This window comes from Fopius arisanus, unplaced genomic scaffold (assembly GCF_000806365.1).
Source record: "Fopius arisanus strain USDA-PBARC FA_bdor unplaced genomic scaffold, ASM80636v1 scaffold00002, whole genome shotgun sequence".
NCBI classification, from domain to species: domain Eukaryota; kingdom Metazoa; phylum Arthropoda; class Insecta; order Hymenoptera; family Braconidae; genus Fopius; species Fopius arisanus.
Genome location: NW_011887741.1, coordinates 1,772,691 through 1,834,055, shown reverse-complemented (window position 1 = coordinate 1,834,055; position 61,365 = coordinate 1,772,691). Strand labels below are relative to the sequence as shown.

Here is a 61,365-nt window from a genome sequence, read left to right as displayed (position 1 = left end):
AATTTTTCAATTTCAGTGAATACCTCCTCCATTTTCATGCTCCCCTGATACTTTTTTGAAAATTTCGAATTTTTCAATTTCAATGAATGCCAATTTCGTAACGCAGGAAATAACATTCACCCCGTCGACTGATTCTCTGACATACGGGGCTGCTATTGAGGCAGTTACCGAGTCAGCTGGCGGTAAGACACCCCAGCATTGCGTGTGGCGCCCTCTCTTCCTTAGGGTGAGGTACTACGACGGCTCTGGGGTCTCTCAAACCCCCAGAACTGAGCCTCTACTTCAGTCAATCCTCTCTGTTCGTAACTCTCGTGTCAAGTCATAAATAATCTATAAATCACACACAAAACGTCATGAAGACTCTGACAGTTGATCCATGGGGTCCAGCGGTGTCACAGAATGAAGTCCCGACTTCCTTCGAGGATTCCTTCGTCACAGCGCGGGCCGATCTGAGGTTAGACGACTCTGATCAATACCTCCAGAGACTCTGTAAGTCCTGATTAATCACCCATAAATTTATCAATATATCAATTCCAATGATGTGACCTTCCTAGACTCTAGACTGCGTCAGGTTCAGGGTGGCACCTCCAAGAAGGACCTGGTGAAGTCCTTGTCTCAGGTAAAAGAGGACACGATAGCTCGATTAATCACCAGTGGCAGGAGATTAGACCCTGAAGAGGAGGCGATCCTTGGGAGTAATCCCTTGTTAAGACATATAACACCACATCTTCAGGTTTACCCCAACATCAACGTACATTCCTCTCAAGCAATTCTTTCAATTGGAATTAATGGTCTTTGTATTGGAATTCCAGGCGATGACGGCCAGCGAATTAGTCCACCTCTTGAAGGCCGATGTTCTCCAATCGTCAACAGACGAACAGCAAGAGACAAATGTAATCATCACAGATTCCACCGACACCGCAATTCCCTCTCCCACTTCTTCCACCACTTCCTCTAATTAAATGTCCCAAATTTTTAATTCAAATTGTAATTAAGTGCAGCCCTTGGAGTGAAAGCTGTATTAACCAGAATCCTCTGTCTCGTGAATAACTTCATGAAATCCTGACGCAATATTCATACGGGAAAGCCGATTGAACAGATTTTCCCTTCCTGCGAGTTGCCAGAGACAATAGCGTCTCGTCAAATTTGCGGAGGAGTCGTTTCACGTATGAAACTGGGTTATCCCACCGAGTACATAGGTTTTACCCCATAACATCCACCCTGAGAATATTTCGAGGGGTTGATTCTTGACTGGGGCGTGGCTGGGACGTGCACTGAACACGTCTCAATTACGAATTCAGTTGAATGAGTTGAGTAAATGTTGTGAGAACCGAGTGGATAAAATAATGTAATCAAATAAAATGACATTAAGCCGAAGTAAATTTGTTTCGTATTCCCAGGAAATCATTCTCCAATTCTCCTCGTCTTCGATTTCAAAATTGCTGTACTATTTGCTACCGAAATCCGATCCTCAGATCCCGACAATAATTCGAATTTAACAGTTTAATCATTTAATTCAAGCACTCGGGAGTTGGTTGTCATAAACACCTGAAGGCACACAGAAGTGAGTCAATTAATCAAATGAACAATATTATTTTATAAAAATAACTTTCAATTATTTTTGGAAATTTTTTAATGCCGATGATGAATTTGTTTATTCTAAAAATTATTTCAAAAATCGACATCAATTTCTTCGGCTGAAAAGCAATTTTTTATTGACATCACGGTGATAATGAAATATACTAAAATAAAAAAACGAAATGTTCTTAAGGCAAGAATATTAATATTTTAATTTTACATCCGAACCAAGTATACTTTATACTTGAATTGGTTATACTTTGTACTTCATCCAAGTATTTTTACCCCACGCAGTTTTGGGCCATACAATTTTTACCAATAACCATCAATCAATCTCTACGCAAACAATCAACCCTCCTCCCTCCCACCCCCCGGGGGACAAAACCATTTCCCGATTTTTTTTTAAATCCCGCGTACCTTTTCATCCCTCCCCCTTGCCACCCCAAGTACATTTGAAATCGTTCCACGAAGAAATCGCCTCGACTCTTCATGTCCTCGCAGCAGCCGATACCAATCCCCTCGACATCGCAACCCGAAAAATTTCCTTCAATTCACCCTCAACCCCCCACAGCAACTCCCTCCCCCGAAGACAAACGTTTTCATCCCCCTCCAAAAAAAAAAAATACTTCGGCGAGACGAAAATCTAGGACGCACCCTCTGGCGCATGCGCTCGCAGAAGAGTTGCAGAGTTTTGTTGGTGGGGGAATGGGGGGTGGAAGAGGGGTTGAGGGGTAGTTGGCGGAGTCTCCGGTGAGTACAGGGAGGACACTGGGGTTGCGGCCTCAGGCAAGTGGAATCTAAAAGGGGGCGCGAGGGGTGGACATTTTTGGGCTCTCGTACGCCAGTCGCTGTCCGTATCTCGTCGAGGAAACATTACCCGCCTTTTTCTATTTACTGTGCGTGATTATCGTTTTTCAGTGAGTAATTCAAATAAATATGAAACAATCGGTGCAAGTGCAAGTGACAGACAGATAATCGTCAATTCATCACCTGTTAATCCCTCGATTGCCGAATTTGACAAGTCAATTTGTCAATTAATGAGAGAAAAAAAAATTGAGATGGAATTAAATTAATTTCAGTGTGAGTTATTGCGGTTGTTATGATTTAATTGTCAATTGATGATGGATTACCGTGGGCTTAAGTGTTTTACGTTGATAAATCGATGGATTAATTAATGAACAGTTGGTGGATGGAGTTGGTAACACCGAGAGTCAGTGAATTATCAAGTGATTAGAAAGATCGAGGATTAACTGTTCGACGGGTAATGTTAATTAGTTATGTATTAATTATCTGGTTATTGTTTTGTTTTTTTTTACGGTTTTTTGGCCGTTGGTTTTGTTCGGCTTTTTGGGCCAATGTTTCAACTTCTTGGCACTTCTTAGGGGGGATGTTGTGTATGAATGTGGAAGGGGGTTGGAGAACATTTCTCAACTACTTGAGGAACGCGGACGGAAGTCGAGTGAGAAAAGGGGTTGGGGGGTAGTAACCCCTTGGAGTTGTGCGGAGTTACTGGGGCTTTGGATGGGGAATCCGGGGTGTAACTTTCTCCGGGGCTCCTAAATTTGTACAGAATTAATTCCACCTGACGCCCAGTGCGATGAATGCTAGGGCATGACGGGGGTGGTTTTTTTTTATTACAACGTATATTTGGGTAGAAAGGGTTGAGATAAGGGATCGCGGGATTAAAAAAGTGGGACGATGTTTCGGGGGAGATGGGAGGGAGTGGTCCCATCCCCTTCATCCCCATCATTTCCATCATCCCCATCATTTCCATCATCCCCTCCGCCACTAAATGGAATAGGGAACGCAGTGTCACCTGAACGAGTCGATTGAAAGAATGTCAATTATTTCCCAACGTGAGCTGCACCTGTGGTGAAAGCTTTGGTCACGTGTTAGGGGATGAATTGATGAATTGAATTGCATCCCGAAGGGTTGAATTGATGAGAAAAAGTGGGGTAGAATTATTGGAAGCACCCGGGGGGGAAATAATTGCCCGAGAACTTGGCGATGTCGATAAATACTTGAGGGGGTTGTGAGGGGGTTGTGAGGGGGTGATGACAGGAGAGGCAAAAGGGGCGAGAGAGGCGGGAGAGATAGTAGGGGATGGAGTGAGGATTTCAATCCTTGCAAAACACTAGACGAATGTTGAAATCGAAGGGACTTGGGGATTGTGGGGATAATCCTGGTGTGGCTTCTTCAGCATCTCGTGTGCACTTTGAATAACGAGTCGAGAAAAAGATCTCAGTACTTATTTCACTTCAACCTCTTTGCAATAGTTTTAGAATTACAACCGAGCAATTTCTCCGCACCCGGTGAAAGAGAAAGAGAAAAAAAAAAACTGACAAGTGCGGGTAATACCGTAAGAACAACTACGGAGATGGATGAAAATATTCAGGAGTAATTTCTTCACAATATCCCTCCCTGTCATCACTCGGAATTACTCCCTTAAGACTCGGTCGAGACAGCACCTGCTCCGAGTGCTCTGCCAGTTAGTTATTAAAGTCTCTGTGTCTACTTGCAGAAACTCAGTTCTATATTCCACTCGCTTCTCTCTCCAGTTTATGGGATATTTTTTTTTTTCTTCACGGTTAGTGTGTTGAGAGCTCTATTACGGTTTTGATGGAGCAATCGTGTTATTTGTTCTTGAGAGTATCCCGGGGGACTGTCATTGCAATTAAATAGGGGGAATCATTCGGAAATCGTAACTTCCCCATTCATTTCGATTACTGAAAATGACAGATGACTAACAAAAATATTGGGGAGTTTTTCATTAAGACCCGGGTGGACTATCCATCGAATGTTATTTGTTTAAATTTTATCTTTTTAGCTTAAAATACATTAAAAATTGGGATTAAATCTGTGGTGCTGGAGCTACTCGAATGATTATTAAAAAATAATGAAAAAAAAAGAGGAAAAATTATTGAAGGGCGCTAAAGAGTGATATTGTTTAAAAGGGATCTACCAAGTTTACAAAAAATAATAAAAATTACGCAGCTTACCATTGCTCTCCAGAAGATTGAGTGACAGCTGGATGCAATAGTAAGCTACGTATTTTTTATTATTTTTTATCAAACTTGGTAAATCCCTTTTAAATAATATCGATCTTCAGCGCCTTCAATCATTTTTTTCATTATTTTTTCCTCTCCCGTTGTTTTTTAATCGTCACGCGATTTCTACTCCCGAGATAATTTCCCAATTACCCGCCCCCCTCTCGAAATCTCAGTTAATTACGAATAACAATTACGGGATTATGAGTTTTTGTTTGAGTGGTGGGGACAAGTCAAGTGTTTCATCAACCACTTTTATTCTCCGGAGATGGTGCATGAGTGGAAAAATGAAACGCAAAGTTTGAGAATTTAATTGTTTAATTGAATTACCGGCGAACTAGATACAGAAGAAATTCAAGTGGTTTGTAATTTACGCGACTCTGCGGTGTGAAACTTTGTACTTCGGACCTCCGGGGTGCATTGAAAACTTTTACCTCAAGCAAAAAGTCACATCGAGCTAAACACAAGAGATACCAGAAGCCCATGTATTTTACAGGTTTAATTTACTTTTTTTTTTATCATGCGGCCCGTGAGAATCCGTAATTTTTCAAAGAGCAATTCCAAGGCACTCGGAAGGATTCAGATAATTTGGGAGTAATCCTAGGAATTTCAAATGTTTTTACGAGAATGAATGAAGAATTTGTAATATCTCGGGAGTTATTGATCCAAGGGAACTGTCAGCTGGAGCGACTGTTCCAGTAGATTTTCAATTTTAAATGAGTACAATCACACTGAAGAGGTGAATCTCTCCAGTGACTAAAAAAAATGATGATTTCACTCTTTTTTTTTCCATTTGTTCTTTGTCAGACTCGGATTTATCAGTTTAGCGTGGAAATTTCTGGTTTGAATACTGATGTGAGTGAAACGTGTTCTAAATTTCTACATTTTTCGGTTACCCCGAGGATGAAAAAATTACACCTCATTTTTATCTGACAGTGATATGTAGAAGGTGAAGAGAAATATCAATTTTAGCTGTTGAATTTTCAAATAAAAACAATTGGCTTTTGTTACTCTTGCAATTAGTTATTGTGAGTGGTTGAGTGAGTATCTCTGGTGAAAAATAAAAAAAGCACTGGCAATCGACTATAGCCGGAAACTGAAAAAAAAAAACTGCGGTGTAAAGAAGAAATAAAAATGAATGAATGGCAGGGCTGAACAAAAGAGCAGTACAAAGTTGAAAGATTGTGAATTGAAAAAAAAAATATATTGTTTACAGAGTGGAGTGTAACACACTGTCGCAATTTTTTGTTCGTTTTTCCGAGGTATAGCTATTTGGATATTTGTTCGAGGATATACTGACAGGAGAATGAATATGCACTTGCATCAAGTGTCAAGTATACTTTACACAAGTACATCAATATGTCAATTTAAAGTACTTGATACTTGTTATGGTATTTTAATTACCTATCAAATATATTCGAAACTAAATAAAAGTATACTTTATGCAAGTATGCATGATGTGACTCGCTAAAGTATACTTCCAACTTCACGAAAGTATAATATACATAATTAGGGTGTATTCTTAATTAAGGATAAAATATACTTGGTTCAAGTCTATTCCACGGGGTCAATTTCAAGTATACTTTACATTCAATTGTGTATATATATCAATTATTTATAATGTACTTTCGTAAAGTTTAAAGTATACTTGGTTTAATTATGGTCGTGTGTTTGTATCAAGTATACTTGCCACTTGATTCAAGTACGACTTTCCGTCGTCGACTGATCAATGGCGAATATTATTTATTATTTTTACGTCAATTTTCATCAGATGTTATCTATATTTATTATCAGTTCTATGAAGTTGAAGTGCAGTAACAATCAGTAAATTTCAATATAAACCAACAGTGAGAATTCAATTATAAAGATGAACTCAAAAATCTATAAACTTCACCATCTAAAAATGATAACCACCCACTGAATACCTGAAATTGAATTATTTCCCCAGGAATTTCCTCCAGCGCGCCATTTCCCCTGCATATGAATACTTAAAACCCACATGAAACAGTTACAACTCGTAATTCTTACAGTCGATTGCGTGAAAAAAGTGATAAAAAAAAAGAAAAAAAAAGATAAAAGACACTAAACTGGTTGTTATATTTCGATGAAGTCGTACAAACTCCACGGAGAGAAATATTTAGTAAAAATTACAGAAATTTCAGTTCACTTACCGATTATGGAGTTGATTCGAAAAATTTAAGTGACGGTATCGTTATTTTTCACCGATAATTCAGATAAAAATTACGGAACACCGCGGAAAATTTACGTGACTTTAGATAAAAATTATGTGACAGTTCCGTAAAATTTCCGACAATCACATTTCGCTCCAGAATTACGGAAAATACACGTAATTTTTATTGAATATTTCTCTCAGTGTCGTGAAAAAAAAAAGCATTTGATATCACCGTAATGAATGGTCCAGCATGACTCAATGATGACAACACCATGGGATCCATTGTCTCTGATGATTTTTGTTATCAGGGAGAATATCAGACATAAAAATACAATTGTTGGTGGTAGTGGTAGGGGTAGGCGGAAGTGTGAGGGAGCAAACCCATCAAATGTCCGACGTGCATCCTGCTAATTTACCAACTTTCTCTTACCAGTGCTATTTCTATTCATCTGATTTCTGAGGTGGGTGAAGTAAGTGACATCTCAAACAGACGTGTCTTCGATTCTCGCGGCTTTTCACACACCACATACCCTACCTCTTCGACAATGGGATACGTTTGACGCCATGTCTGTCGCCTCTGTCACGGGATCCTTCTCCATTTCACGTTCAATTCACCTGAGAAGAGGAATTCACCGACAGCTAGTCCCTGTTATCATTCACACTTTTTTTTATTAATTATTATATCAAACTTTGACAATGACATCGAACATGCGTAATTATACATGTCATTAACATTCGTAAAATTCAATGACTTCTCGATTTAAATTTCCACGAGCTTTCCGCTCTATGACCTTGAAAATTGAAAATTACCAGAAAATTGGCGAAATTCGAATCGTCGAAAAATTCTGGAGAAATTCCATCCCACTTTGTTCTTAAAAATTTACAAAAATTACAAACTGAGATACATCTGAGATCAAAAAATGTTATTCAAAATGATTTATAAAATCTTCTCTTCATTTCGTTTAGAACTAAAAAAAGCGGCAAAATTGAAATTTCGATAAAACATGAAAATGGCATTTTCATCTTGAAAACGCTATAACTCCGTGAAAAATGGTGAGGATCCCATGAATCACGTATTTTTACGAAGCTTATTCAATGTGCTTTCGAGTGAGTACATAATATATCGCCTAAGTACGAAAAGAAGAGAGGTATTCTCTGAAAAAGGGATAAAAAGGGATTGTTACGGTCACGAATCATTGACTTGTGGAAAACTCTGAAGAATTGCTCACCATTGAATAAATTTTTTCAGATTCATCACTGCTATTTTACCTTGAGCCTCTTCGAGTTGATTGTTCCAGTCGTTAGGATTGACTCCATGAGCACAAACTGGTGGAGTAATGGATAATGAATCTGGGGATAGGAGTTGAAAAAGTTCTCAGGTCTGATCAGGAAAAAAAAAAGTACCTCCGAAGTTCAGAGTCAATTCGTCATGGCGATAACAATCAGGATTGTGCCATCAATATCCCTCGCCCTCTTAAATCACGTTTCTTTTTCGAAACTTATGCAAATTCACGATAAAAGGCTTCTCTGGCTCCTCGGTAGCCCCAAGTCTCTGATTACAAACGTTTTTCCTTCTCCATTTGAATTCACCAGAGTCTGGGATTCATTGACGCTCCCATGGGGAAAACTCACTGGTGTACTTCAGGAAGATGCAACTTTTGTTGGCATTTATCTTGATAATTGAGTCCATCAGGTTTTAAAATACGTTTTTTCATCCATGATCGATCTTTCAACAATCAATTGTTTTAAACTCGTTACTCGTTTTTAAAATAAATTTTCACGGTTCGATCAATCAACAGGATTGATATTTCATCAATCGATATTTTCTGTTATCCTATTTTTTATTTAATTGGTTAATTTTAATTTTAATTTTAATTTTCATTTTTTAATTTTCATTTTAATCGTGATTTTTCATTTTTTTATTTTTGATTTTTTTAGTTGTTGATACAAATTTTTATTCTTATTTATCAGGACCAGAGGAGGGCCCGTCATTTCTGGACATTATTTCAAATTGATAAATCAATTAACTAAAAATTTAACAATTAATTAAAAAATTAATTGTGTCGCTCATAGAAATTTGTTTAAATTATAATATTGAATTTTTAATAGATTCATGTGAAGTTATGAATATCGAAAAGCCAAAGTTGAAAGGTGACTGGAGTTACTAAATTAGTTAATTATTCTTTCCATTCTAATGCAGCTATCAAAGCTGCAAAGGTATTAACAATTAATTTGTTTTCCTGTAATCAATTAATTTTTTTAAAGCAACTTTCAATCTAGATTGCGAAAGAGTGAGAAGAAGAGTCGATCTGATGCAGTTCGACCCTGAATGGTCCATCCGATTCGATTCCAATCGATCATTTTTTACCGATTGAAAAATCGTATCTTAAACTAATGGAACGGCGTTTTTTTTTGTCATAAAAAAAAAATTGACAAATTCCACTTGACTGGGATTTATAAAGCTCAGAGGAATGTTATTAATGCCTGACATGATCGATTGTTTTCTGTTGTTGGTCCCGATTGAACCCAGTCAACTAGAATTCTACATTTGTCACATTAAACAATTCCATGAATCGTTAAATTCAAAAACACACAATGCGGAGAGAAAAAAATATTTTTCACGCTGTCACTATTTTTGCTGATGTGATAAATACATTCAATCGCCACTGAGTGATTAACGTCCTCTCAAACAAATATCAAAATGCAACCGCTACAATTGAAAAAAAAAAAATACCAGTAGACAGTTCGCCCAATGTGTTACACTCCATTCTGCAAACAGTATTTTTTCAAATCCACAATCTTTCAACTCGGTACTATTCTTTTATTGCCCCCCTCCCACACATCCACTTGTGTTTCTACTTTTCTCTCTCACCCCGTTTTTTTTTTTTAGTTTTCTCCGATAGTCGATTGCCAGTAATCTTTTTAACATTGGCGATATCGAAAAGCCGTTCGTTCGTTTCATTCGTAAATTATGGCTTCGATATTTTTTATTCCCATTCCACCCGATGCAAAATCGTTGATGATTTGTGCTCTATCCGATAAAGTTGTATCCATCGGCAACAGACACATTAATCTATTTGTTTTTGTTTTATTATCGCGTCTGAATCCTGAGGACTCCATGTAAATTCATGAGAGCTGAAAAAAAAATTGTTTTGGGATAATTTGAGAATTTTCCAAGAAAGTTAGATTGGATTGAAAAAAAGAAATGAATTTGAATTCCGAGAATTCAAAGTTTGACTGAAAATTTTATGTTCCCCATGATACCAAACGGATGCGGATCTGATTGACGCAAGATTTTCCGTAATACTTGAAATTAATAAATTAAAAAATTGATCCCAAATTTTAATGTATTTTAAATTAAAAAAATTAAATTTAAACAAAAGTCGTTCGATAGATGTCCACCCGGGCCGTAAAGTATACTTTGTCTTCGATTCCACTATATTCCATGGTCGATGTGGAAATTCACCATTTTCTTCTGTCAAAAGACAATTTATTGATATCGCATTAAAAAATATATTGGAATATACTAAATTCAAGTACGAAATGTACCTGACCTCAATATATCAAGCTTGATTAACTATATTACTATATATAAATATATTTATTTCAAGTACATGATTATACTTGAATGAATAATTTTTTTCCAGTCTGAATTTTCAAAGATAAAATTGCCCGAAGAGCGGATTAAATTGTAACAACAAAATATTTTTAATAAAATCCAACTGGATTCTCCAGAGAAAGGGCTCTCGATCACCCCCTGGGGATTAGTATTGTTTCCCCGGAATCCTCTCCAATAAATAAATGCCAGGACCACCGAACGGTCCCTTCTCCTTGACACGTGACACCTCCAGATGTATCCGACGCGATATAAATCACAACACGTATAAATTCTCGATTTTTCCTTACATCCCCTCTTGAATGCGATTCCACCAGGCTCTCACCACCATTTTTCATCGTTCCCCGATAACCGGTCACGATGAACGTCAAAATGTAGCGGTCAATCGTGTGACATACGCCATTTTCCTAAAAATTATATCCCTATAACCTCTCCAAAAAATAACTCGTGGAAATTTATTGGGCAATTAGCGGAGAACTCTGGGTCGTTTACCCGGTGAATTTATCGGTGAGCCTTGCCGAGGGGTTGAGGGATGAAGGGGAACAAAGTCTAGAAAAGTAAATAAAGTAAATAAAAAATAGGATATTACACGGGCGATGGAATAACAAAGTTTATCGAGTGAAAACAATTATATTTCGTCGGGGGTAATAAACAAAAATTTGAGAGGCTGGGGGGGAGGGGAGGGGGGAAATCGATTGGGGGGTGCAATGAATTGTTGAGGGAATATTGGATCTCGGGCTCTTCAGGGTTGGAGCAGATGGTGTAGGGCAACTTGAGGAAGTGCCTAACCCTCGTGATTTCTTAATTCTATCGTAGAAACCCCCGTCGGGAAGTCTCGAGTCACTCGGTAAATTATGTGGCTTCGGGGGTAGATACAACCCTTAGATCACCCTACTTTACCACCTTCTGGGGGCACGTTCTATTGTCCCAACGTCCAACATCTTGGATTATTAATGCTGAGGTAGACTCCTGGGTGCTGGAGGAGGGACCATCAGGATTTGATGAGTCTGCTGATTTTTTTTTTACTCATGTTTTGATGGAATACACCCCAAGACGGGTAAATGAGGGGAATATACTCTATGGGGATGTTTGGCTCTTACAGGGGGTTGTGTCGTGATCGGTAAATTATTCAATACATTTTTATATGCGACGGTTTTTTCCTGTCATTTTTTCTCATCTTTCCAATACAAATGAACTTCAATTTCAGTGAGTCGATTTGGAATTCAGGGGATGAACTCTATTTTTGGGGGAGGAAATAATACAATTCACGAGATTAACGGGATTTTCGATCGTGGGGAGTGTTATATTAGAAAATTGATTGATTCATTTTCGGAGTAACGAATTTTCGCTCGACAAAATAATGATTGGATGGAAAGAAATATATATTTGGATCAAGTATACTTTGTACTTGATCCTAGTGTATTCTATTTCCAACATCACATGATCTCCATGACAACTGCGGAATTTGTTTATCCTCCAAATTATTACAAAACTCATCCCCATTTTCTTCGTCTGAAAACGAATTTTCATTAATCATCCAATATATTAAAATCAACCACAAAAAATACCCGAAGTACATCAATCTCGATATATTATATCATATATTAATGAGCTCGATTCAAGTATTAATTATTTCGGTGCAGAAATTTGTAAAATCCCAATAAAAAAATATAAATTCAAATTTTTTCGATTCCAGAATTTCATCGATATTTCAATGGACGTCAAGAGAAGTAGTGGGAATGTACCGAGAGAATCAATTGAGCAAGTGATCAGTGTATGACCCATGTGCAATAAACAACGACGCACTACCCATGAAAGATTGACAGATAAACACGGTGGGGCCCTGGGGCACGTGATTTTGGAGAGTATATATTTGGAAGATATCCTTGGCGTGAATCACCCCGGGGAACCGTAGAATTCGTTATTGGTCTCAGTCGCTCATGCGATTTTATCTACAATTGCTAGGGTGTATTTGGTAGCTCTCGTGGAATCGAGTGCCCCCCGTAGCTTTGAGATGGATACAAGTGTTGTTTACCCTCGCTATTCATATCCGAATTAAAATCGATGAACCTAGACTAGACCCCGTATCTCACGTTGGAAGCGAGATATACGAAAAGCTCGATCGATCCCTGACGCCTCCGAGTTTACCACCCACCACCCATCACCCACCACCCACCAACCACTGGGCGTCTGTTGCCCTCAACTGTCTCTTTTTCGTATATCCATCCTCCACCGACTGGTAATCGATCTGCGAATATTTCATGACACTTGGCGTGAGTAAACCCACCAGATACTCTCTAATTTACGGGGCTGTATCTCGCCTGGTTATTGCTTTTTCCTACTTTTAACAATTCATGTATTTAGCTATTTTCCCGTTCCTCCGAGACATCTTCCTTTCTCAATCCAGGAAAATTGGTTATTTCAATCGAATGAATATGTTGGCTCTTCAATTTTTTATTCGCATCGTTTGTTAAATCAATGTTTTTTATTTCTGGATTATTCATCGAAGACTGTAGTATTGCAATTTTTTACGTGTTTTTGTTTTGTTGGGATTGAATAAATATTTAAATGGCTGAGTAAATATCAAATAAAAATGGGTGGTCTGATAACTGCGATTATCGGAGGGAGTGACTGCCTGAACACAGAGGGATGAAGTATATACTTTAATTAAGCATGTTTTATATTTGATTATGTATATACGTTACATGTAGAATTGAATGATTAAAGTTGGTGATGCTTTAGCCGAGTGGTTAGCGTGCTGAATGAGAATTCTGAAAGACACGGGTTCGAAACTCGGAGGGGACTGCATTTTTTTCTTCGGTTTGAACCCTTGTTCGGCCTGGAATCATCGGTTCATCGGTTCCATCATCGGTTCATCGGTTCCATCATCGGTTCAGGGATTTATAAGTTCAAACGGAACAATTGGGTTCATTGCGGGGGTGATTCCAATGGAACAATTCAGGGTTCCATGAGAACAATTGCGTGCGTTCGGTATTCAGAGAACATGAATAAAATAGTCAGTGGAGCTTATCCAGGGATATATTCCACATAATCATTCTATACCCACAGACCAATAGGATGATTATCATCCGAACCTCATTAGGATCGCCTACAAATTTCCCAATGAGTGGAATGAATAAAGGCTTGAATAAATACATGCTTCTCTCAAATAGATGCATTCTTCAAACATAATTTTATTCTCGATGTGTCTTCAACCACTTATTTATTTTTTTGCAGCTCAATTTTATGAGTCGAAAAAAAAAACAATCTTCATGATTTCCAAACTCGTTATGAGAAACGCAAGTTCACTCGAAGCTTTACGGGAGCTACATGCTCTTGACCTGTACCTTTTCCCTGATAATAAGACCAAAATTTGCCGACGTAGATTACGACGGGGATAAAATTTTCATCCAGCTCGACATGATTTTTCCAACTCTAATTGGTGGCCCTCAAGCCTTCCCCACATTTCCTCCAAGACATTTACAGTGGAAGTAAAATTTATTAAAATCCATTTTCCCGTAATTCCGCGTGCATCATGTAATGAAAATTCATCCATTTGGAGAACATGAGATGAAATTCTTAATTGCAACTCGGTTGAGTATCTTGTAAACCACTTGACTCGGATTTTTCTCCATTTGCAATCCACTCATTCATTACTTTGACAGAAATAGTTTCGAAGCAATTACGCCGCGAACATAAATTCATCATATTTCATGTGCATTAACTTCTCGCCTAAACATTAAACTCCAATTAGTGGATAATTTAACGATGATATTGCACGGTTAAGGGAAAAAAAAATCTATTCGCGGTGAATTTTACAACGATCCGCTGGTTATTCACTAGTTGTTGGATGTGTGCAGACGATCCCTTTAATTTCAACTGGAATTCCACTATGTTCGCGGTTTATTTATGCGTCTCTATGTCAAATGCCGGAGGTAGCATTGATGTTTGTTTGAATATCCGGGGTGTTTGATATTTCACAAGGTGCGTTGACTATTGTTTGACTGTTGTCGTAGCTGTCTGGATTTACCAAAGCGTTGATCAATAATCCCTCCTGGCTACCATTATTTTTTCTTAATTCCCACCTGCAGCCACTCCAACAGCAAAATAATTAAAATCCAAATATGATTCCCCGCAGACTATTCCGCGCTCGACGTTGATGGCCAAAAAAAAATTGAAACAAAATTCATTCACTCGACGCTCAATTCCTAAAAAATATGATATCCGGGGGATCCAATCTGCTCAGTCGGGCGGGTGGAAGATTGATTGGAACATGGAAAATTCCGGAATTGGATTTTTGTATCAGTGGAATAATGAATCTCCGGTTCGCTCTAAAGTTTTAACTGCTGAAAAATAGAAACATTTCTTGAATGAACAAAATGGGGATTCCTTATGCAATAAATCAATTATTAAATATTATTCAAAGTAAACATTGTTGTAGTAGTGTTGTAGTTTTCGAAATATCGGCGATAGTGTCTGAAAAATTTTTGCAAATAGTTGAAAAACTACTCAACCGATTTAATTTCTTTTCTTTTGAAATTATCGTCTCAACGTGTTCTATATAATATACCTCAGAATATATAGATGTGCTCCCCCAAAATTTTCGAGTTATTCAAATTTTGATGTTTTTCAACAGAATTCGTTGTCCGCGCTCTCTGATTTAGCAAAACCTATCCACAGGTTTCACGCGCTAAATTATGAGCAGTAAAAAAAATCCATAAAATTGGATTGAAAAAAAAAAATTATGAAATAGGTAAAATATTTGGATTAAAGCTCTGGCCTAATTTCATATATTTTAAATGGCCTAGTGACGCCTGATTCTAATTACTCAGCACAAAACACTGGGTAATAGCTCTCGACAATAGCTTCACCCCCAAAAACAGATGAAAGTGCAATTTACGTTCGATAGAATTGAGTTTCAAGTGAGATAGAATATAGTGCGAGGATGCGTTAACACTCTGAATGGTGGATATGGTGGAGGCGGACGGAGTTAGTGCATCGAATCATTGGCATTCAAATCCGTTCGATAGTACAATCGTACGTACTAGAGATCGGGTAGGAAAGAGAAACTTCATCGACCTCAATCCCACTTCATCCTTTCTATCGGAGTCTACCACCGTGGATTATTCTCTTTGCACGATTTTGGGTCTCTCGGCACGATTTTCCGGTTTATTTGACTATTGAAAGCTGAAATTGAATATCAATGTCCAGGGTATGTTCTTTCCGTGTTCCCCAGAGATTTTTGTACTGGCGAGTCCATTTCTGGTCAACTTTATTCCTGAGAACAAATGGGAATCAACGAATGCAGCTTTTCACCATGAAAAATATATTTTTCCATGAAATATTTCATATTTACGATTTTCTCAATTCGCAAAAAAATTGGTTACTCTCTTACATCCGATTTTAACTCAGGAACAATCGATTTTAGGATGAAATATCATGAAACCTTTTTTCATGACAATTTAATGATCTAGAAAAAAGTCCTTTGACGTTTTCGTCTCAAATCGATAGTTTTTACATAAATTAGTTTTTTATGGATAAAACCGGTTGCGTGCAGTAATGATATTTTAGCGAATCGAATCGGCTCTGGTCCACTGCCTCCGTTATTTATTTACCCCTTTTTGTCCATTAAAAATCGCTACCCGAAATTCGCATTACACTAGATATTAGCGTCGGTTTTCCTGGTACCGATAACTTACAGATGGAAAATGCGATAGTGCGCATCCGGTTGATCGTAGCGAAATCGCAGCCCTATTGGATTCAGAAAAGAATATTCTGGAAGTTTCATAATTTTCTCGGCATATTGGCGAATCGGTTTCAATATAGAATCGGCATGACTTCCAATATCGGAGCAGATCGGTGCAAAATCGGTGCAATACGAAGAGGAAATTGCGCTAGGAGTTCAGTTATTTTCCCAGAGGTTCACCCTATCCGCCTGATCCTCATAATCAGTATTGATTATTGATAAACATAAACATATAAACAAAATCGATCGAAAATTATTCAAATTTTTTCTTCATTCCTGCAATACGTGCTTGAATCAAGTACATTTTGTACTTGATTCACGATCCATTCGTTTATCCTCCAAATTCTTAAAAAGATCGTCACTATTTTCTTCATAAAAAAATCAATTCTCCATTAATATGGCAATACAAATAGATACTTGAATCAAGTACAAAATATACTTGAAGTAAGTACATTAATATACTGCCTACACGTATAATATATATACTTGAATCAAGTATAAAGTATATATCAATATTATAATACTTATTTCAAATTTACCGTGTGTACTTGAATAAAGTATACTTTGGGCTTGATATTACAATTTTCCATGTGTTCAAATGGTTCTGTTTGTTGTTTGAGACCTCGTGTAATTATCATCTGTTTGCGAATAGGCCATGAATATCATCCGGCGGAAGTGGCGATCGATCTGTCGGTCACTGCGTATGTTCCACGTTCAACTTCCGGTGCGCGTGACGCATGCACCGGTGTTAATTCAGGTGTTTTAGTTTATAAAAAAATGAACAGGTTGAATTATCGGGACTAGCCAGGTGGTGCAGGGCTTTTGTTTTGGTAGGGACAATGGGATACTTTCGCTTCTGCTTTTGGTTTGCTCGAAGGGGACGGAGTTTTCATTCAGAATTATTTATTCTGGAATCGCATGGGTGGCGTTCAATGGTTTTTGTTGGCGAGTTTATTTAATTCTGATGGATACTCGTTGTTGTTGTCGTTGCGAGGGTGGAGCTCAGGATTCTGTGGTGTCGGGCTATTAACCTGTTAAATAGCACCACTTCAGGCATCCTGACTGCACAAGTAACAGCTAGGGCACAGGAAGTGCTCGTATTCAACCATTATGTTCGATAAATCATCCATTGGGTTTGGATTGCGAGAGGGTCAAGCTGGTCCCAGATTAATCCAATCGAACATAACATTTGAACTACACGGGGAGAGATATTCAATAAAAATTATGTATCTTGTTGGAAAATACTGGAAAACATTTTATGGAAGGATTTCGGAATTTTCTCAGAACGTTCGGTCATTTTTGGATGAATTTTCTATTGAATTTTTTTTATTGAATATTTCTCTCCGTGCACATGTTCAACCTTTTCTTTGAATACTCAAGCTAGAGATAGCCAAAATGAAAAATCGAAATTGAAATTATAGGATTTTAAAATTCAGAGTTTTAGAATTTTTAGTTTCAGTCAACTTCATATTTTTATTTTTATTTTTATTTTTATTTTAATAGCCCTTCCGTATTTTTTCATTGTGAAAAATGTAGTAATTCAAACAAAAAACAAAATAATCGTCAATATAATTAACTACACCACAAAAATCCATATATCCGTAGAAAACCCCGCCAAAATCCCAGAGTCAATGACCCCCCCGACATTTCTATTTCTTGTACCGCTCAATTTTGACATGAATACATCAATCTCAAAACTGAGCGGTACAAGAAAAAAAAAAAATTTCACCAGCAATTAAAATATAAGTAATCGATTAAAAAAAAAATAAAAATAAAAACAAAAAGATTGGGCAATGAAACAATTGAGGGGATGCATTGAACGATTGATTTTTCAATCACCGATCATTCACTGGGATCTCGAAAATAGAGTGCGCATCCTATTGAATAAAAATTTCTGATACCCATCCACCGAAGTATGACTCACTGGATATCACTTGAACCAATAGTCGCGGAAGTTCTATCACCGCATCGACTGGAGGTATCGGCCAGGATCGGATCTGGTGTGTCGAGAGAAATCATCCATGGAATTGACACCCCCCTCCTCCTCCTCCCCCTAACCCCACCAACCACCCACCCACCCCAGCAACATCTAGATTCACGGATATATTGGCAATATACAATACCGTCTCCTGTCTCCAAACTTCATCATCCCACGTATCCGTTTGAGGCATCACAAACATATCTGTTCATCTTCAATTCCCAATATACCCGCAATGCATACGCCCATGTCTGATCGCAATCTGATTTAATATAAACTTGATATTCGTGGAGCATGGGAAGTGATGACAGCTGGGATTATTCCTTTAATCAAACATATGTCTCACTCGAAATAGTCACTGACCCAAAAATCAAAATTACACTAGACCGAATTATCTCGGTATTTTAAACAGACATTTCTTCCTCGTGCCATTTTCAATAAACTAAAACTAACGTATTTAATTCACTGTCTTTAAATTATTTATCTGTTCTCCATATTCCATTAATTATTACAGAAAAATGTTCTTTAGTCAAGAATATTTACTAACCACGCGAAAATATATTTGGAATTAGTAAGTCTTATGGGAGTATTTATACAGTGATCGCCAGATTTACTTGTGGGAAGAAAATATTCTTTCAAAAATAATTAAAATAATAGCAACAATAATTTTTAAAATCATAGCAATAATAATTTTTTAAATAATAGCAAAAATAATTTTTTTTCTCAGTGTATATCTCATAAAAAATTATTAAAAATTATTATCATTGTTATCATTATTCTATAAAAGTGGAAATTTCTTTGAAATTCTGGATTTCACAGTGCATTAAATATATATAATGCGAGCCAATTTGATGTATGTACTATATTCCTATGTATCCATAATGCCGATGATATGTATCTCTCGACGAGGCAAAACGGGTGAATCTCGTCTTCATGTGAATCCAATTAAGTGTAGGATCGGAGGACTGGAGTTACCTCACGTTGAATCCATCGATGTTGAAAAGGGAAGCCAGAAAATAGCGGGATACATCGAGAGTTGGTGGAGGGTTGGCGGGGGGGTCGGCGGGGGGATTCCGCGGGGGGTGCGCAGGGGGGCTTGGCGAATGAATACCCAGTGATATCGGTTGCTATGCCACCGGCACACATCCAAATGGCCTGGGACAACCCTCTTCTTACACGATAAATGGCCATGAGCGCAAACCTTTCCGCGTAATGGATGAGTCGTAGTTTCATCTCTCCCTGACCTCATTATTGTCCGGATGATTTTCTACCCACCGACCTGATTCCTCTACGCAGCCGTCGACCTGTCTTGAGTATCAACTGTCATCACTCTTATCATTCAAATTGAAAAAATAAATTCACCTTTAAATCCGAATCACCCTAAATTCACCCCTAGCCTATACCTTCGTTTCTATTTTTTGACTGGAACATCAGATTCAATTCTTTGGAGTGGAAATTAAAAATTAATTCATTGGCAGTGAAAAATAATAGAAAATTGATTTTTTATTATCAGGAGATTTGTTTGTGGAAAATAAAAATGAACGCTGGGAATGAAAATTTAATTAGTGATGGAAATAGTGGACAGCAGAATTAATGGGAATGAGTTCATTTTTTCATTGAAATTAAAATGAAAAAAAAATATCAATTGGTTATAGAAAATAGTGAAGAGTAAAAACAAAAAATAAATTTATTGGCTATGAAAATAAATAAAAGAAAATTAATGAATCGTAATTGTCATCTTTCTAATAAAAAATTCCGGTCATCCTCCAATTTTCGAATTTAATGCACACTTTCATGACCGATTTGCTTTTAAATTGAATAAAAATTCCCACCGCACGGTGAATTGAGTCGCTGATATCTGAAAATTCAAAATTTTTAAACCGTGTAATTACCCACGTCCATGCAAACTTGATTGCATTTGCTTCATCGGGATGGAATTCACAATCAATATAATCAACTCTGGGCTTTAATGACTCGAGATAAATCCGTCATCAAGGCAGTGGGGGGAGCACAAATGATTACGCAATGAAAAAATATCTAAAAAATGCGCAAACCGACGGATAATGCAAGAATTACTTGACGGAATTGAATGATTTCGGTGTGAATTTGATTATAATTTACTGTCACAATCAGCGGATTTCTCGGATTATACTTTTCAGAAGGGGAAACTAGAAATTTCGCTGGATGTCCGGACGATAAAATGGATTTTACATTTTACCCCAATCTAGTCGCACTACGTTGGTCATATTACGTGACTATTGGATCAATGTGTTATCTCCTGCCGAGGGGATGATTATCCAATTACAGTTGCATCATTCGGGTTTTAAATGTAGGGCACAAAAATTCGAGTACTTTTCATTAAACAAACAAATTGTTTGGCAATGAATTTTTACCTACAAAAAATATTTCAATTCTTATTTACAATTTTAATCAATTAATTAATTAATTCATTAATCAATTGATCATTAATTTAAAAAATACGACGGAATTGATTTCCATTTTTCCGCCATTCACTGAAAAAAAAATATTTATTCATCTTTTAAATAATTTGTATTAGTTTTATATATTTAAATCTCCGCGAAAAATATATTTCATCGAGAATATTTAATTAGCGCATCCAATCAATTATTTAATGAATTCTTTAATTCACCGATGATAAAAATTGAATTGAAGAAGAATTTACTGTGATTATAGTTTCAGTTTTGTGTGTTGAATTTCCCGCGTAAAATATATGTAATCCATAACTGCAGGTCAATGATAAAAGGGCGCAAGTACCGATGAGTAATAATTGACGTGAAACTGAAATTTCTCTGTTTCCGGCGGAATGGATTATGGGAAAATAATCAACAGACATAATTTTTATTTCGCAAAATTTAATTCCGGATTCTCTTGGAATAATGGAAGTTGTAATTTCTAATGAGAGGCGCTCATTACGCTGAAGCCTCGAGCTCGCAACTTGAAACCGGAGAACTCAAAATCTGACTCGCCATAATACGTTATCACAATAGCCTTCATAATTCAAAAGCCCCCAAAGTTTATTCAAGGATAACAGAGAATTTATTTTTTATTTTTTTCAGATACCCGAGAATACCGCGGGGACATGTTGCAGATGTTTCTTCCAGCCCTCCCCACATCCCTTGTATCACCTTTGTCCGGAGGCTATACACAATTCGCGTGGAGGTCTCCTCGGGGGAGTAATCGGGCTGTGCTCAGGGTAGAGGGAAAAAAGAAGCACTTTTGAAACTTAACTGCCAGTGGGAGGGCAACCTTGGAATATAAGCGCCAAGACAAGAGCAGAAGAAAAGTTCCACCGAGGAGAAGCGAAATGAGAAGTACGGAGTAAATGTGAGTTTCTATTTTTTCCCGAAGCCTCATGTTCACTCGAAAATATTCTTCCCCTTTTTTTTTCTTCTCTTTCATTTTTAATCATCATCTCGAATTAGAACGCGAATGCAGACGGTCCACTCGAAGATTTTTCGCGAATTCGTTTTAATTAAGAAAAGCAATTGCTCTTTAAAAAATTACTCTCCCGGGGACGGGTGGAGTATGAAACGAGTGGAGAAAAGAATACTCGAGGAGATTGTCTATTCAATTTTCTTGAGAGATTAAAAGGAGGGGTTTTTCTCGAGTTGATATTTCTCCATTTCGCGAAAAACCTCATTCTCCATTTGGTGATACATTTATCTGGAGTGAATCCGGGGACACTTTCGGGCAAAATATTTCCGATAATTTTGTTCTCGACGGATGATGTTCGAGTCATGTGTATTAAATCCGAGGGATCATGCATGGGTGGTACTAAATCTGCCAGTATGGGTAGTAAACCTGTCATTTACGGTGGGGATTTGGATTTTAGTGAATATGCACGGGGGATATTTAATCTTCTAACATTATCGCGTAAAAGATGGAAAAGAATCGGAGATTATGATGGCACTGAAGCGATAATCCGCACTCATAAGAATTCGTTTGATACTAACATCATTCGTGGTTATAGTTATCGAACGATTCATTTGAGCGTTGGCATGTGCAGTCAATTGACCCACGGTAATAGTTACTGAATTATTAACCCTTAACCTGACGAACAGATTATTCGATGATGATTCATCATGATTTGAGGAATGATTTGAAATGATTTTCAAAGGCATTTCATTCTGATAAAAATTATAATCTAATTAAATGTAAGCGGATGTGGTCGATGATTTGGAATGGAAAATATGAACATGATGGCGTGGTCCGGCAGTCTAGATTCGGTAATTATTGCCGAATACTCCCTTGCGTCAACATAATTGTTGGGTTTCTACAACTACCCATCAGGGAATTCCACTTTATTGAACGAACAATATTTACAGTCAACTTCAACGAATTTAATAGAAGCAGATAGAAAAATAAGTGCCAATACAATTCTACCAGTTCATACACCGAGAAGAAAAATACTCTTTAGCAAAGAATATTTTTTTTCTGGTTAATAATTATTGGGTAAAGAAATATTCCAGCCTCTGCTGATTCTTCATTACGCAATCAACTGGTGAATTAGATAAATCAATTCTACGGGGTGTAATGATTAAAATCCGAAGGCTCGCCCGCAGTTCTAACGTTCATTTAATTTATCTCAAGGATGAACAAATCCAGACGACAAATAGTCTCCGTTAATGGAAGACCGGAGTCCGATATATCTGTATACCTAGAAAAGATATAAAGAGAGTCGTTGAAAAGTTGAGAGTAAAAACTGCAGATGCAAAGTTTTTCATGGGAGTTTTTTCCCCCAGGAAGTACAAACTTGGCTCGCGATAGCTGTATTTTTCCTGCGCCTGCTAAAATCAGACGCCCACCTACATTCCCTCTGCTCCATTCCTTTTCACTGTTACATACAAGCGCCGAAGTATATTATGTATTACACCGATGGGGGTGAGATCGTATGGCTTCAATGGAACTCTTGTTTTTCATCCCCTCCGAAGGTCTTCTCACAGCTGTACAAGTTGAATTCCTCATTCGAGCCTGAATAATTCCACGGGTGGTGAAATTTCATGATCCAACTTTACCACGAATTGGTAAATATTGATGGTGTAAATAGAAATGGAATTGCGTGGTTAATTCAGGGGTGGCTTTGGGATTTTTTCTTTTCAGACAACCCAGTGACAAGTCGATATCGTTTGGACTTGGTCGGTAGCTATTTGAACTAGTTCCACCCTCGAACGTTTTTCGTGTTTTGCCACACATCAATTCGGTTAACTCTCATTTGTTGTTCTTCTTGAGAATAAGGAAAGTCTTTTCCTCGATAAGACTTGCCCCATTGAATTACAAACTTCTACCACCCCGAACTAGATCGAATTTCTCGCACTATTGTTTCCCCATCGAACTACCTCAAACGTGTTGTTGAAAGCCTTCGAATGCTATTCCGTGTATGCGCATTTAAAGTTTCAACGGGTGAATGGTAGTTAGCTGAATGCGGTGAGATTGCCTGATCGATCCACAACCTCACGACATCTGAACAATTCTGGACGTTCGAGGGTCCATTTTGTCGGTGAGAACTCGAGCGCGGAAAACCCTCACGACTCCTTCGGCCCGTAAACCTCCGGCTTCTCACTGGCTCAAATCCTCAACGGTTGCACGACAAACAAGGATTTTCTGGTGTTTGTCTCGTCCCCAAGACCCGATCATTTTTCTCTTTTTCTTTTCTCGGACTCCTCCGGAGTCTGATGAATTTTCGGCTGAATCCTGAGCTTCATGAGAAAAGTAATCTCCGTGAATGTGGGGTAGCAAAGTTCACGGAGATATTCTTATTTTCGTCGTATGATATATTTCGCGGGAGGAAAGGGGGATGAAAGTGTCCGTGGCACAAGGAGACAGATGGCCGGAGATATTTCAAGGCGGAGTTAAAACGAGAAAAGTTCAGGTTAAAGATAGAGGGGTATATTCTGAATAATTATGATAAAACATGCCTGCTGATTCCAACTATTCGCCCATCACGGTTATACAATCATCGTAGACACCCGTGCAATCATCAATTTGAATTTCCCGCCGTGCGAGTCACTTCCGTTTCACCTTGTCGTCCCGCTGGGAGACGCCTTTCACGGCTCTCGCGGGCGCGATGAAGGGGTTACACAGGGAATCGTAAAACTTCTCTATTCAATTGATCAAAAAATTCATCCATCCATCCTCTCCCTCCCTCCCACAATCAATTCCCGCCCCTCCGCGGGATTATCAGCTGCAATAAAATGGAACTGCGCGACAGTCAATCGAACGGACTAATCCCTGGATTTATATCATTATTATGAATTATTAAAGGGAAAATTTATTACCACCTATATTGTGTACTCTCCCCCCCCCTTATTTTTTGTTATATACACGGAGGGCATTTAATACATGAGGGAAAACGGAGAAGTGGTGGGAGAAATTGGGTTACCGAGGGAGTTGCTGAGGGGGCAGTTGACAGTCGCCTCGCAAATTAGAATTGGTAAGGGGTGGACGGGGGTGGAAGAGCGTGGAAGGGGGTGATAGTTGGAGTGGGAGGGGCAGGGAGTTAAAGGGAGGGGAAAGCGCGCACACGAAGTGGTATATAATGTCATTTGGGTTGTATCGAATTGTCTAGCCGTATGGCTACAGGCCATCGACCTGCCACGGACGATAGCTAATAATAGACACCTAGAGGTATAATTTCTTTATCTTCATGAGGTTTATGCAATACTCTGGGTCACATACCCACACCGATAAATATCCACGCGCAAAAATAAACACGATGCTCTTACTCCATCGCACATCAAATTATCAACGAGCAATCAGATAATTCGACGATTGATAAACTCACTTTATTAATTATATTAGTTAAATTGGAATAATTAAAAGGTTGGGGAGGGGAGAGTGGAGCTTTTATTTCGGATCGGATTTATATCGATGATAGGCATTGTTTTCGTATTTTAGCATCATACTGTGGTGATCACTTTTAAAAGTAGAATTTTATGTGGAGTTTACTGTGCGGTTCGTAGAATTCAATAATTAAATTATCGATATTTGTTGTTGTTTCCATTTCATGCGCAAGTGTTGTTTCAACGCAGCTTTTGAAACAGTCGGTGAAACTAGTGCAATCACTGGAAAATATTGTTTAAGCGTTGCTCAACGTATTTATGAAACAGTTATTCCACGTCATTTCTACGGTAAATTCGAAAATAGCAGATGGATGAGGGAATTTGTAAGAGTAATTTCCGGTGGTAGTTTAAATAGGTCAGAGTAGCATCTGTTCGGTCGGTGTAACGAAATAAATTCCTTTGTCAACAATTTGCACGTTGTCACCTTCAAATGAGAGTGTAATGTTTTTTCTTCGTGTTCAACAATGTATGAATTCCTTCAGGGACAAGGGGCCTTTGTTATTCGCTATGCCGAGCATTCCTTCTATGACAGTAATGGGGGTAATGAGTTTTCCCGGCAGTCAGTGCAGAATTTTCCACCCCCTACCTCTTGCCAGTGATTAATACTCAAGATGCAATTAATTAACATTTGCCTCGGGTAACGGCGATCGAAGTTATCAGATGTTGTAGCTTTTGGGAGTCGGGGTGGATCATCCTCCAGAAATTTAAAAGACTCGTGATGTGAATCGGGGAATGAGAGCGTTGTGATAAGTCGAGTACACTTGCTCGAGGGGAACTCAGTCGAGTGGAGGGAATCGGTGAACAGGTGTTACAGATTGGATTTCCGTCGAGCGATAATGGCGATCATGATGATGAAATATCACCGTGAAGACCTACCACCAGTTTTATTGACAATCCGTTTTGTCGTCCTCAGTTACTGAGAATTCTCAGGGCACTGGGAGAAAAATTCGCTTTACCGACTGTTTCGTCTTACGGGTCTTGCCCTTTAAATTTATTGCCGCTTGAAATTTCTCGAATTTTCAGAATTTTTACGCTCCCCCTGTTCCTAGGTTAAATTCCTTCAATAATTTACAGCCTTCATCAGTTTTCGCGATTCTCTCTAACTTTCACGATTTTATGATTTTTTGACATTTTTTTAATTTCAAAAATTTTGCCGCTCCCGCTTTTCTCATCTCTCCATTTGATTTGAAGACGAATTTAATTAAAAAAATTATAACGTCACGCATTCAATTTTGTTTAATAATTAAAAAAATTTTTTTTTACCAATTTATTTTTATTTAATGTTTTTTGTAATGATTAATGAAAATAATAAGGATTGGCGTTTTACAGTCACACGAGATATTTCGAGAATTCCAAGGATTTCGAGATATCGCGAGATATTTCGGGATCGATTTCCTTTCTCCTTTCAGTATTAGATAGAATCGAGAATGTAAAAATTTTTAATTATTTTTAAATTAGAAATATTGAATGCACATATAAAAAGTAAACGTTTAAATATTATTTATTAATTTATACAGTAGATGATAGAATCCTGAAAAAATCAATTCTTCATGAATATCATTGAGACTGGAATTCTCGAGAATCGACTCCAAAGTCGAATTATAATTTTTTTCATCGCATATTAAAAAATATCATTGCCTGAGAATGAAATATTTTTTTTCTCCGCGAGCTTCCATCATTCTTGCGAAGGCGCAGCTGCGGCAATAAAGAAGTCACTCGAAATGACATCATTAGAAACACCCCCGAAGATATACACATTGAAGTATCCCAGGAAAACCTTCACATGCAGGAATATATAAAAATGTAGATAGCAGGGTGCACTCGGTACACGAGTTGTGCATACAACTCTATAGAAAATGAAACATGAGGCGTTGAAATGTACGATATTAAAAAGCAACTGTCGGTGGAAAAACCCGAGGATAATTTTTCCCCGGAAATTTCATTGCTCCCTTTAATTCCAAATCACTCTCGCCCCAGAGGTCATTTTACCAGTGAATTTTAACCGTTCAGTTGTGCTCCAGTGAAGTGCCTCAGCTATTGTACGCCATATTCTTTCTGATTATTGGAAATGGGATAGTTAAATTAATTAAACCACAGTTAAAAATCGTAATCACTATTTTATTATTAAAATCGTAAGAGGAAGAATACCGTCTGAACTATATCAATATATCAATATCTCCAAGAGACTGAAGACAGCCACAAAAACTCATTCTTATAATCATTATAAATCAGTTCAATATATTTCTATGAATTTTAATTTAATATTCTAAGACTTATCTTGTTGAGTATATTCGATGGTCCCGATTTTCCTCATCAATTTTCCAATGGAGCTTTGTCGGCGTCCTGTGGCTCATATACAATTATCCATTCAACTACTCCTTGAATGGGTAGAGTGCCATGTGCACGTCAATTATCATTCGAGTAATCTCCATGACAATGGCGACATGACATTGTCCACTGCAGCTATCTTCATGGACATGAGGCCGTTATCTGGATGGAGTACTCCTTGTATTGAGATAGTCTCCAGGGGGCATCTTCTGAATGTCTCGATTTCCAATGTCTCCCCAAAATTTTTCCCATTTTTCAGCTCAGCCCCACAACTCAACCCTAAAAAAAATATAATTTCCCAAATATATTGACTGTCCATCACTAAATCTGGGTTATTAAAAATTGAATAGCTTAATTAATTAAAGCACAGTTATTTAAAATAATTGTAATTAGAAAAATTTGAAAATTTTGGTATTGAAGGAATTTTTAATTCAAATTAACCGCCTTGGACGGCTGAACCAATGAGGAATAAGTGTAATAGACTTTCGAGATATCGATAGTCTCGATGTTTATCCTTTTTATAAAAGGAATAAAATATAATAGGAAGATTTCTTGTTCATTTGATTCATTTCTGTGAACATCATAAATATATCTTCAATATATTTTTTCGAATGTAACTTGATATTCTAATATATATAAATATTTCCATAACATATGGTAATGCCAAATACATTTTCTTGTAAGAACTAAAATATAAAATATACCACAATCGATTTTTTTACTGTCCAAAAGAAAAATTACTATATTCAAATTTTCCTCTAATAATCAATTAATAACTCTTCATTTCTGTTTTTTCCGCAATTTTCTCTCTTTGTCCAGCGAATATGGATTACCTCGTTGGTAATTAATAATATTTAATTTATATTTTTAAATAAACTCCTGCGGTTTGAAACCCCAATTAAACGAATTTTAACCGAATTAAATATTCATCACGAAGAGTCGGTTAACTCGTGATGACGTTCGCTGATTTTTCGGATGAGAAATAAATGTCACTAAATTTTCCGTTGCTGTAAAAATCTCTTTGAAATTCATGAAAACCCATCATTGCATGCTGCCTCATCAGATACCAGGGATATTACATGGTATATACTCAAAATAAATGGCATGTGTACATGCCATAATAAATGGCATTGATATCCATGTTAAAAATATACAGTATGTCGTGTGCAATCGTGATAACAAGCCGGAGTACACAGTGCAAGTCTTTGTGTGATTACTCCAATCAAGACGGCTCTCCAGTCGTAAATGAAAATGAACCGCATCCACTCGATACGACATCAAGCAAATTCCCATGAATAGTTGAAACCTTTGAAATTCAGTTACGGAATGTACCACAGATTCCCAGATGTAGCCGTATTTAGCCTCCACTCTGCATTTCACCGCACATCCCCCGTAAATTTCGCCCTTCATTACGGTCATTAATTATGGAATTCGCGATACGAGATACCTCTATGGAATGAACCGGGACTTTGAAATCGGTGGGTTTCATCAAGTATCAAGTATTATTCGGATATAAAAAAATATATTCAAGAAAAAAAATAATTCTCCTGCAAAACCTTCGGTTTTTCCTTTCTTCCTTTCTCTCTATTCGTTCTACTAATTTCTCCTCCAGTTCATTTATGGAATTATTTTATAATTTGGATTATGGAATATTCGATTTTTAATGCGATATCAATAAAAAATTGATTTTTGTCATTTATAAGGAATTGGATATATCTTTGAATAAATAATTTTCCCCATGGGTATCCGTCACTGCTGAAATCACTTTCAAATTCTTTTCAATATCTAAATTCCGGAGAATGATTGTTCCTCTTCTCCATCCCCTAGAGTCTAGGGCCTAGACAACACTTTGTACATTTTGTTTAATATCTCATAAATAAATACACTAATTAATGTCGCCAACAACTGAATTAACATTCCTGTCGACAAATGTTGTAAAATGACATGCTGTTGAAAAATGTCCAGCTGCTACCAAGGCTGTTGTAAAAATGATGAAAACCATCCATCACATAAAAACAAGAATGTACCACAATCAAGTATAAAACCCTCTCCCTCCTCATCAATTTTCCTCCCCAGATGTGATAAAAAAATAAAACCACAAAAACAGAGACGGCAACTTTTCCGCGGATTCCAACCTTCTGGTAAATTTCCACGAAAACCTATCATTTTTTTTCCCAAATCCGAAACTCCTCCATGATCCCCTGCCCCCACCCTCTGATCACGTGTACCAGCAAAATGGAACGGTTCCACACCGCCATGACTAGGCCGTTATCGTCATCGGGGAGCGATGAAGCTCGGGGTAAAAGGGATCAGTGTGCGGGACGAACCAAATTCAGATCCCCTGGGTGAACGAGGCAGTGGAGAACGAAAAAAGCATCACCGACAGCGAGTGATCGATGGCTGCTGCGGTAAAGTTGGCAAAAAAAAAAAACAAAATGGGGGGAGCCCGCGAGAGGGGGGGGGGGGATAAAAAAAAGTAAAACCGAGAGAGAGAATAAATGCCCAGGGTATGTGAAGGACACTTGGTAGCATTACAGCTCCCATCGTGCTCATCCCTCCCCACGTGCTCCAGGCAGGCGTTCGAAATGCTGTTTTGCCAACATTTTTTTGCTCCTCTCCAGTGCTCCACATTCTAGGTAAAAAATAAATGTTGCATTTCAACGTATACTTTTTATTTCACGTTTCATTTTTTCCCCTGACGACGGGCGAAGGATTTTTTTTTTTTGGCGTTTTTGTTTTTAAATCCACATATTGGTCTCGTAAATATCGGCAGGGACCAGGCGTTGGATTGATAAGCCCACAGGCACACCGGATATTGTTTTACTCCATCCACATCTACCCCCCTTACCCCCACAACCCCTTGTGATAACCTATTTATTCCGTACTTTTTTTTTTCCCTCTATTGTCATTAGCCAAATATTTTTCATCACTGGGAGCTATTTCGGGATCGCTCAGAATTTAATTTATGGGGGAACACAAGCCACAGCGTTGATACTCACGATGAAAATTAAATTCTAGCCGGGAGCTGTTTCAATATCTAGATGAAATGAACGAGGTTTTACGAGAGTTACTGTACTTGGCTTCTGATAGCTCGTGAATTCTCAGTGCACTACTCAAAGAGGCTGCCTCATGAGTCTGTTTGGTCTCTATTCTCTGTGGCTGGTGGATGAGGTCAAGATAAATGATGGAGAAGCCACAGAGAATAATTAACTATTCTCTGGTGACAGACAATTTTTTTAACGACTTTTTCCATATTCTGTGGATTTTGTTGGGGGAATCTTAAAATAAATTTTTATATTAGAATAAATTTTAATATTCCGATTTTGGGAATGATGGTGTTGAATTGATTTTAATTTGTACTCTGGAAATTTATCCTATAGAAATTATAAAGGAGTGACGTTTTTCGGTACTGATCTATTTTGTCTAGTGAAGACTTGTAAAATGTTTTTGCATTTTTTAAATTTATTTAAAAATGATTATTTTCAATTTTTAAATGACATTTTTACGTCGCACTTCGTGCAATACCGTCAGCCCCCGGAAGTTTTCGTTGGGCCCATTGTATGCCCAAAAAAAGGGAGGCGAGAGCTAAGAAATATCACGGGACTGAACACCAATATTTGGGATGAGATCAAGTTGCTGACCAATCCGGTAATTTTACCGGCAATCGTCGTACGAGATTTTAATGGAAATTTTTCACGGTGTGTTGTTGAAACATAGAAACACTAGTCACGACGTACATTACCAGAATACCAGTTGTTAAAACATACACGTTTTCGTGATAAAAGAAAAAAAAAAATGTATCCACGGGGGAGGAGAAAGGAGGAAAAAGAGGTTCTCACTTATCTACTCTAGCCCAGTGGTGTATCTTCCGCCTACTTTCTCAACTCCATTAGTTGACGGTACCACGGGTGTGAGCGAACGGTCCACGACAGACGTGGAGTTTTTGAGACCAAGGTAAAGCTTGAAATATAGCAACATACTTTTCACCGTCAGATGTCTTGGTGTGAAAAGTACCCGGTGGTTGGACAAAGGTAGTTGGATACCAAGTTTTTGGATGAAATAGAACTGAATTTAACCGACACTCATTGGCCGGACTACCAAAACTTTCTCTATTAATAATTCGTCAGAGCTCCGGTGTGATATAAAAAATTCAGATACCATCGTGATAGCTGAGCGGGAAATTTTTACCAACAGTTTATACATTGGTTTTTCCATATATCCCCAACAACTCTGCGATAACTCTATTTTTTGGTATATTCTGTAAATAGAGAAAGAATGGGATTAAAAATTTGGGGATAAAATGGATTTAGTTGTTCATTCGCTGCAAGAAGTTCTCGTTGAATCAAAGATGAACGGAGGAATAAGAAAATAATAGGGTAAAAGAATCTTTGATCACTAACTCCCCACATTGAGAATACCCCTTTCTCGTATCCTGACACAGCACTACATTAACCGCTGAAACTCCATGTACCATCTACCCCCGGCAGCACCATAACTTGGCTATATTGATACGATAGCAGAATGCTCCCTGCTTTGTGCCTTATCTTCTCATATAGACGACATTAATGATAACAAAAGCATGTTCGTGCTCCATCGAGCACCCACAAGAAGAGAAAGCGTCTAAAAGCTCCAATAGTTAGCGGAAATTTCTCATTATCCTCAATACTGGCTGCGGTTCCTTCTCCTCTGGGGCGAGAGAAATTATTGAACCCAGCTCCTACCTCATCTCCAATCCTCGACATTCGCAAACCTGAAAGAAAAATTCACCGAGTTATCCCCTTCCATCCATTAAGATCCATTTCCAAATGTGTTTATGGAATGTTACCACGCTTGACCCCTTCTCCAAGTTATCCACTTGGACGAAACTCCGGTGCCTCGTAAACTGCCGCATAACGGCAGAAATTACTACGACTCAAGCGACACTGTTGTCCTCTTTCCACCTCCAACACAGTCCACCAGCAACTTAATAAGCTGATAGGATAGTTTTGGTTTTGGGGGGCTGGGTCTACAGCCAAGTTGTTTAGCTGAAAGTGGTGAGACATCTGCGGGACTAAGTTTCCTTCCTACTCCCAAACTTTCCATGACTTTTGTTTGTGTTTAAGTTGGCTTTAGACATTCTATCGAAATAGATTCTCATTGAAATTTTCGGTATAGCTTGGAAAGCACTCGATTCGCCCGAGGGGAATCAGTTTCAAATCCTTCTGACGAATTCATCTTTCGGTTGCGATAAGACTGTTGTTTCGCGGTCTTCTCTCTAGTTTTTGGCAGCCATTATCTCGAGTAATAATGGTGATTTATTAATGAAAATGGTGTCATTTTGAAGGGCTTCACTTGGATTTTGAAACTCTCCTTGGATTTTTTATTGTAGTCAATAGTTTTCGAGATCTTGAGCGATGAAGATGACTTCTTAGTTTGGAATCGCTGTGCAGCAGGAATCACGATGGGAGTTTATTCTCTTTTCGTTGGCGTTCCACTTCCGATCGATATTCAGGGGATACTGAAAATGTTATAATTCACCGTTCGAGGATTTCACATGATGAAATTTCCCCACGTGGAGCATCCCCTGACCCAGAATGACAGTCGTTAAAAAATTGATGTCCTTGTACGACTGGCACGTTTTGTCGTGATTTCTCTTCCCCCGGCGTTCTATTTTTTTTTTCATCAGTTGAATCCAGTGTTTACGGTGGAATCTACAGTGGAACAAGAATTGGGGTGGACACAGTATAAAAATATCGTAAAATTCAACTCGGATCTGTTTTCCCGCAGATCTCTCTTGACTTTCAAACACGAACATCTGGCCGTTATCTCCCTTGATCTTGTAGATTTACGTATAGATGAGAACTCAGTATCATAATGGAAATAAATTCATGAATTTTGACATTGTTTTCTCTATTTGCTTTCTAACCTGTTCAACATTAAATATACGTTTCGTGCAAGTTTTTCATCCACTGAAGAACCTGAAAATTTATGCATACACCTAATATCCGTCGCATTAAGTGCTCTTTCGCGTAATTTATTGGAGCAATAAGTAATTAGGCACACGTACAGCGTGATAAAGTGACTCAATATTGTGGTGAGGGTGTCTCGCTGGGCCAATAAATTCTCTCAACGCTGTCTAAAATATCGAACACCCAAGAATTTATTGTGACAAAGTGCAATTCAATTACTCATTCTCAACTTTGCGCCTTCAATTAAGGCTGGGCTTTTTCGATCAGCGGTGAATGATTGATTGTTCGAATCCGATCGGTGCGACCCATTCAGCATCGATCTGCATCAGATCGAGCCCTTCTGTATCGATACAAAGTTACTTTCCAACAATTAATAAATTAAATAAAGACAAAACCAGTAATGAAGGCTGGATAGAGGTATTTTATGAGGAGAAATTAATTAGAAAATTAATTGTCAATTGAATAGAAAGGCTAAGTAATTCCGTTACCTCTCAACTTTGGTTTTTTAATATTCAGAACTCCATGGAAACCTATGAAATATTTAATATTATAATTTTACCAAATTTTCCACATATTGAAATATTCTCCATAAATAACGTAGCCTCGTCATTTGCGCCCGACAAATTGGAGTGAAGATTTCCAACAATAGAAATAAAAAATGTACAACCAAAAAAAGCGATCTGTGAAAATTTATTTAAATATATTAAAAAAATTACGTATCATGTCTAAAACACTCGATCGTCAAAATAACGGGAAATGAATGAATGGAAAACCTTAATTAGGGCTTGCTGTATGAGAAGTGGATGAACGATAGGGGATTCCCCCTAGTCCAGTCATCACCATGAAGGCATATTCCCTTTGAATGTAACTGACACATCTGATGAGTGCAAACACAAATGTTATTCCGCTTGAGTAATCACAGCGATGAAAGCTGTCGCCAAAGTTGTCGCCTGAGGGCGAATGACTAGCGGACATTCCCTTTAAAATCATCAACCCCGTGTGTTCTCCCTTTATACGGCTGCTCAGCAGGTCAATAAACCCAAATGTCCCGAATATTCGAGGTTGCGAGGCAAGTGGAACGGAATAAAACGATCTCCAATTTTCCATCGGAATTTCTTCTTCATCCATAATGCATTCCTCATCCAAAATCCCTGTCAAATATATACAGTAATCAACCATCTGACGTTGAATAGCGATTTTTTTTTTCTATCCCCCTTGCCCTTTGATGATTCAGGAGTGAGGGCGTACGTTTGAGAAATTTTTGAAAGTAAAATATTATAAAAATATCCGAGTTTGAGGCCGTTGACAAAGGTATGAATAATGTATTCGTGCATGTTGTGTAGAGAATGCGTCGAGTACTGAGCCTTTCCCCTTCGCCTCTCTTTTTGAGGTTCGAACTAGTAAAAAATCCCAGACTGGAAGACCTTTTGCATTCACTAGTTCTCTCGGCTCTATTTTTACCTCATTTTTTTCTTTACCTCTTCAGACATCGTCGTTCATTGCAGAGGGAGCGACCAAAGGAGGTGGGTTTTCTGTGCATCCAGTGGAAGGGAAAATAAAAGGAGGGAGGGGGAGGGGGGGAATCTGGGTGAAAAAGTGTAGAAATCGTGACAGCTCTGATAAGTGAAAGGGAAAAATGTCGAAAAGCCTGATAATATCGATAATGTCACTCAGTGAACACCGGATTAGCCCCTGGAATTATCACATATCACTTTCTGCGATAAACAAAGTGGCAGTAATCGATAATTTTTTACGATGGGATTTTCTACTGGTGAAGATTGAATTTTGAGTTTATGAGGCAATTGTTTTCTACCGGTTATTCGGTGAAAAACAAAAAAAAACGATGAAAAGTGGGACGGAAGTGGGCAACGGAAGTGGAGTACTGGGCGGCAAATTCAAATCAACGGTACAATATTCGTTTTATGGTTTTTGGCTGGGATAATTCGGTACGAGCGGGATAATGCCGTAATTACCATTGATGATAATTGAATTCCATAAATGGAGGATGTTTGTTCTGAGATGCACCGAGACCTGGGTAATTCGAATTCCCCCAAAACAACTCCGCAGACATTTCCATTAAGATATTAAACGTCGAGTGCGATCACTCGACGTTTTCCTAGTAATCTCATCAGCAGATAGAGCGAGGATGGAGCATTATTTTCACCTGAGTTTCAAATCATCCGAATTATAATGCATCGGGTGATCACAAGACTATTGTCAGTGCAGCCATCGGCTCGGTGCATCGGTGAAACATCTCTCCAGAACGAATCACATCTCGCTATTATCTCCGTTACAATTCAATAATTTATAATTGCGGAAAAGGGGGTTTTGTGGTTGCTAGGTGATGGCAATCGATACGTAGTAAATCACATTCCTCACAAAGTGCTGCAATAAGTCATTCGGTAATGGCCGACCTCTTCGGCTCTATCGTATCACGAGAGCGAAACATTTTTCTTGGGTTATATTTCACGTGTTTTTAGTGTTTCTTATTCTTTTGGAGAGACACCAGAGACCGAGGGAATTCGAATTCCCCTGATTTTCTTATCAAATTGTGAATTTACAGTCATAAATTTGTACGGAAAGAGGAAAAATTTATTCGCGTCAACTATACACATATATACTACTTTTTAAAGTATACTTGATACTTGATTTTAGGGGAATTACAATGAAAAATTCTTTTTTAAACCAAAAAATTATGTCAATTTTTCAAGTAATTGCGGGATTAACAAATTGATTCGCAGTTATTAATAAATATAGTGAAAAAAGTACGGAAATTCAACCTCCCAAGATTATTCATATTTAAAATAGAATATTCTTGAATTAAATATAAAGAATACTTTAAATAGATGCATATATATATATCAATTTCAAGTATATAACATATATATTCAGTCCAAAAATAAAATAATAAAAATATATTCAAGCCATGGATATATTTTTTTTCGTCCCGACCGAAACCTAATGCTTTTTCATCCTCGTGTTGATTTTTTCGGGGGTTAAAATTCCAGGAGATTTCCGTGAAATCCAGAATAATTTTCCATCTCGAAATTGATTTCTGGTAGCTAAAATTCACTCTCCTATCGAGCTTTTATAACCGCGCCACATGACGGTCCCGAATTTGTCCTGAACAATATTTCTGATTGCGTTTCATTTTTCGCACGATTTTCCCCTCCGTCCATCACCAAACGTTAGTACACATAAACTCGTACCATCCTTTTCTCACTTATAAATACAACGTAAAACAAAAAGGATTATCCTCCTTTATAGATACTCTCTCGTGTATGCGCAAGGGTTTACCTAGTTTGATCAATATAAAAGTAATGTCCCGCCATCGAAACACAGACTCGGCTTACATCCCCTAAAAGTTTGATCCCCACCACTGATATTTAATGAGCCGAACCCATCAACTTTTTACACCCCCTCCGACATTTACGATAACAGTGTTGCTCCCTAATTCAACTGGTAAAACCTCCAGAAAGAATTGCTCTCCCCCGACCAATAATTCTGCCCCTTAAAAAAAAAAATCAAATAAAACGGGAAAAAAAATCTGGACTTCCGGGTCTTTCACTTCCGTTATAACCCCGTGTGTTTCAAAATGTGCTGTCGTCTGTGGAAAAGCCCAGCGTCTCCAAGAATTGCATATCATGAATAATATTACACTATCCCATAATGAACTAGAATCCGCCTAAATGGCCCGAGCAAAAATTTTATCCCGGAGTTCACACAGTGACTCAGCAAATGGCGGAATAAATATCAATTACCCAGTGCCCAACGATCCCCCAAAATATAGAGTGCAAATTAATATTACCCGATGTTGTAATAATAATTATTTGCAACACCCAGAGGAGGGGGTAATTGAGCGAGGGTTTCCCATCGAAAGTCGATACCATTGGAATAATGAATGGTTTTTTTTTCGGATGTGAGCCGGAATTTATTGTAGGCCCCACACACTCTGCAGCAAAATGTTTGCAGTCCGATTTTTTTTTCCCCCGATCAGCCCCTCGGCTCCACCCATTCGCGGATTTTCAATCAATGAGAGAGCCTCATTCATCAGTGAATGAAGTCATATGAGCGTAAAATCCTCTCAGAGTTATTGGCCGCTGGGAATAATGAATCATACTATCTAGGTTCTATCTGTATTTGAGTGGATTTTAGAAGATGCAGGGATTTCAAACAAACCAACGGTGAGCCCTGAAATCTCCATGTGCATTAACGGGAAAATCAATGTTTTCGATTCTGATAAATTCATGTATCCCAATTACCGCGATTTTCTTTTTTTACAGGATTTTAGGTCAAGGTTATCGATAAATTGGTGTAAATGAAGGAGAAATATTTGGTTCGGTTTTTTTACTGCGCGGAAAAATGAGTACTTTAATGGAGTATACTTCGTACTTGGATCAAGTATATTTATTTTATTATTTAAAAATATTTGTTTTTATTTATTTTAGTCGATTTTTTTTGTACTTGAATGGAGATTGAAATATACTTGATTCAACTAGTTTTTTTTTTTCATGTCCTAGTGGAAAAAAAAAGGGAAATCGATCTCGAAATATCTCGAATGAAGGAATATTTACTAACCACCAGTAAATCTGGCAATCACTGTAAAAATACTCCCATATAAGATTTACTAATGCCAAATATATTTTTTTGTAACTAGTAAATATTATTGGCTAAAGAAATTTTTTTTCTCAGTCTGCCAAGCAATTTTTATTATAGCGTTTCAATTTAATGTCAGGATAATTATTTTCTATGAATAAAGTGAAAACTTTCCACCCTAGGTCAGAAAATATTCAATTTTTCCTCTTTCCTCCCGCTTTAGCAGGCATTTTGAAAAATAGAATGTGCATCCCGTGTGGAAAACCCAGACTTTCCGCCCTTGATGCATAATATACTATTGGGCAATCACTTCCTTTGTTCTCCGTAAGCCCTCGACGTGGAAAAAGTGACGAAAAAGCGACAAAAATTTCGCCATTAGCCATGAATGATAATAAAGATATCCTCTGAGTTTGGCTTTTGAATTTTTCTCCCGAATTCTTCCGGAAGGCCCCAGATGAATACCCCAGAATCAATGACCGGATTATGGTTCCCTAATTTAATCAATCCCCGAGACACGATTGTTCCCACAGGGGGATTTAGCCCGATGATAAATTCACCGGGTTGTACACCAAAATACAGGACAATACCCTCGACAAGAACTCCAAGTCCTCCATCACATTCTCGACGACAGTCACCACAGGTACAATGAGTAGAATTTAACCATGTTCCATCAAGCATATAATGTCAGAACGATTCCCACCCTCGACGTTGGCACCCCCTATTTTCCAAATTCACCATGACAGACCCCTGGAAGATCTATTGAATAATTATGCCCGTCTCCGAGACCCGCCCGTTCGTGTTATAAATGTCGCGTTATTTTGGTACACCAGTTGTCATGCGAATTCCTCGCGCAAATTCCCAACTCCGATGGTATTTATATGTAGACCCGGGTTCAATTAAAATCGTTAATTGGATAGGAATGACTAACGATTATTGATTGCACCGAGTACCTAAAAACAAAAAAAAAAACAGGAACGAGTGCAGTGGCCTTAAAAGCCTCGATTCGCGCTTCGCAATTAACTTTAGGGAATTAATATTTAGTGGAGGCACTGCCCGTTCGCTTTCCACAGTAATTCGACACGAATTATTCAGGTATTGCGCTTCTCGAATTACGATAGATGTGAGATATAATGAGAGACTGAATTCTGGAAGGTACAATTTCGATTAATCAAAAAAAATCCAATTTCTCAGAAACCGAGTGAAATGGTGATATTTTGGTAATTACCTTTTTTGGAGATCTCGATGAGCTCTATAGAAAAGGTAATAACGAAATTTTCATCATCTCTCTCGGGTGTAGAGATATTTTCGAAAAACAAAGCGTCGCGTGGACTTGTCTTGTTTTATCGCATAAGAAAAAAGTATATACTTGAATCAAGCACAAAGTACACCAAAAATAAGTACATTAATATATATTAATATATATTTCAAGTAGAAGGTATATAATTGAATTAAACATGATTCATACTTGACGAAATTATTTTTTTCTTCCTTTTCATTAGAGGATTTGATGGGGGAAAAAAAAATGAAATTTCGGGTTTTAAAATGATGAGAAGGCAGCAGTCGACAGGAGCATAATCATACACGGCAAATTCAATCCCAATCTCGCAGGTAATCCCCCTTTTATGGTACCGCCTGTTCATTCAGTTGAAACTAACAATAATCCATGAAAAAGAGAATTGAAAATCTCCCGTGTAGAGTGGCTATTCACTACGTACATACAGGGACAATGCGACGTATGTCTTTGGCGGTACAATAAGCAATATACTTTGGATAGAGGAGAAGGTTCGACCAGGGCTTTGTGCACAAGATTGACCGGGGATTGTTCCTCAGAAATCCCCTCGACCGATGGCTATCAGCTGCAAAATCACCTCCACAAAAAATGTCATTTACCAAAATTTGCACAGACCAAAAAAATTGCTTTCCCCAAGACTTCATTTGCTTGAGAGAAAGATTTTCATAAAAATATCATTTCTCCAGGTGATCTCGAATAATAATCTCGGTAATATTAATAATATTTTTATATTTAATATTTTTTCAGTAATTTTTCTTGTAAAAATTATGCCGATAATTATCCTGTTCTCCTTCCTACCTAATTCAAATCCTATCCAACGACGCCATTGACGTCACGAAAAATGTGGAACGCTATACAAATTTCTCGTCTACTATGTAATATAATTATTGATTCTAGTGATTATGACCTTGAATAGATAATCATCTTCTAAAGCAATATGATTATCATCGCAGCCTGATTGCTGTGACCAAAAAATTACTCAAAACTCAAATCGGAGAAATAACATTCTGAAAAAATAATTATGTAATTAAAAAATCCCTAGCCGTTGAATTTCATTACTGACCACGCGAATCGTTCCTCTTCTGCACTAAATGATTACAATGTTTAATTGAATACTAGTTTATTATAAAATTGTGTATTAGTTATCAATTGCTAGTATAAATACAAATGATTCACTATATAGCAGTAAATTATTGAATACATATTTATTTTATACGGAATGTGTGATGGAGAATTTGTGACGTATAGAATTGGTGCAGGCGCTGTAAAAATGATCGATTTAATATCCGTAACCGGTTACAATTAATGGAAACTGTGGGATTTAATTGCTCGCTTAATCCACGAGATTGACGGGATTGTAATTATCCACTTGTCTACTTCATTCACCGACTGTTCAATTATCTCTCGTTCGCATTGTTATGGTTATTTCGGGATAAAAATGCTTCCAGCGGGAGCAATTGACAGGTGAATTTGTTGAACAATGCGGAGGTGCAAGCGTTTCACTGGTTGATTCGATATTAACTTGACAAATTTCATTTTGTTCAATAGGGATTTGTAGTTAGTGGGTGGAAATTGCAAGGGATCCACATGCGATTCCATTGTCACCGGGATTTATCCCGGCAATCGACTTCTCTTCAATCGATTTCTGCTCTCGGAGTCATCATTCAATCTGTCCCCCAGGGGATGATATTTGCGTCAATCAATCAATAACATATCTTAATCTTTTATGTATTAAAACATCGGGATATCTCTCAGAAACAGCTGCGAGGAAAATTCAATATTAAATCTTGAATCAAATTTATTTCATATTTCTTTGGCGTATACTTTATCCTTGAATCAAGTATAATTCAATTTAAATCAAGTTCAAGTATATTTTATACTTGCGTCAAAAATTTCGTTCCGTGTATATACAGCATAACAAGTACAAATTTACAATATAAAAATAATATTAATTAATAATGAAAATCATAAAATTATGAGATATTCAATGTATCAATATTCAATATATAAAATAGGTCGTGACCATTCGTGTTGTCGCCTGAATCCAATTATTTTATCAAATAACAAGTATTTACCATGGAAAATTTGTGTAACGTATTTAACGCTCGAGGTAATCAGAATTAATTCCATCTTTTTCCCGGGATTTCAACTCTGATTACAACAAGTCAATATTTGCGCGATGCGATTGAAATTTAGGAAAGTTTGGTGTAAGCACTAAGATAAATTGAATTAATCCACGGGGTGAAACCTAAATCCACGTATTTGCCACCCCTCCACCGGTGGTAAATTTTTTTTCATCCCTTCCACTTTGTCAGAGCGGATTGAAACGTCCGTGACTACTTCTGGAGGATCACTGAAATATTCATCCAGTGGTAAATCAATTAGCGGTGGTCAGTGCACGTCACTGTCATACCAGTCCATGAAGTCGGTTGCAGGAGTCAGTGATGAGACGTTTAATTGACGGTATTAAAACTGCGGTTACACAGAAATAACCCCCGAGCATTCCACGGCGATTAATTGAATTAATTTCGTCAGTCAAAGATTTTTTGCATCGGGGAAAAATATCGGTAGGCGGAAAAAATATCCCCGGAAAAAATAGCCCACACACCCAAAAGGTGTTAAACCCCACCCAATTTGATAGACCATAGGAAAATTAGAGTCCCTGAAAAAATAGACAACGAAAAAAATAATTAAATTAAAAAATAATTAAATTATTAAATAATTTAATTGAGTTTTAACACGTTTGGAATGTGTGGGATATTTTTTCCCTGGGATATTTTTTCCGGGATTCAAAAATACCAGATTGCCACTTCCGGTATAATGTCTTAAATCTACAAGAAACGAATTTAATTACCATGTAACTTTTTTACTTGAGCTGCTCAGTAAAATGGCGGATTGTTAGTACGCAGGTATTTTTGTAGTTTTTTCAATGTGTAAATTATCGTTTTTATTCTGGTCTCCGAGTGAATTTCCCATCCCGAGAACGATTAGTATTTCATAGGGCTCTCCTCGCGCAAAGAGTATGTATGACTCGACGTCGAGGATATACGGTATTTCATATTTATGTATAAACACGGAGAGTGTCGTTTGTAACTCGGAATAGAAACTACTGTGTTGTATATATTTGTACGTATATCAGACACTCCGCGACTCCAAAAGTGAGGAAATAAATGGGGAACCGGTGTGCGTTTATGAAGACACGTTTCTTACATTTATTACCACTGAGGAGAATGCATAGAGATTTTTTCCAAAGATACTCTTACTCGTTGAAAATTCCTCTGAAAATTTCAGGTGGATGAAATTTATTCTTTTTGACCGCCACCCGTTTACGCCAATTTCACCCGCACTCTCGTACTGAAATTTTCATGAAATTTCGGGTTCAATTTTTTTCATCAGCCATTACAACTCAAAATAACTGCACTTGGATTTTTTTAATTATATACGATACGATAAATTTTCAAATGTCGTCAATGGTCACAGAAAAAAATAATACTTGATTATATTTTATATAATGTGTATTTATATCACATAATTTATATATATTTATAAAAAATAAATATAGGATTGAAGTATATATTTTTGCCGTGTAAATGAAGCTGGCGCTGAATTTCTATGTTTTTTTCCGTGTATGAGAGAATTAAAAAGTAGATTTAAAATAATCGTAATTTGACCCGGAGAATTCAGAGAAAAATGTTGAACAAGGAGTGGAATTTTTAACGAATCAAAATGACATGAATTTACCGTTACCTAATTTTCCGCTTCGTTGGGTTGAATTTAAGTTTCCCACAGCGAGGATTTGTTGGCGATATGGCACACCAATTTCCGGGATGACGTTGCTGAGGATAAGTGCGTAAGCACGGAAATAATTGATCGTGAATATGAAGGGTTGCTCGGTGGGGAGGGGTTACAGGGACAAATGAAAAAAGATGGTGGTAAACGGACCTGCACCACCCCGAATACCAAGTGGCAATTCGAGTCTACTTTTCCACCCCCTTCCCGGGAACTTGGAAGGTTCATTGTACATGCAAAACTCGTACGTCGAGAGTACTCGTGTCAAGACCTTCAAGAATTGAACCAATATTGAACGGTATATTGAAATGTTAATTTTCAGGGGTAAATGCCACTTGCCGGATGGATTATTTATTCATATGAGGGCTAAACCCCTCCATCCCCCTCAATTTCATTTCTCCCGAGATCATTACACAGGAAAAATCAACTTATTGGAATATGGGTACAAGTGAATAAATCATTTTTTCAGAAGCCATTTAATACTTGATAAGGTACTCTTTATTAGCATGAGGAACGTTAGCACATCTTTACTAGAGGACAGTCGTCCAGGGACTCACTATGACCATAAAAGTAAAAATTCTCACTGGTAAAACCAAGAATAAAAGTTAAGGTTTATGACGCAAGAGAACACAGTCCTTCTTCAAATTTCAACATATGTTTAACGTTAAACCGTTCTAGAAGGTGGAAATGAAACGATTGTAAACCTTTTCAGTCTTTTCTCTGAGACTATTCTCCCCAGTATGTCATAAATCTTTGTCGAGTAGTTTTTGTACAACAATGGAGGGTCTGTACTCAAATATTCCAACAGTACTTCAAATTCAAGAGAATAGAGATAGATTAAAGTATACGGTATACTTAATTCAAGTATATTATGTACATATTATTCAATCATAAAGTATATTTCACTCGAGTATATATTTTTCCGTACACATGGAGAGAAATATACTGGGAAAAGTACACGAAAAGTTGCGCGAAAAATTATTGTTTGATGTAAACGTGGGGTGAACGGTGGAATTGGAAAAAGCTCTACATGGATAGAAAAATTTACGAATCAGTTCCATAAAGTTTACTGTAGCATTTTGTTTTTATCCAAACGGGATTTGAACTCACGACCTCCAGACTCAAATTTCTGTCAATTTCGCGAGTTGGCAAAAAATACGTGACCGTACCGTAAATTTTCCGGAGAAAACAATTAAATTTACGGACTGTCTCTCACTTTTTACCATGATTTCACATAAAAATGACTGAAATCATTCTTCAACCCCTGTATTTTTCTCTCCGCATGTTAAAAAAAAATAAATTTTCCAGAAAAATGTATAAAATTCCTTCCCAGTCGATAAAAAATTTTTGATAATTAATTCCATAATTTCCTTCAAATTTCACGACTTACATTAAAAAATATTGTTCAAGGCAAAAAGACGAGAAAATCGTAAATACAATAAACAAAACGAGAAAATGAATAAATCCGCGGAAAATGCAATTTTTGCTGTAGTCAAGGTATTAAGTCTAAATCCCTGAAAAATTCACGCCACCGCGACTAATCCCCGTCAATTAATTACACAAATCCCCGGAGATTACCTGAAACACGTGGCAGAAGCCGCAGAGACACCGGCAAAAATCATCTGTCGGATTTGACAGTTTGACTGATATTGAGGATCCCGTCTTACGTAATAATTTATCACTCGGTGCACTGCATTGAGCACAGGTACATGCTGACACTGCGGTATTTCGTGGTGACAATGGGGCTTCACCCTAGCTATATATAAGCACATAAGAGGGCTATTTCGTAGGCGAACCGCATCACTGTGGTATATCGACTCCGTGATCTTCTCAACACATTTGTACCCCGACTAACTCCTCAATGTGTGCTTTCCACAATCAAAGAATGTGTGCAGTTTGTCTCTCTCGGGACATTATGAGAAAATGCCTGAGACTTTTCAGGGTATCGCGCTATCTCTTGGCTCTTCTAAAATTCATCGACCTTCGGAGTTCGTTTCCCTCGGAGATCTGGGGTGGTATACGTGAAAAGAGTTTGAGGTTGAGACTGAAAAACCGAGGGCATTCAGACCAGGTCTCAAAGAATTCTCGAAACAATAAACTCTTCAGGGTGGATTTTTTTTTCAGCCGGGTTCATTGACCCGACGCTATCTCCGTGAGTCATCGATTTATTCTTGACGAAAATTCAAAGTTGAAAAAACGAATTTTCACTTTATTTTCGTTCAGACAATTAAAATGTTTATTGTTATCGTTTCAGTTTTATGAATGGATTTTTAACTTGTTCAGTTACCATTCGGTTTTTTTTATTTTTGGGTAATTCGATTACCCATTCTCATCGCGAGTTTTTTAATTCAAAATAAAGTAAGGACGAGAACAATTCGAGAACAGAAAGAAAATACAATGTAACTTATTAAAAACGGAATGAAGTAACTTGAATTTTTAATTGTTTAAAATTGTAGCAAAATTTTTAAAATTTCAAAAATCTCAAAAATTTAAAAAATCGCAAGAATTCGGTAGTCATTGCGGAAAATTATGTAGACTGCGAATTATTAGACTAATTGTACCTAGGGGCGGGAGGAGCGTGAATATTTTGAAAATTCAAGAAATATCAAACATTCAAGAAATCGCAAAAATTGGGGAATCCCATTCCTTTCTAATAAAAAAATTATGCAAAGAATGATTTAATTCACAATTTACTTCCTTTAATTAAAAGCGGAGCACGCACAGGCGATCCCGTAATTAAGTAAAGCGCCATAAAATTTGGACTATTATTATTATTATTTCATATAAATTACCCTAGTTCAAGATATTTAAAAATATATTCTTCAAAGGAAAATTTTTTCCCATGTTAAATGTTGTCCTCACCCTTGGTAGTTCCTCTATTATAAAACGGGTGGGAGAAGGAAATCTTCCTGAACACGCGGCGAGATCATTTGGCATGATTAATGTCGTGCCACGTTGCGAAGGTACTTGGTACTTGGTACTCTGTAAAGAGGAAGTGGGAGAAGACAGGCGCCAGGAAAATATGCATCACCCTTGACCCGAGCATTCCTCCCCCATGGGGTCTTTAAACTCATCTATTTTTCACGGGGTGAATTCTCCCCGATTCAAATATCCCCGACGTTCCTCATCATCATCATGCATCTCCCTAAAAAGTAAAGAACGTACTTTAATCAAGTATCCTTCATACTTCATCAAAATATCTACATTATTCTTGAAATTAGTGCATTAGAATCAATAATTTTTCATATAATAATTTTTTTTATAATTATGAATGCTAATGGTGTGTCTTATCCGTGTTGGTTATACATTCGAAAATTTATCCCCCGATGGACCGAATTATTCGAATTCATCTCTATTAACGGAAGTTCTTTTCGGATGAAAATAAACCAGCCTTGACCCGAATCCCTCCCCCGAACTTTTCATTCCCACAATATCGTACCCCGCAGAAAGCTCGCTCAAACTTCACTTATAAATCTCCTGAAAAGTTACGAGCACTTTCATAAACGATATAACGTGAAAGAAACCCATCCGCCCAGAATTCACGTAAAAAAGATATTTCCACGAAACATATTTCGAAATATATGAAATTTAATAGGTATATGAGTTGTACACAAAGAAAAAAAACTTTTAATCTTCACGGATTGATCCCCACTTTTTTTTAAATGTAAGCAAACCCCTGGAATCCCTAAAAATTGGGGATTTTTTCACTGAATACTAGAGATTAAAGTTATAAAACGCAAGATCACAACTTTTCTGAATTTTAATGGGAAAACTTTGCAATTTCTCGACATTGTTTTGAAAATTTAGAACACTTGTCCCTGACAATTTTATTATTAAAGAACTTTATATATATTCTTCATTTAATTAATTCCTACCATAGAAACAAAATAGTGGGGTCGTCATTAATTTAATTACCTGTCGATTGCACGCAGAAAATTTGGAATCCATTTCATTACGATGTTTGCCATGGAAATGAGGGAAAATGTCATTTCAATTAATATCTAGATTACTTGCATTGGACACCCATTAAAATTATTTCCATTCTTAATTTTTCACATCTTTCTATGTTTAAACAACCATAAACAGATTAATTCAGTATTTCATAATGAATAAATGAATAAACCGTCAATTGGCATTCTCAAAAGAGTACGTAAATAATAAAAAAAAAACCCATAACAATATATTGTATATTGTTATGGGTCTTTTTTTTATTTAATATTTTATTTAATATGTAATAATAATTACGATAAAATGATTTTTTTTTAAAGCATCAACTTGACACTGAATGATAATAATTACATGTTCTCTAACAAGACGTTAATAATTTTAGATATTCGCAATTATTTCAACCCCAATTTAAGTAAAAACTACAAAATAATGTAACCCCCTCCCCACTTGAAAAATAAAAAATAAATAAAATCAGTGAGACGAGGGAATTAAAACATTTCCGTACGAATTGAAAATGAATTTTTCAGTACATCATACCCGTCCAACGCCCTAAATGATTTATTATCTGCTTTCAGCAATCCGGATGCTGATACCCCGACGAAGGTTGGTATCGTCAATGGCCTGGGGAATCAATTTACCAAGGTGGGGATGGGTATGCCCAGGAGGTAGACTAAAATGAACTCGATTGGAATAATGCAAGACTGGCAGAAGCGCCAGCTATAGTTGACGGATCCATCAGTTTGAAGAATAAGAGGAGTATCCCGACAAGGACAAGCATTCCCCTTGAAAAAAAAAAGAGAGAGAACCAAGAAAGACAAGAGGTGCAATATAGGATAGAGAAAAAGAGTAGCTAGATTGAAATATCCAGTGAGACGTTAAGCGGTGGAAAAAAAAAAGAGGGAAGCGCAGAGAGGGTAAAATGCCCGAGCACTATTAACCATTGTCTTCCATTTTCTCATTCCCCACGAGATCCACGATGAGGCTCAAATGTTGGTGGTTTATAATCGTGCTCCTAGCAACGTTGACGACTCAAACAATCGGTTGTCCCCCACCGTGTGCCTGCAAATGGAAGGGTGGAAAGGAGGCAGTTGAATGTGCAAATCGTTCTTTAACACGTATACCCCAGGGTGCAGCAGAGGAGACCCAGGTGTTGGATCTCTCAAGCAATCACCTGGTAAAACTCCAGCCAGAGGCATTCAGAAATCTGGGACTCGTCAATCTTCAGAAGTTGTACCTATCGAAGTCCAACATCACCCACATATCACCTCAGGCTTTTGTGGGTCTTGTGGGCCTTGTCGAGTTGGATTTGAGTGTCAACAGCATCATCGATGTGCCATCGGAGACATTTTCATCGTGTCCAAGCCTCATGAGGCTAATCCTCAGTGGCAATCCCATCAGGAGACTGTCAAGAGATGCCTTCAAACCCCTGACGCAGTTGACAACACTGGAGTTGAGCAAGTGTCAGTTGGCTAGTATTGAGCAAGGCGCCTTCAATGGTCTTCAATCGCTCGAGTGGTTGCGACTGAATGACAACAGGCTGACTTACATCCCTGATATGACACTGCCCCTCACCGGCAATCTTCACGGTTTAACACTTCACAATAATCCCTGGCTGTGCAACTGTCGCCTGCGTCCCATGCAGGATTGGCTCAAGCAATCAGCACAAGCTGCACCACAGGAGTCAGATCCAGTCTGTGAAGCGCCACCAAGACTCCATCAACGGCCCATTAAGACCATCAAACTGGATGATCTCGCTTGTCTACCAGAGATTCACACCGAGCAACTTGTCGAGGTTGATGAGGGGGCCAATGTCACTCTTCGCTGCAATGTCTACGCCATCCCCGTGGCCACAATCTCCTGGTGGATCAATGGACAGAAATGCGAAACGCAGAAGGACAATGACTCGTCCACTTCAGCCTACGTCAGGTGAGAATGACGTTACCTACGTGATCCTGTTTGTTTGTTTATTTGGTTTTTCATATTCCTCACTGCACGCCTATCACTCTTGTTTCCTTTTTACTCTCGCAAATGGCTCGAGACAATGGCTTCAATTATACCGGGAAAATAGAACTGTCCATCTGACTGAGCTGAAAGAACAATGGCTCGCTCAAGTGGCAACATGGGTGAGAAAGAAAATTCGATTTAGATTCAGAGCGGGTTCTTTGACCCATGATGGAATACAGAGGGTCACGATGTGAACCTCTAGTCGCGCCTTTCTACCGTCATCATGACCGATCATTATGGTGCATTTTATCCACCCCGACGGGCTCTCTCGGGGGTGGAGATACGGGGGGGATTAGGACCCCGGATCGCCCCAGTCACTTTTCTTGCCGTCAGTAATCCCGGAGGAACAAAGCATCGGGGAGAGAAAAATTAAGCTCCATTCTTCAGTCCGACATTTCCTCTGTACTTTTTCTTTTTTCGCGGATTGATTCATCAATTTTTAACACCCACTTCCGGTCAAGAAAATTCAGGACGGATCTTGTCTTCTAGGGTTCACGGAGTTAATTACCATGAGAAAATTCTCATCGTGAAAGGTTATACGCCAATTAATTATCTAATTACCTGAAAGAATTTTCTCCTTATCGGAGGTTAAAGAAAAATTGATTCTTTATCAGTAATTACGTATTGTAATCACAACATGATTTTCACATCATTTATAATAACACCGTAATAATATTGTTAATTTCGTTAATGACTAGATTCTCAAATAAATTTTATAACGAAAAAAGAAAGTGTTAGGGCGATAATTCCTTTCGGCTGAAATTGATTCCGTGGAAATTTTTTCCGGAAAATTTTGTCTTTTGTATTGTATTGATTTATTTCCCTTAACAATTTGTAGTGAATCGAAGAAAATGTTCCTTTCAATTGAAATCCAAATTCTCTATTTGTCTTCCCTGATAGTAGACCCCCATAAATTCCACAACTCTCGCTTCTCTTTTTTAGATACATCTGCAAACAACAGGGTCTCACAAACTCAACGAATCTTCTTCACCTCTTCAACGCAGACAAGAGTGACGAGGGTACATTCACCTGTACCGCCGAAAACACAGCTGGCACAGTGGATTCGAATTTGTCCATCCGAGTGAAATTCCAGGAGAGAAGTACAGTGGAGCCACCCTTCGAGAACACCAACACGAGTTACGTAGCAGCTGTAGCAGCAGGTGCTCTGGTAGGTACCCTGTTAGCGCTGGGTTGCGTGATCGGTGGAATAATCGTGTGCGCAAAGCGACGGCGGGACCAGAAGCGAAATGATAAGAGCCTGTCCTCGCAGAGCAAGGTATCATCACCGATTGTCAAAGAATCAGAGACACTTCCACACAAGACGGTAACAGACACCCTGAACTTCGATAATCACCAGCAGGTGATGTACACAGAGCGAGAACTCCAGCGTACAGCATCACTGGACAGACGTGAGACAGTTGAGGCATATAGAGGACCAGTCCCCAAGTACTTGACCGAGCCGGACTTGATAAACGAAGTATACCCATCGACAAATCCCCCGAGCAGTGAAAATTACACCCTTTACCAGCACCAGCGTCCACAGCCCCGAGGAATTCTCGATTACGCTGACACTCGCTACTCCTTGCAACCGACGATCGATCGCCCGAGTCTCTCACAAATTCCCTATCTCGATCAGGACGGCTATCCCTTGAACTTCGGTCTACCCAAGATATCTCTCAATCCAGTGAGCTGTACACTACCACGCCTACGGCACAGAATACCAGAGGGTTCAGCAGCAGCACCAACAGCTCGTTACACACGTGAAGCTGAATTTCTAGCAAGAACTCCACACGATCCAGCAGTGCTGTCACGTCCTGACACACGTTACACAGCTGATGGTTATCCATATCCAATAGCCTATCAGCCAATCACATCACCAGTGAGACAACCCCTTCAGATACCACCGTACGTCTCACCGGAGATTGCAATGCCAGAGGTCAGTGATGTGCCATTCATACCGTCACCCCCAGCGGCATACAAGGGTGAACCAACACCTCTATCACCTAGATCACTCATGAGTAAAACAGCCCATGAAGCAGCAGCTGCTGTTGCAGCAAGAGCTGATGATCCACGACCACCCGATCATCCTGAGAGCCCAGACGAGGGTTACGTTGGTGATGCCATGGATGTCTGAGGGACAGCTAGACTCGAGCGTCGGCGCAATGATCAAGCCAAATCCAGCGACGTTTGAGGGACTGTTTACGAAATATACCTGGGGAGTCGTGTACATACGTGAGAGCTTAACCTAGGCTATCACCCACGTTGCTGCACGTGTCAGAGTGACTGACCACTGGTTTTAACTTGTGGCGGGGAAGGATGGAGAGGGGCTAGGGGTAAGGGAATTACCACCGCAACTGGTCAATTGCAGTGACGCTTTGCAATGGATTCGAGGGGACAGGTGGCAGGTTAAACGCTGGGTTGTGGGGATTGTTGACAGCCCTCGACTGTAAACCAGGAAACGCAGGGCGAATTGATCGCACTGCCGTGGGTTGAGGCACTCCGGGGACTCCCCTGGCGTTAAATGCAGCCATTCCTTATCTCCTTGGGTTTCTTCGAGTGTTCTGAGGACTCGGCACTTGTCGAGTCTATCTCTTGGGAGTGGTGACACCTGCTCCAAGGAGGGGTACACTCTCCTCGGACTTGTGGAGAGGGGAGATTTTTTTTTTCTTCGTGGAAACTGTGAAAATGTGCTCAATAACACTCTAGGGGGTGATATGTTTTGATATTAGTAGAGTGAGTGCGTGTTATGACTGTCTTTCGATATGTGGGTGAGGTTTTATCGGGTTTGCCGGATGAAAATGCTTTTGGCGCCGTTTGCCGCGGGTTTTCATCATTTATTGCCGTCTATGTATGGGGTAATTGTGAAAATTCGATTTATTTTCTATTTGCTGGTTTTTTTCGGACGCTCAATGGACGCGTGGAAAAAATACTCGAAAAATTACGTGGTCATTTCGTAAATGTGTTGTTTTGTAAACAAATTGTAGAATTAACCCGAATTTTTATTTTAGTTCACCGTAATTTTTACTCAACGTTACAGAAAAATCGTAACAGTAATGTAAAAAATCGAGTCAATTCGGTGATGCCACGGATTCTTTGGGTATTTATTTTAACGCTCAGTGAAAAATTTCGAGAGTATAATTTGTTGTTGAAAAAAAAACATTGAATGTTAAATACTGAAGAATGTAATTAATTTGTTGAGATTAATTTAATAGATCGAGAAAAATTATCTGTTCTTGAACTTTGAAGGTTTTAGTGTGGATAAATATGTATTTGTATTAGTTGTGGAGAAAATGGCGGCGAAGTACCTGCGCTGAGAAAATGGCGTCGAAACCAAATGGAAGATATTGATCGTAATGTCGTGCTGATCATTCTGCGGGAGACAATGGGGGATTGAGAATTGAGATCTGGGCTCTTGGGTAGTTGTGAGAGGTTAAAGTTTTATCCAGAGGTCGGTGCAATTATTCACAAGGGAGATTGATTTAATTTGCATATTATCCAGAATGGATCGAAGACGGGATGATGGTACTGCGCGGATTCACGAGATACTCGACGTGATTTGGTTGTGGATGTTCTTTGGGGATTATTTGTTTATTAATTATTTATTTCACCTGATGACTATTGTGGATAGTGATGAAAAATACACAGGGAAAAAAGATTTCTTTAAAGAATAAAATCCCGTTATTCTAGGAACACCCAGAACATACAAGATTTCCCATTCCCAAGGGAAATTCATTAATTCGAGAAATTCTCGACTCCGGACTTACGTAAACGAAGATTTTTTACGGAAAAAGGGGAAAAATGGAAAATCATTAAATTGAAGAAACGAGGAGTTAAATTTATGCGACTAATCCTAGCACTAAAATTCTCCTCGCAAGTTTCCCGTCGTAAAGGGAAAATGACCTATTTTAAGGGAAAAGATAAGATCGAATGTTCTCAGAATTAAAAAATTTCTCCTGAAAGTGCGAGATCTTTTTTCACCGGGTGCTGCTGAGGCATGAAGCTCAAAGTCTACACCATCGTCGAGAAAATGACAGATTACGTCTAGAGATATTTAGTGGCACGATAATAATGTTGGTAGATTTTATATAGGCCATAAGTTTCACCGTGTTCTACAGGGTATAGCCGCGATTATGTGGAAATTTCCATCGTCGGAATTGTTTGGTTTTGAAAGACGAGCAGATGACGTCATCCGAGAGTTTTCCATTTTCTGCTAAATTTTTTTGAGTTTTTCTGCATTTCAATGCAATTTCTCTCGTTTATCTTGGAAATTCTACCGAATCTACAACTCCATTGAAAATTATACTTTTTTAAATTAATAATATTTCCACTCAACTCCAACGAATACGTATTTAAAAAAAAATTCAATACAATTGATCGGGTAATGAAAATAAAATTCTTCTGTTAGTGCATAATCTCGATCTGTTTTTCCTCTTTTTACTGATATGAACATTAGTTTCTCATTTGAAGCACAACTTACTCGAATACGATATAGACGCACGTCACAATGACGTCTCGGAGATTCAACTTTGGTGAGAGTGGGATTCGATAAATTCCGGGTAAAAGTTTGAGACCTAGGAAGCACTTACTCCGGATGCTAGTTGCAATGGACTTTTCTCCCGGGATTTTGAATTTACCAATCGTTTCAACTCCCCGACAAAATCCCCATCCACTTTCTTATCATTTCCAATGTAGAATTCATGGCAAATGTTCTTCCCTGTATTTCCTACCTTTCATCTTCCATCCGCTCAGCGCTTGGTTTCATTTCTACGTCTCCAGAAAAATTTGGTCAGAAAAGTTTTTAGATTTAACTCTTATCTCTGAGACCAACTCCCTCATCTCGACGGCTTGTTGGTGATGCCGTGTGAATTCACACCCGTTTTTGAATATTATCTCACATCTCTTTTTAACAACAAACAAAAATTCAATTTCAGCGGTGAAATATAGCTCGGGGTATTTTCGTTTTATGAGGATTATACTCGCGGTTGAGTATTTTCGGAGGTGAAATTGTTTTTTTTTTTAATTTTTTTTTGCTTCCCCTTTGACGCTGAATTTTTGTTTCTGGGCGCTCAGTGTTTCAGGCCCTTCAACCGTGGTATTTAGATTTTTTTTTACAATTTCCATGCGTAAAATTTCTCGGAAAAAATTCCACCGTTTTTCAAGTAAAATCCTCTCTAATTTCCCTGGGATTCCCAGTGATCTAGCGTTGAAAAATTATATTTGAAAATTTTTACAACGTCAAAGTAATATTGAATTTCTATAAAATTCTCGATTGACTAATCACTTAATTCGTCCAACATTCTGGTAATTCTCCATTCTCCGGTTCATGTGGAACTGAAAATTGAAATAATAATTTTCCAGCTTTTCAATCTGTTGGAAATTCAACTGTAATTCATATTGAATTTTTGATGATTCTAAAAATTCAGGTTTCCATCGAAAAATGAATTACCATTTAACATAAACCCCGATTTTTTCAATTTTTCAATTTCCCAAATAAATTATAAATATAGTGACCGTTTGCAATTCAAATTGAATCTAAATTCAAATAATTAAAAATTCGTACGAATTTGTGTCTGACATTCCTCGATTTTTCCCCTTAACTCGCACTCTTCGCCGTCCAGAAAATTCGTAATCCCCTTTTCGAGGAAACGGATAATTTTCCGGAAAAAATTCTCCCCACGCACCGATGCAAAACCCCTGAACTTTGTTGGAAGATCCGACGAACAAATTACATTTGCCATTATAGTTTCCGTGGCTGTCCGATGGAAAAACTTTCTAGCTGAAGAAGTCCCGACTGACAATCCCTGTTTTTCGGTGTTCATCAAACTTTCGAATGGACGGCAATATTTATTTTCCCCTCCGTTTATCGGTCTGAGTAAAATCGAAATACCGAGAGAAAAGCTGGATAAGCACGAATGACTCCAATCGGAAGTTGCACCCACCAAAATGATTCTTTTTAAAAAAAAAAGCCTCATCGATACCTGAATCCTTAGGTCAAACGTGAGCCCGCAAACTGGGGAATTTTTTTTTACTCCGGAAAAGGCAAAAATACGGTGAGCAGAATGTGTACATAGTCAACTCCCAGTGGTCATCGTGGTTTTACCCTCGAAAAAGAGAGAGATAATAAAAAAACTAGATGGAAAAAAATTCCAGAGAAATTGTGCGGTGTTCGATGAAATACCTTCGTTTACCCCACCCCCTGGCTTTCGTTACTGTAAAACATTTGAAAAACTTTTTATTTTTTCCACGTTACGAGAGAGGGATGAAAATTGTGCACAATACACTGGGGGCATTTTTCCCACACATTTTTCCACCATTAACTGAGAGCATAAATTCAAATGTGTTATGGAAATTTTCCATTTAATTCACAACTACTTTTTCACAGCTATCGAACTCTCGATTTTATATTAAAATTACCATCGCCGCTCGTCAATTCAGCGTTAAAATTTTTTTAATACTTTCATTAATTTTTAAATAATCCAAATCCCCAATCGATATTCTCGATCCAAGGGACTAATAAGACACGAGAACATTAGGAATACGAGATTAACTCTCGACTTAATCAACCCAAAAACTAAAACCTAAAATGTAATATCAGGAATAGTCACGAGGATTATCTGATAACCTAATCGTAAGCATAAGTATATTCTTTTTTAAGGAAAAAAAAAAAACGTTGTAGATATACGGAGATAACTATATTATACTGGATTGTATGCAATTAAATAAAGCAATTGATGAATGAAATTGTTAGAGGATAAAAAAGAAAAATCGAGTTGTTTCCTTCAATTTCCTCTGCTACCCCTTGATACATCAGTCCAGAGAATGAAATGAAATGAAGTGTGCAGGAGCTGATGCTATTCTAGACTGAAAATAGGTACGAGTATCCCCACACCTCCATTTTCTTATACAATGGCAACTTCCACTTTGGAATTGTACATGAAAGGGATCGGTTCGCTGTTCTCCCCCGTTGGGTTTTGCCAAGGATTGTCGATTGGGTACGTAATCCAATGGATTTCTTCCACCTTATGGCCGCCCAAGTTCAACGAGTCTCAACGATGAGAGAAAAGAATTTTATAGTCACCCTCTCGTACTTTATATTCTCATCTTAATTGCTCTATCTTTATCGAGATCTTCAGTTCTTCGGAAATTGAATTGAATTGTTCCTCTGGGATGAGGCTTTTTTATTCAATAATTTCTGCTTTTTTGATTTTTTTATTTTTATTTTTTACTGCCAGATGAAAATCAAAATCCAGTGGCAGTCGCTGAGTTTTCGCGGAATATCTCGGAATCCGGGGGATATGGTGAAATTTTCATTGATACCGATTTTGTAACTCTCGTTTCCCTCTACAAAAAAGGTTCTGAGGATAATTTCGATATATCTTTTAGATTTCAAGATATATCTAGGAAATCCCACTAGGTATCGAGACCACTTATTATCATTCTCTTCATTATTGACTAATTATTTCTATCATATTTTATTTGGGTAAGTGCATTTGCTCTAGGTGAATCCCTTCCCCTTGGGAAGTTCAGAATTAATTTCATGAGGAATCAGCGGAATTCAATTGCAGAGGAATTCCAGTTTTTTTATTTTATTTCAGTGGGTGATGAATTGTTTTTCAAAAAAAAATTCATTGAGAGTGAAATTGAAATAATCACAATGAGCCTAAAATCCCAGTTATTCGGGTGTCACTCAATCCTCGAGTTTTTCTCAATTTCTTTTTTTTTTTCAAGTCTCATTGGAGCGTGCAGGAGACATCAGGGCGGAGAGGGTGGAGAAAACGAAACGAAAGCTGCATTGTAATCCCCAGTCGACTAACAGGTCGTGACATTCGAGGAGAAAGTTCCGGAAATTGGTTTGGGGGTGGGGGGGTTGAATGGGAGGGGTGAATTTAGGGGGGGGTAGGGGCTGTGCTGCACGAATCGCGGAAACGAGCTGAGATTTCTGGAGAGGGTATAACCGATTCCGCCGTCTGGGGGTTCAGGGAAAAAAGGAAACTGAAATTTCATTTCCCTTTCACTTGCGGAACTGAAACAGACAGGAAAACCTCAGGACGAATCGAATGATTTCGCCCGTTTCGCCCACACGATCTTTTGTGAGTATCAATCTGATTTTTTATTAATTAATTAATACCTGATTGAGATGTATTGATTTTTCTAATGCATTATAAAAAAAATTTTTTTTCAATACTATTATTAATATTTTATTATTTTTTTTTTTCATGATATATTTTTTTTATATATTAAGGCCCGCGTGGACTAACTATGGAACGTCGACTTTTGTTTAAATTTTATATTTTTAACCTAAAATATGGGCCTTAAAGTAAAAATAATTATCAAATAATAATAAATGAAAATGGAATATATTTTTAGATAATATAGTATTCAAATATTTATTTCAATTTATATGAAGTGAATAGAAAGATAATATGGAAGACCCATCGAAAATTGTTTCATTCTTAATTTATAATATTTTCTATGTTTAAACAAATAGGAATAAATAAATTACGTAGTCAATAATTAGCTATCCGAAGAACGTAATTAATGTGGAAACATAAAATGGGATTAAAAAATAAAAATTTCTAATTGGCTGGGCTACATCAATTTAATATTGAATCTGATAATGATTAAGTGATTTTCAAAAAGGCGCTTGTGATTTTAGAGAATTAATCTGTGATCCGTGGCAGATTGTGACTCGACAGTTTTGTTATTGCAGTCCACAGCTAATAATTTAAATAAAATATCATCCCACCCTCCCCTATGTACTTGATTCAAGTACATATTTTTTTCCATTCGCATCATAAATTCGTTGACTCCGCGTTAAAAAAATTCTCATCAATTTGTTTTCATCGACGACACGGGTTTACGCCCCGGAAAAATCATCAGGAAAATGGAATTTCCATCACTAGGGGATCACCGGGATTTTTTTTTTTACGGATAAAAATGCAGAGAGAGGAAATAAAAATGAGGGAAGAGTCTCTGATGAATGCAGCTACCGAGGGAAACACTGAAAAATTCGTTCCTGAAATCTGCAATTACGGAGAATAGAGACAGAGAATTTCTTTTCAGTCATTCTGTTTGAGGGTATTACAACGGACTTTGTAGAATTAGGGTTGGAAAATTAGGGAAGGGAGGGTAATGAAGAGTTTGCGTATTCCCGTCACGGTTTAGACTCGTTTTCAAAGTACAATGGAACAAGCGAGTGTACAATAAAATTTAACCAAGGAAATGACATTCGCTTCTGCCGCTTGTAATTAGATACATCAGTGGGTGAAAGATAAAAATAATTTATTTCATCGACTTTCAGAATTGCTAATGAATTTTAACTCCCGATGCCGCACCGTGACATCACCTTTTTTTTTTTCATTTCTATTTTTATTTTCTTCTTCGTCATTTCAATCAACTGCTGTTGCGACTTTATCTCTCCTTTTATTACACCCTCTGGGGGAAAATTGGTCATGGAAATTTCATGGACTTCGTTGATGCGGATGTGAATTCCTAATTCATCAGCCCCTGAAATACCCAATTACCCATGGGTATGACCTTCCCGGCAATTCTCGCGATACGTTTAATTATCGGGTACCGTGTTTATGCGTTAATGTGGGTATCCGACCGCATAAGAAAATGAAATTATCCCGCGCTGCAATTGCGGTCTTATAGTTCCAAAATAGCGGGTGTACGAAAGTTAAATAATTTCATAATTCCGAAGGTGGGGGATAAATATCATAATACCAGTCTAAGACAAAAGTTTCGTCACCGGCTGACTAATGATCGACCTCATCCACTTGTTGCTAGTGTTCACCTCCAAATAATTCCATAAATTAAATTTCTCAATTCTGTTTATCAAAAGATGTTATTTAACAATCGCCAAAAGTCTCGACCTCATTAATCTATAGTCAAAACGTTCCATCTATAGTCAAAATTCACGTTTTTTCAATTTTTTGGTGAATTATCGATGGAATTGATGTAATAAATATTATATAATATTATTTAATGACTCAGGAAGTTTCGCGGTGCTGCAACAATTCTCATGTATTTTCTCTAGTTTATTAATTATTAAAGTTTTCAATTAACACGACCTTTGATGGGAAAAAAAAATTTCTGTGAACAGTCCAAAAGAAAAGTAAAAATAGTAAAAATTCCACGACAATTGGCTGAAATTTCTTCTTATTAATTCCTTCAAACAATACAATATGTCTGCCATCCAGTCAAATGTCAATGGAATTGACATTTGTTACGTAATCGAAGTGATAATTGAAGTTTTATTATTTTATTCGGCGATTTTTCGAAAAATTCTCGTCATTTTTGGGATAACCCCGAATTTTCCGCGGCAAATAATGTATCCAAAAATATAGAAAGCTCTCTCTAGAGTTTCTATACGACATGGGATAAAGTTCCCTCGAGAAAGCTCCACGGGACCCTCTATTTATCCACCGTCAGAGTCCATCAAACTTGGTTCGCGTCTGAGAAGGGTCTCAGTTTGTTTAACTTTTCGATTAAATCCTCTGAGGTGCGAATTACTCGAGGCGTGAGTATTTAACGCAGCTCTCTGTTGTTTTTCATTTCGCATATTCGATGAATAATGCAGGAGCAACAGACCTTTTTGTATCAGAAATTTCGACAACTTTCAGAAATTTCTCCCATAAATTCCTTCAACATCGACAATCAGATGTCCTATAAAAGAGTGAATACGGTAGAATGTAGGATCCACATCCGCATGCCTAGGGTGAGATAGGGCCAATTAATCAGAATAGGGCAGAAAGGGTTGGAATATAAAATAAAAAAATTAATAAATAGTCAGTCTTTCAATTAATTATTTCCATTGATCATTCACTACCCCTCATACATCTAATTCTCTCGAAATCTCAACATTAAGCCGATACTAGATTTCGGTTCAAGGGAAGGTAAAGTACGAAGCAAGAGGAAAAGAAATTAGTCGTCCAAGTAACCGGGTCTCAAGTAACAAAGATATTGAACCGACTTGAGTCGTTGGTGGAGGGAATGGAGAGGTCGCTGTTTTACTTTGAATGCTCTTGAACTGAGGGGGCAAACGACGTGAAATTATAAGAACCTAAAAGGTTTTTCCGGTCTCAGTGCACCGACGAGTGTCGAGAGAGAGCTCCATTTTTTTATTTCAAAGTCTCCATTCACAGACTCCCTCTGTAATTTTTTTTTCGTTTTACCTTTTGAGAAATTCTCACTGTTTGCTGAGTGATGAGCAAAATTAGATGCAACTGACTATGGAGCCCTCGGTGAAAATTATTGTCATATTTATTTATCACGAGTACACACTATCACATTAATCCCTTTACCACTCGACCAAGCATAAAACTCATTTTCAAAAGGAAGCCATTTAATTAAACCAATCCATTTTCCCTCTCCATATTCAATGAAAATAATAAATTGGGGGAATAAAAAGAAAGTTCAGACTTGGGGCGATGGAAACAATATGCAAGGAAGAGAAAAGCAAATGCAATATCTAGTGTACCACCGACCTTAAAACCAATTTCCCCAATATGTACTTTTACTCATTTTTTATCCACCCCTCCACCTCCCCTACCACCCCCTCACCCTCCGCTAATTATTGTTTTTACTCTTGCGAGACCGCAGCCGATTTCACCCGCACGTTTCCCACGGCCTGCAGAACATCCTCACCCGGGTAAAAAAAAATTGTAATCGGAATATTTTTTCCAAATTTACAAAAAATTTCTGGAAAACTTTTAAGAATTTTCTTTTATGAAACAGAAAAAAAAATTGGAAAATACAATAATGTCATTTTTGGGAAAGGTTTTGAATAATTTTTCAAAAATTTAAATAGGAAATTTTTTTTAATAATTTAGATGGCGTATTTTTGGCGAGAATAACAGTATAATAAAAAAAAATTATATTCGCAGAAATTTATAGAAAAATAATTAAAAAAATGTTCTGAACAAATTTTTGAAAATGTTTCAAAACATTTCCCAAAAATACTGTTGTTCCTTTTTCAATATTTTTTTTTGTTAAAAAACTAATTTTCTGAAAATTTTTCCAGAAATTTTTGGAAAATTTGGAAAAAATATTCCGATTACAATTTTCTTTTATAATTAATAATTACAATTTTTTGCAGATGACTTGAGTTTAAAGAGAACCTCGAGATTGAATTTTCAAAAATAGTAATTTAACTCATCCAATACCGAGATATCGTCCATCAAATCGGACCATAAAGGACCGTTTTGCCCCAGTTGGGAGAAATAGAATTCCGTTATATCTGAATGCGCAATCGATACCGATAATTCAACAAAGGGCAGTTAAATGCTCGGTACTATTAAACAACTGCACGTGCGAGAGATTCCATATAGTTTGGGCCCAGGGTATAACTCGCTTTGCTATTCCAGAGAACGTGTTCACGCAGTCTCTCTGCGGTTACCAGTGGCTCCTGTTTGCTCAATCTAAATGGATACGCCCATAACACAATTGTTCATTTTTTTTT

The 61,365-nt window shown here is 37.7% G+C and overlaps 2 protein-coding genes across 3 annotated transcripts; both read left to right on the top strand.

The window, feature by feature from the left end:
• Positions 1 to 269: 269 nt before the first annotated feature.
• On the top strand, positions 270 to 1,377 carry LOC105266744 (uncharacterized). The gene is made up of 3 exons (XM_011305141.1): positions 270 to 489; positions 555 to 733; positions 813 to 1,377. The coding sequence occupies exons 1-3, from the start codon at positions 354 to 356 to the stop codon at positions 960 to 962; spliced, it is 465 nt and encodes a 154-aa protein (XP_011303443.1). The 5' UTR covers positions 270 to 353; the 3' UTR covers positions 963 to 1,377.
• Positions 1,378 to 21,225: 19,848 nt separating this feature from the next.
• On the top strand, positions 21,226 to 52,075 carry LOC105266732 (leucine-rich repeat-containing protein 24). 2 transcript variants are annotated; one of them, XM_011305119.1, is made up of 3 exons: positions 21,226 to 21,483; positions 47,474 to 48,824; positions 49,845 to 52,075. In XM_011305119.1, the coding sequence occupies exons 2-3, from the start codon at positions 47,875 to 47,877 to the stop codon at positions 51,034 to 51,036; spliced, it is 2,142 nt and encodes a 713-aa protein (XP_011303421.1). In that variant the 5' UTR covers positions 21,226 to 21,483; positions 47,474 to 47,874; the 3' UTR covers positions 51,037 to 52,075. The 2 variants fall into 2 exon arrangements, with proteins under 2 accessions (XP_011303421.1, XP_011303431.1); XM_011305129.1 differs by having other exon boundaries at positions 21,443 to 21,470.
• Positions 52,076 to 61,365: the final 9,290 nt, after the last annotated feature.

Excerpts from the sequence above, each read along its gene's own strand:
- LOC105266744 (XM_011305141.1), top strand. The coding sequence starts at position 354 with ATGAAGACTCTGACAGTTGATCCATGGGGTCCAGCGGTGTCACAGAAT. Across the intron at positions 490-554 it reads TCAATACCTCCAGAGACTCT|ACTCTAGACTGCGTCAGGTT; the intron begins GTAAGTCCTGAT and ends TGACCTTCCTAG. Across the intron at positions 734-812 it reads ATATAACACCACATCTTCAG|GCGATGACGGCCAGCGAATT; the intron begins GTTTACCCCAAC and ends TTGGAATTCCAG.
- LOC105266732 (XM_011305119.1), top strand. The coding sequence starts at position 47,875 with ATGAGGCTCAAATGTTGGTGGTTTATAATCGTGCTCCTAGCAACGTTG. Across the intron at positions 48,825-49,844 it reads TCCACTTCAGCCTACGTCAG|ATACATCTGCAAACAACAGG; the intron begins GTGAGAATGACG and ends TCTCTTTTTTAG.